Below are 72,089 nucleotides of genomic sequence, written 5' to 3'. Positions count from 1 at the left end.
CAGTTTGGGAAACAAATCAAAGTCTGGTGGTTTCATTTCAGGACTGTGTGGTGTGTGAGGAAGTATTTCCCATCCATATTGGTCGAGTGTTTTCTGTATCGTTGGGCAGTATGCGGTTTTGCTTTATCGTACACAATGAGGACACCAGCTTCAATCATGTCAGGCCCCCTTTGACAAATTTTCGGGCGTAAAACACTTTGTAGGAATGGCTTAGGGCATGCACCTGTTACAGACGTACACTGGGGCCCTCTGTTTGTAGTTATGCCTCCATTCATGCCATATGCAAAAATCATCGTCAGTTTCACCTTTGATTTTTAGCGGTGGAATTTTTTCTGGCGTGGAAAGTTGGAACATTTCCACTGTGACGACTGAGTTCAGGCTCAGAACATCGTAACCATCTTTCATTAAGGGCACAAATATTTTCAGAAACTGCTCTCTTTCTGTTCGATATCGTTGAAGCAATTCTTCTGCGATTCTTTTGCGATCTACTTTCCGCTCTTCACCCAGAGCATACGGAACTCATTTAGTAGCAAATTTTCTCATCATTAACTTTTCAGGCGTGATTCTTAAAACTGAACTGACAGATATTATAGCCTCATATGCAAATTCCTCACATATTTTTCGTCAATCCTCTATCAAAACGTCATTAACTATAATATGAGAGGTGTGGTCCGTTGTAGTTGAAGTCCTTTCACTTCTTTGGTTGTCCTCGCTGCTTACTCGACCTTCTCGGAAACGAGCAGACCATCGTGGTACAGTGCTACGATCAATTAAACTCTTCCCACACAAATCTCTCAAAGCGTTGTAAATTTCCGTTGGGTTCTTTCCACGTAGGGATACGACTTTGATGCGGGAACGCTGGTCATTACATGTAATACGACCTGACTCGGTTTCAGTTTCCGTTTTAATTACCTACGACACAACCACGCGAACCAGCAAACACATTTACCATCGTCACGCCTAAAGCCTCGCTCACTGCGGATATGAATTTCAACTTGATCATGATATCGTAACGGTCACGCATGCACAGTGAGCAGGACCTTTGAAATGACTCTCGTATAAGGAATCTTTGTCGTTAACGGCAAATAAAACCAGTCTGGATATTATAAACGTTGACTTTGAGACGGAAATGCAGCAGTCAGTTGCTTACGTTTGGCCCCAAACGAATATAAAAGGCTACATATTTCATCTTGGGCAGAAATAGTGGAGAAAGATTCAATCATTCGGATTATCAAAAAATTTTAAATCAAAGAAATTTGAAATCGGAAGACTTCTGAAAACTTCATTTGGACTGCTTCTCCTGTTCCCTGATCAAACTGAAGATGACATAATGTACCGTAAATCTAACAACGAACATGTGGATGATTTTTTTGATTACTTACTTCATATCTGTATTCTGGCAGATAGAGATTTCATCCATAATGTGGACGGACTTTAGTAGTAGTTCTTATCGGTCTACTAAGTTGAGACATGGCTCTCTGAACTGTGCGGTATATTTTACTCTTTCCATCCCAACGTATTCCATAGATTAGAGACAATGAAGGGTGTTCAACTGAACCGTACGTTAAAATGAGATGCAAGAAGAAAACTACTACCTAAAAAATGTGGGACAAACAAAACTACATATAAGAAAAATAGAAAAGCTGTCTACTTCAACCAATGCCCCGCTGTAAGTTTCCTCCATCTAAAAATTTTATTATTTATGCTTGATAATTGCAACTTGGCTTGTACTGTACTTACCTTATCAGCATTGCAAAAAGCCAAACATTTTAACCACATCTACTGCATATGAAAAATCCTACATTTGCGCGAAATGGGAAGGGAGGTTTTATGTCATTGTTGATAGATTATGGGAATCAACGCTGACGGCATGGAAAATTAGAAGACATCTAATGGGAATCAATACGTCGCCTCGGAATTCGTTCGGGGCCAGCCTTTCAAATAACCTAGCGCTCCTGGTATTTTATCCATGCTACTTTTAAGGCTGTGTCCCAGTTAACATTGCCAAAAGCTTTCTCCTAACATACCAAGTCTGTGAATGTAGGTTTTCCGTCCTTCAGAGTTTCTTTTATGATAGAACGTAATGTGAATATTGTCTCGTATGTTCTTATATCTGTCCAAAACGAAAATTTATCTCCTTCAGGGTCGACTTCTAGAAGTTTTTCCATTCCTGTCAGTTCTTTGCAACCACGATGTATTAAGCTGATGGTTCTGTAGTATTTGCGCTTTCAGTGCCTCCCTTTCTTGGAGCTGGAATTCTTCAGACACCCAGACTTCTTGAAGTCCGGGTGTGTTTCTCCTGGCTCATATGCCTTGCACAACAGGTGCAATAGTTTTGTCATGGCCGGCTCTCCCAAACATCTGAATAATTCTGAGGGAATGTCTTCTACTCCAGTGCCCTTGTTCCCATTTAGGTCTTTCAATGATCTGTCAGATTCTTCAAAAATGTTCAAATGTGTGTGAAATCTTACGGGACTTAACAGCTAAGGTCATCAGTCCCTAAGCTTACACACTACTTAACCTAAATTATCCTGTGTCAAATTCTTCTCGCAATATTTTATATCCCCTCTGATCTTCACCTATATTCTCCAGATGTAGGTTTCATATACGTTTTAAACACCTACTTCTATACTGAATTTGTAACATTTCTTACTCGCAAAAAATATGCTTGTCAAAGCTTTCGAACGTCAGTCAGTCTATTGCTAACTGCGTCAGATGTACCAGCCTAAAACGTGAAGTTCATTTTCTTTAGTATTATCTTGCAAACACTCAGGAACAGGTTTATAAAACCTGCCATCGTAGTACGCAGCCAAAAATTTATATAGGTTCTCAGCTGTTCCAGAACATAGGACTGTTCTTGTGTACATCTACAGTACCATTAAAGACTAAATTTGCTGATCACTGCAGTCATGATGGACCTTCTGTAATATCCTTGGCCACAACATTGTCTCACATCTAGTTCGTTTAGTTCTAAGGATTCAGTTTGAGTTCATATGCAGTGTGATATTTGATCTGGACAAAGAAAGTGAATTATTTGCATATATAGTTCCAGTTACGAAATGCTGTAAGAAAGGAATTGCTGCTCGGAATGAGTTCAAATTTGAAAGAAATGTTATCCAAGAAGGGGATAACGTTGTGGGAACAAAAAAAAATTAATGAAAATTTTTCCATCAGATGGCGCTGTAAGCGTCATAACATTATTTGGTTCAGCTACAAATGACAGATTAATCGTAATGCAACGGCTACAGTATGAGTTGCACATTAAAGCAACCGTACGTCCAATGTGTATGATCAGCCAGGTTTTTTCATTCAACAGTTGTGACACTGTTAAGTTAGATCGTACCACATCGGATGCGAAAAATCAGTTTTAATTGTACTCAGACCAAAAACCACATAAAAAGCAAGAATGAAATACGTTTTGTAATTGTCCTGAGGCCATAAACGGCATAAAAAGAAACATTGATATCGGTTTTCATCGTCCTGAGACGAAAAGCAGCATGAGAGGAACAATGAAATCGGTTTTTAACTGTCGTCAGACCGACGTAAGACTTGTTCAGTACGCAGACTACCGTTTTTGTCATATATTCGAATAAAGATCGGAGTGTCTCAGGGGTCACGTTCATACTGCCTTGCGCAATTAGTGCCTTCTGTTCAGCTGCGTTCGTGACTTGAGTACTGAGCACAATATCTTTGAGAGAACCCCACAGCGAGAAGTCACACGGATTAAGGTCAGATGATCTGGTCGGTCTGGCTACAGGGAAATGACGGTTGATAATTCTGGCATTGCTAAAACGCCTCTGCAGCAGCCGTTTCACCGGCTGTGTAGTGTGCGGGGGAGCGCCGCCTTGCATAAAAATGATACCACTCACACATCCACGCTGTTAGAGGGTTAGAATGACGTTGGTGAACAAAAGACTCTCATATCGTTTGCCAGTGACGGTACAAGTAACAGAACCCGCATAACTCGACCCCTCGGAAAAATACGGTACTAAATAAATGATGCCGCCAACCTGCAACACACAGTTACCTTTGCAAAATGAAGTGGTATAGGTTCATGCGCGAGCGGATTTTCCGTTGCCCATATTCTGCAATGCTACGTATTTACATGTCCTTGGAGACGGAAATAGGCTTCGTCTGTCCACCGAATGTTCCATGGCCATTCATTGTCCACTGAGATGCGAGCACGAAATTGTAGAGCAAACGTTTATCTTACTGGCAGGTCAGCTTGAAGTAACTCCTGAACATGGGTTTTTGTACTGGTAACAATGCAAGATTTTTCGTAGAATTTAATGCACCATGCTCACAGGCTTGTCCAGAGTTTGGGCAATTACCACGCACTGCACGGCTGCATACCACCGATCGACCTCTACTGCAAAGCTATGACCATATCTTCGACTGATGTTGGATCAGTTGTTTTCCTCCCTCTGGACTTCAAAAGAACCTGTCTTTTCGAATTTCGTAATCATTTTTTCCAGATCCCTGGCAGACACCGGACCAAGGCCTTTTTTCATACCACTGAGTGTTCGGAACTTCCACAGAGCTACTGGTGCAGTCATCGTTCTTGGAAAAGAGCTTTACCAGCTGCGCTCAATCCTCAATTGAGACAGTAGTGCCCAGCGTCAAACTGTGTAACAGCAGCGTACTCCGCGCATTTTGTTTTGCATATTCTGCCTCTATCAGAGCTATCTAGTGGTAAAATCGTGGTTTCTTTAACCATAGCGTTTACCCATGTTCAAATTTGACGTCATTCCGAGCACTGTTTCTATTCTAACAGCGTCTTGAATCTGGACTTTTAATTATAATCACCCTGTACTAAGCTGTATAAGATTTACAGAATTAGTTTTGATTGTTTTAAAATAGCGAAAGACTCTACTTGACTAACAGTGTCATTCGTTTTTCCACTTTCCTTTTCCACTTTATTTTCTTCTCATTCCTATTTGCCTTCTTTCTTTCGTGCAACGTGTGCGCCTTGTTCTCTTGGGTCCAAAGAAACTGCGTCGGTTGCTCAAGGGTGGTTAAGCCCAGTTAGTATCCCTGGATGTTTTCTTAGTTATGCCGTGATTATTTTCTTCATTTCCTCTCAGAGTAAACAAATGAATTGCGACGTACCGTAATTCTCAACAATTTACAGGTCCTTGTAGAAGCGAGCGCCGTTGCTAAGCATCAGTCTGACCTGAGACGATTGACAATCAACATATACGTGACCAGAGCTGGTGAGTAAAATCTTAAAAATATCGTGAAATTCGCTTAGATCAAAGAGCAACGGTAGCAGTCGAAAGATAAGACAATACCTAATGTTTCAATTTTAATATTCAGTAGCACATAAAGCACAGGTAGCAAACAGGATCCCCCTTTTTTCCGACGCACAACGTGTATTTTATTTATGGATTCTCCTCTTAGTTTTCGGTAGAACAATTTCATATTTAAACTTGAATAAGAAGTACAATGTTTCTTTTCTACTGATTTTTGTTTATTTCAAACCAGTTTTCAGCTTATTAGGCCATCTTGAGAAAACAACTGACTGGCGTAGGAAATTGTGACTAGTTCTTCGGTAACCAAACAGTATAAGCAAAGATACAAGTCTTTTTTTAGCAGAAATCTTCATAGGTCATTTCGATAAACAGGTCTTCATAATCAGTCTCTCACCCCCGTCGGAAGTTCGAGTCCTGCCTTGGGTGTGTGTGTTGTCCTTAGCGTACGTTAGTTGAAGTTATATTAAGTAGTGTGTAAGCCAAGGGACCGATGACCTCAGCCGTTTGGTCCCATAGAACTTACCACAAATTTTCAAATGAGCCTCTCAGTGATAACAGCAAATATTGCTAAACATGTGTAGACGATGTATTGTGTCTGTGGACTGGAACCAAAAGACAACTGAACACATTCCTATAATATCTAAAATCACAACACAAAAACGCTCAGTTCACCGAGGAGAATGGTGAAAAATCCGTTAACTTCTTAGACCTCGAGATATATAGCGCTACAAATACACACAATATCAAAATTTACAGAAAAACCTACCACAGCAGACACGGTAATAACCTCATGTTCACAACACCCACTATCACGCAAACATGCCGTCTTTCATTCACGCTACATCATCTTACATCCATACCAGTATCAAAGGGTTCCAATGGCTCTGAGCACTATGGAACATAACATCAGAGGTCTTCAGTCCCCTAGACCTTAGAACTACTTAAACCTAACTAACCTAAGTACATCAAACACATCCATTCCTGAGGCAGGATTCGAATCTGCGACCGCAGCAGTCGCGAGGTTTCGGACTGAAACACCTAGAACCGCTCGGCCACCGCGGCCGGCATACCAGTATCAAAACAGAATTTTCAGACATAATTAAACACCATTAAATGCATAACCATGACATAAATGAGAACAATTTACACCAAAAACAAAGAAGAAAAATGTTGCCCTATGTGTATGCTTCCTCTGAAGCAAATTTCGAATCTACAACCAACTCATGTACCATCCCACATTTAGGAAAGCTACCTGACAGATTAGCCAAAACCCTAAAATCCTGAGATTGTAAAACTTTATTTTATGTAAAAGGCACTATAGCTCATATCCTGTTCAACAACTACGATTTATTAAGTAACAGCGATGTTTACAAAATCCCTTGCAACAACTGCAACTAACTGAATATTGGTCAGACAGGCTGTCCTTCAGTAACTAGGCTGACTGAACACGAACGTAGCTGGAGAGTACACGAGTGGAACACCACCTTTGCCGAACATGTGTTGAAGGAAGAACACAGATACCAAGTCCACACAGAAGCATTACACATAGCCACGAAAAAAGAAAGAAAACTAGGCCAGTTAGAAGCACTTGAGATACACAGTCAGCTCAGAAACACCAACTGGTTCTAAAACATCAATTATTGATGAGCACATCCCCCCTTTTAACCTTCACATGATGCAGTCAACCAATCACATACCCACAAATCGCCACAACGACACTTACTGCAACACTAGATGAAAACACGATAGAATTTCCTATTTCTTGCTATGTTTACCCCATACGTTTCAACAATATACCTTGTAATACTTTAATACTCTGTGTTTAACATTGCCCATTGCATAGAAATGTTATTTATAAGGCAAAATACGTTTGTTGCACGACATTAACTAGTTCCCAGTTACCCAGATCTCAACCAATTTCGTGACCTCACAAAGTATGACATTATATCCGTATAACTAGTAATACTGCAAAATTGTATATTGTAACTGTTGTGTGTAATTCTCTCCATTGCCTAAAGCTTCGTTTAAAATGTTGAAAAACATGTTTGTAGCACAGCGTAAATGAAGAGTGTTCAATATAGCAGTTTCTCAGCCAATGTCAATCCCTCACAAAATTTAGCATTATAACCATTTAACCTGTAATATTGTGTAGTTTAATTACTTATTGTGCTTGACATTGCCATTTGTGTAAAGGGTGATTTCAACATTAAGAAATAAGTTTGATGCATAACTCTCTGTACAATTCAGTGTATCTTTGATTATAATGTATGGTTGAATAAATAATCCAGTTTTTTTTAGACTTTGATCGTTTGATTGTCTGGACATGTACATCACAGCTCTCGATTTCTGTGCCATTCGGATAATTTCTTCGTGCTGCGGTTTTGTTCCTTTTTTTTATCTTATAGTACATACGAAACTATGAAATATACGATAAGGCAACTGCAGAAAAATGTACATACTGTTGATATATACTACCATCTTTTCGGCATCACTCAGGAATTGTAGCGGTCACCAGTGAAGGCCTTCTATGGGGACTCTTCAACTGTGTGTTTCACACTGTGGTTAGCATCTCCAGAATCGGACTTTGGAGAATCTAGTTTTTCCAAACTTATCAGCACACCCACCACACGTTGTTCGTGTTCTGTTTAGGGTATTCTAGATTTTGTGAGGCATGTAGAACTGGTTTTGGGGTGGTGGCGAGGCAAGGCATACAATGAAAGGTTGAGGCTGCAAGTTTGGTCAATTCCTCCTTTCAGCGACCAAGTAGACTGCATCCATTTTCATCTAAAATTGTTAGAGGTGAACGTCTAGAGACCTGAAGGACCTCTTCACTCTGCAGCGAGTGTGCGCAGATATGAAACTTCCTGGTAGATTAAAACTGTGTGCCGCACCGACACCCGAGCTCAGGACCTTTGCCTTTCGCGGGCAAGTGCTGTACCAACTGAGCTACCCAAACATGACTGACGACCCGTCCTCACAGCTTCAGTTCTGCCAGTACCTCGTCTCCTACCTTCCAAACATCACAGAAGCTCTTCTGCTGTCAGGTTCTCTTTCAAAACTAGTGGTAGTAGGTTAGGAAACGTGGCACTAAAGGTATCTGATGACAATCTGTATTACCGCAGGAAAAGTAAAAAAATGTTCAAATGTGTGTGAAATCTTACAGGACTTAACTGCTAAGGTCATCAGTCCCTTAGCTTACACACTAGTTAACCTAAATTATCCAAAGGACAAAAACGTACACCCATGCCCGAGGGAGGACTCGAACCTCCGCCGGGACCAGCCTCACAGTCCATGACTGCAGGAAACGTAACTCAGGATGATCGAAGCAGAGAAGATGTAAAATGTAGATGTGGAATGGCGAAAAATATTTTCTGAAAAATAGGCTTTGTTAACGTCGAATATAAAATTAAATGTTGCGTCGTCATTTCTAATGGTATTTGCCTGGAGTGTGACGTAGTAATGTCTATGATGAAGGGTACAGAGAATAAGAGAATAGAACCTTCCAAAGTCGAATTGCACAGGAAAGTGCTGAAAATGAAATGGGTAAATCGTATAACTGATGAAGAATACTGAATCGAATTGAGAAGGAAAGAGCTAACTGTTGTGTTGGCAGATGAATTGCCCTCTCTGTTTATTGATTGGATAGCCACTGAATTGCTATTTATTTATTTAATGGGATAATAATAATTATTAAAATGTGGCAATTTTATTTAAGCCCTGTATTTACTCTTTCGATTGTTGCGAGTCAGCGATAGTGCAATGCTGCTCGCTTTGGAGAATACACATTTTATAAGAATTATTTGGTCCAGGAAACACTTTTGCGATCACGGTTGCGATTTAGACGGTATTCGCGTAATTGTACTGATTAAAAGTTATCGTTTCCGAAAGACGCAGGTTCGATTAAAGCTGTGTGCACTTTTGCGCGTATAATGAAAATATTCATAACACGTCGCGTAACAAAAAGAAACATGCGAATCACAACCGTGATCAAACGAAGAAAATATATGACAACATAAATGTTCTTTGCTGTTATTCAGGACAGGCTCAGATTAGACCTTGCAATTTTTTGCTATAGGAAATCACAAGACGTTACACCTTAGAGATATTTGTTTTGAATAACTTGTATTTACCTTCACTCTCTCTCCTTTTTACAGCCTTTATACCTTCACATTGATTAAGGAATTTTTCCTTCTCTACCGACCAGTACGAGAACAAAATTCAGACTCAACAAAAGTCTTACATCGAATTATTACATGCTTAACCCTTAACATTCATATATAGTTTCGTAGTACAAACAATGCTAATTTATTCCGTGCAGTAGAAAGTCTTTGATACACTGAACACAAAAATGAAAATAATAAAATTATAATTACATTTTTAGTATCATGAATACTTCTTTAAATCATGAAAATAAGGTTTGACATCGTCGTAATATTAATTTTCATCGTTGTAGCACTACATTGCCCCCTTTGGATGTACAGTCACACTTGTTTGACTGGACATCCAAGCAGGCTTATTTTCCTTGTCTGTTCTGTTTAAAGTTCACTGTGTTCTTTCACTTGGAAGCATGTGCTTTGTTTACTTTTAAGTCTCAGGGATTTTGAGCTACGCTCCCCCATTCGGGCGAAGGCCAATGGGAAAAACCCCGGAAAAAAACCACGGCGGAGCGAGCATACCTTCCATACCCTCTTTTTTAATTTTCAGCATTTGAATATTCATTTGGTATGACATTTAATAATGGCACAATTTCTGATAGTGGTGCTGGTGACGACGGCTGGCGACTTGGTGTACTGCAACGCCGATGTCTCCCCCATCAGGTAAGTCTGCGATGGACTGCGATGACGTGGCAGGGTGCGGCAAGGGATGACGGATGATGTCGCTGCAGTATGCTGCCCTCACCGACACGTGTGCTCAGCATCCCAGCATACAGTCACATGAAATTCAAACAGCAGTATCAGTTCCTTAAATTAACATCTAAATTACATCATATTTCACGCACTCTTTCACTCAACAAGAAGAATGTATTTTTCTTTTGTGAGATGTTCGACTGTTTGTGAGTTTCTTTATCATGATGCAAGTCCATTCGTCCTTCCGACGTAACTGACTATCTGCAATTAAAGGTTCATGTAATGACGTTCCAACATTGATACAATTCTGCAACGGGTTTAATGATATAGTCAGTAGCAGTTCCCAACACTGTTACGACTCACCACTGTTGCTGACTGATCGATAAAAATACTTGCTCTTGAGTTTTAGTTTGCCTGGAATGTTACGTCCACGCATGTGGTCCCAATAACACTCTGAATACTTGGCATTACTAAACACTCGTAGCACAAAATTTGAAAACGAAATCATGGTAACACAACGCACTCATTGAGCGTCCACTTTTGTGTTAAATTCCACTCTTTCGCCAGTGAAATAAAATTCGTACGCGCAGAGGATAATGTTCACAGGAAGTCTTTGTTCATAGGTCATCTGTGACATGTTCACTCCACCACGTAGTCACTTGATCACAGTTATCAAGTCTGAGAAGGTAAAGTCCTTGTGCTACCCATAAGAATGTCTTTACACAGTCTAGTTACATAATGATAAATAACTGAATGATTGTACATATCAAATGAAGTACATAATTGTAGTCATTTATAATATAAAAGCAAATCCTAAGTCATATATTTTCTCGAAAAGGTGCTCCTGGACTTACAAATAATTGTGCAGTGATAAACACAAGTCTGTATATGTTTGTCTGTGTAATGGTCTGTTCAGTCATGGACCACATATTGTTCGACCTGGTTTATAGCTCATGCAAGTCCGAGCAGTAACTTACGGTGGAAAATTTGTTAAACCTATACGTAACTCGCGTAAACTTTACATGTTGTAAGTGTATCCTGTACATAGTCTGAAAGAAAAAAAAAGGAACATTACCTGCTCACCCTAGTGAGTTCAAAATAGTTAACAATCAACAAAATGAAACGTTTATTTTCTAAAGTCACTATATCCTACTGTTGTATGAAATATGCAATTCTGTTCACTGTTAGTAGTTTCAGACGCATAAGTTCCCGAAAGTTTACTAAATCTCAACAAGTTTTTATTATGTTTGATTAAGTGTCTTAGGGTGGAATCATCTTGAAGCAATTCTTCTTCTCCTAGCTGCAGCTCGGCGTCCTTTTCTCCGTCGAACTGGAGCTGAAATTTTCTTACAACTAATTGGTATTCTGAGAGTTTCTTCCTCCAAGCAGTACTGATGCTTCCAATGTTGTATGTTCCTATTCTCCCACACGCCACATCGCAGTGTGTCCATGAAATACTTATACACTAGTCCATTAATTAATAATTGTCACTTAGCCTACTCTCACAGTACTTGAGCCTTTGATGTTTGACTTCACCTCATTACGACACACGTAAAAGGTCATCTACTGTACTTAAGATACATATCTTTTCAAGTCTTTGTGATTGTATAGTCCTTTCTGTCTATTTGAGTTGGGATAGACCAAGAAATAACTATTTTTATGTGGTGTACCTAAGATCACAAATGATCCTGAATATAACGGAAACCACTTCTTTATTTTTCTCTTTAATAATGACGACTTCGGATAATTCCCTACTAACACCATATCTCCCACGTTAAATTGTTGAGTATTTTGCAGTCACCGGTTGTGTGATTCTTGCCGTTTATGTGCATTTTCGTATAGTGTGACCAGTGCTTGTTCATTACCGGTAAAAGTGGATTACTATATGGTGATAACGAGGTCTCAATAATTCCCCATTCCAGCATTCGTCTAATTTCTTTTGTTACTGCTTCCCTTTTCGCGCTGGGTATTGAGGACGTTTGCTGACAGTAAATTTCGTGGGGAAACACTTGGATGTCGTACACGTAACCTTTAATTAGTCCAGGTTTTTTCAAAAATGCTTTACGATAATTAGTAAGTGTGTTTAATAATTGTTTTTGTTGCAGACTGCCCAGACCAGAGGACTGTCGTACTTTTTCTACTATTTCAGAGAGGTGGATATTCTCCTCGTCCTTCACATCTTCCATGACCGGGAATGTACTGCAATTGAAACTATCTTGAAGCCGCCATAAATGTGCGCGAATCGGTTCTATCTTTAAAATTTGACAATATTTGCCATGCAATTCTTTGGTCTTTACCAAGTCTAACCTGACTCTCGTGTCACCGAGACACATGCTGCATTCACCCTTTGCGAGATCGATTATAGTTTCCGTCTCTCGCAAAATATCTAATCCGAGGAGACAGTTCACGGCTAAATTCTTTACAATAAGGAAGGTGCACTCTTTGGCTCCCATTCCAAAATTAATACAAATCCATGTCTGTTCCCTAATTAGTTGGGCTTTCTGACTAATGGCTCCTGTAACTCGACAATTAGTGACTGGAAAAACCGGAATCTTTCTAATCTTCTTTAAGTGAAGAAAGAACGATTCATTCAGCACAGAAACAGATGCTCCAGTATCTAAAATCACCGTAGTTTGAATACCATAAATATCACAAACTATAGCTGCTTGTACAACTTCCCGCTCAAACAAATTACACTTCTTCCGAAAATCTTGACATAATTCCTTTCGTATATCGACTCCGTCATTATATTTTAACATCTGCATAGTTGAACTACGTTGCTGAGCAACATCAACAGAATTATTCCTGCACACTGCATCTTTTGCGTCGTTCGACCCGATCTCTGCTGATTCTATGCGACACACATTCTCATTGTTACTACAGCTGGTTGTCTGCACGCCTGGTTGCTCGATATTACTAACATCATTCATGCAAGTGCCCCCTAGACACCCTGCGACTGACACACGGGAGCAGAATGTCGTCGCATCTAGTTTGACTGACTGGTACTGGTTGATGGTTGCGGTTCACTTACCTCAATGATCTTGATATTTTGATTCGGTGGTTGCCATGGCTGCGCAATCATATGCTGCTGCATGTTATTTGACATATTTGTATTGTACGGGGGTTGTACAGGATTGTTGTTGTGATATTGCGGTGGCCTAGGCTGCTGCCATTGCTGTTGTGCATAATTCTGTGTTGACCAGTTATGTGGTGGTTGCATGTTTTGCTGATTTTTTGAAAAATTACCGTTATTGTAATTGGCGTTAGCTCTAAAATCTCGTTTCCGTTTCTTTGAAAAGTTTCCGTTATTGTTTTGTCCACTATTGTTCTGTGGATGATAATTGTGATTCGGTGCATTACCGTACTGTCCATTTGTGTTCATATTGTGGTTCTGTCATCCTGAATAATTCAGACTATTCCAATGATTTTGAGTCCCATAGTACGTGTTTCTATTACTATTGTTCTTGTGGTTTCGCCCGTTGCCATTACCATTACCATTATTCGACGAATTATTCCCATAATGGTGTCTGCCCTCTTCGATAACCAAATCTAAAGAGCCCAGTACAGGTAGAAAATGTTCCACGTTGTCTTCAAGAATATGAAACAATTTCTCCTTTAGATCACGCGGTAACTTCTCCTTTAATATCTTTAAAACATCACACTCAGGAATTGGTGTGGATAAATATTCACTTTGTCCAGATACTTTTCGAAATATTTCCGCAAAGTACCGCCTTTTCTATTAAATGGCTCAGTACTATAAACTTCTTTTCTTAATCGTTCTTGTACCCCACGCGACCAATACTTGTTTAGAAAAGCTTGTTCAAATTCATCGAAGGAGCTGCATTGTTCAGCTTTCTGTGTCGCGAACAATGCTGGCTCACCTTGAATATGGTTAATGGTAAAGACTCCCTTTCGTTCCAACTTTTTGGCATTATTCCGCGGATCCCTTTGATAAACACAATTGGATGGTGTCCGTTCTTATCATTGGTAAACTTCTGAAACTGTGAATTCTTCACTAAAGCATCCTGAGTCACCAATGAGTGTGTATGGTCTTGATAAACGGATGTTACTCCACGTTTTGGATTGAAATTATTGCCCGTCTGCCCCCTACTTTCAGTTAAAGGCGTTTCATAATGATCAGGGTGTGTTTCTGTGATACTAACACACTCCGGTGAACTGTTATGAGATGTTTGCATGTGTTTCATTAAGCACTTTCTGCACGTTTTTTAATTCAATCTGGAGCTCATGAATCTTTGTGTTGTTTTCATGTATCAGTTGTGTTCCTGCTCGTTGTAACATCACAGGTAGTTCCTTCTGTATAACAGTACTAATTTGTTTGTCTTTGTCATTTAGCCATGTGTTGAATGTGGTCACAACGCGTTCTTCTTGTTCTTTGCATTTTGGTTCTATTACGTGTTGATTATCAACCGCAAGTTTTTCTATACGTGTACTTATGTTGAGTATTTCTGCTTCCAAAGAAGTGTGCGTTTGTTGTAATTTGTCCACATCCTGGGTTACTTGCTTTACATTCTGTGGTAAGTCATAGTATGTTTGTTGCATACTTGAAATGTTGTTCTGTATAGCAGACAACTGGGATCTATTTGCTGTCGCAGCTGGCGATCGTGTTCTTTTAACCGGTTTTCAAGCTTTTGATCTATCTCTTTTGAGAACTGTGAAAAGCTTAACTGCGTACGCTCGTCTAATTGACTGATGCGTTCATCCAAGGTCCTAATCCGTTCATCTACTCTGCTAATACGTTTATCTAAATTATTATTAATCTCAGCTGCAAGCTGTTTAGCAGTTTCTTGTTCACGCTGTGTCTGTGATTGTTCCCGTATTTTAAACATTTGTTCCATTTTCGTCATTAAGAGAGAAAATGGATCCATTACTGTTTGTGTTGGCTCTGCCGGTGGTAAATCGACTGTAACTGGTGTTTCTTGTGGTTCTGCTTCAGTATGCACTTGAACTACCGTCTGTATTCTGCCTGAGTATTCTACAGCAGATGGATCACTGACTTTAATATTAGTGTCCTGTTCTATATCCTCTGTCTCATCTGAAAAAATATTATCAATTTCTACATCACTAGTTATTCCTTCCTCCTCTGAATATTCTACAGTTACTTCCTGCTGTGTAGCTTTTCTCACACGTCACACTGTTTTCACCATGTTTGCAAATGTTTGGGTGCAAGTCTAATCGGTAAAACGTCACACGCAACACATCAATTATTCCGTCACAGCCGGCCGGAGTGGCCGAGCGGTTCTAGGCGCTACAGTCTGGAACCGAGCGACCGCTACGGTCGCAGGTTCGAATCCTGCCTCGGGCATGGATGTGTGTGATGTCCTTAGGTTAGTTAGGTTTAACTAGTTCTAAGTTCTAGGGGACTAATGACCTCAAAAGTTGAGTCCCATAGTGCTCAGAGCCATTTGAACCATTCAGTTCCAATCTCGTTCAGTTAACCTCTATTGAAAACACTTGATACTGTATTTTACTCATCCTTCTCGCAGTTCATTACAGCATGAAACAAATAGAAAAAACACACATTAGCACACACACATAAGCTGGTCCTGTCAATAGGTTGCCACTGAATTGCCTTCTCCGTTTATTGATTGGATAGCCACTGAATTGCTATTTATTTATTTAATGGGATAATAATAATTATTAAAAGGTGGCAATTTTATATAAGCACTGTTTTTACTCTTTCGATTGTTGCGACTCAGCGATAGTGCAATGCTGCTCACTTTGGAGAATACACATTTTATAAGAATTATTTGGTCCAGGAAACACTTTTGCGATCACGGTTGCGATTTAGACGGTATTCGCGTAATTGTACGGTTTAAAAGTTATCGTTTCCGAAAGACGCAGGTTCGATTAAAGCTGTGTGCACTTTTGCGCGTATAATGAAAATATTCATAACACGTCGCGTAACAAAAAGAAACATGCGAATCACAACCGTGATCAAACGAAGAAAATAACTGATAACATAAATGTTCTTCGCTGTTATTCAGGACAGGCTCAGATTAGACCTTGCAATTTTTAGTTATAGGAAATCACAAGACGTTACACCTTAGAGATATTTGTTTTGAATAACTAGTATATACCTTCTCTCTCTCTCCTTTTTACAGCCTTTATACCTTCACATCGATTAAGGAACTTTTCCTTCTCTACCGACCAGTACGAGAGCAAAATTCAGACCCAACAAAAGTCTTACATCGAATTATTACATGCTTAACCCTTAACAATCATACATAGTTTCGTAGTACAAACAATGCTAATTTATTTCGTGCACTAGAAAGTCTTTGATACACTGAGCACAAAAATGAAAATAATAAAATTATAATTACATGTTTAGTACCATGAATACTTCTTTAAATCATGAAAATAAGGTTTGACATCGTCGTAATATTAATTTTCATCGTTGTAGCACTACACAGAAGAGCCAACACCGTGTTATTAGAGGAGGCCGAAATGCACGCGTTTTAGCTCATGCAGGCTGGCGTGAGGAGGGAAGAACTATACTGACGTGAGGTCTGGAACATGACAAGGAATTAGAATTCAGAAAGCGGACGTAATTAGTTTGATACTTAACTTTAATCCATTAATGATGAACGTCGCTCTTGACGGTACATGAGTCACAATATTATCTGTTCAGAAGACATAGTAACTGAATATGGCGCCTTGTTAGGTCGTAGCAAATGACGTAGCTGAAGGCTATACTAAACTGTCGTCTCGGCAAATGAGAATGTATGTAGTCAGTGAACCATCGCTAGCAAAGTCGGCTGTACAACTGGGGCGAGTGCTAGTGAGCCTCTCTAGACTAGACCTGCCGTGTCGCGGCGCTCGGTCTGCAATCACTGATAGTGGCGACGCGCGGGTCCGACGTGTGCTAAGGGACCGCGGCCGATTTAAAGGCTACCATCTAGCAAGTGTGATATCTGGCGGTGACACCACACTAACTTAAAGAAGTGATTGGTTGACGTGACAGTCCTTGAAGCGTCAAAGAGTCGTCAGTTTGCTAACTGAGCTTAGTTTGGAGGGTAAAAGTTAGTGAGAGAGAAAGGAGACCTGCGTTGTTGTGGGCTGCAGCAGTTTTCCAGAGACGAAGAAACTAGCCCAAGATAGATTAAAGTAGACAGTGATATAAAACCAGTCGTTGAATGCATCAACGACTGACAGGGTCTTCGTTGGCGGCAATTCTAAATGTGTGGGGACGGACGTTAATAATTGAGAGGAATTTTATTTTTTCCTCTAGCGGCAGGGTAGGACTGAGCGGGACGAACGCCGGCGAAGTCCGGAGGAAGTGGTCTGAGGCTGCAGGGCGAGGCGAGGTCTAGTTTAGCGCGGCGCCGCACTTGGTAGAACGCCCACTAAAGAGTTCCGCTGGCGGCCGCTTCATATTTTATGCTGAAAGGGCTCCTCAAAGGCCGCGGAAATTCTGCGCGGCGCGTTCTGAAAGCTGTGCGGGGGCGCTGCGCCCCGCCCGGCCGTAATCGCCTGATCGATGCGGCATCGTCGGTCGCGGCGCAGCGTCATCGCGGCCAGACGGCGACAGCGGGGGACGGACACCCGGGGGCGGCGGGGGCGGCGGCGGCGGCGGCGGCGGCGGCGGCGCACAGAGGCGAGCGAGGTGCGCGGTCCGCTCCGGCCGGCCGGTAATTAATCACTGGCGTCAGCCGAGCCCGCGCCGCTGTTTTGTCCGCCTGCCTTGTCTGCTCTTCCGTTCCGCGCCGCCAGACGCCAGTCCGGCCCGGCACGGCTCTTTTAATTTTTCCCTGTGGCTGCACCAGCAACGTGTAACGGCCCGCGATTTATTTTCCGTAACAGCCGAACCCGAAACTTGCACGACCACAAATCGCTATCAATTGTGTCAGTCGTTTTCCGTGACTTCTACGACTTCTTTCGGGCTGAATGAAGCCATCAGAGAATGATTTAAGGTTTTGTGAAATGATAGTTGAGCCTTGGTAAAAATTGCTCTTTTGAAGAACGCGCCGCAGCGCGTAGGGTGATGCAGTCGCCCTCCGTTTCTGGCGGTGCCGCCGCTGTGGCAATCGCAGCTTAGGTGCCTCCCTCTGGTGGGAAAGGCGAAAGGTTGCCTGTTCATGTGCATTTAAGGGGCGCTATGAGCTCGCCAGGTGGATGCCTACCAGGATACCCTCTCTACCCAGGTCGATAGCCACCCGCTCATCTACCACCACCCTGATGATATTACCTGTGCCGCCTCCTTTCTCCAGCAGACCTTGTCTGAGGCTGTGGAGGCCCACATCCCTTCCGTCGCCATCCACCCCCACCGTCCTACCTTACCCCCACAGGCCGTCCTCCTTCTCCGTGAATCCCGCCGTCTCTACCGTGCGTTCCTTCACACGCGTGACCCGGACACACTACGATGCCACCGGCAACTCCAACGACACATCAGGCACTTGCTCGCGGCTAAGAAACGCCGGGACTGGCGACAGATATGCACCCGTCTTAATGCTACACTTCCTATCAACTCGTCCAAGTACTGGTCGGCCTTCCGCCACCTTACCGGATCTAAGCCCACTCACTACTACCCTCTCCTTCATGATGATCAACCCTTCCCTGACAACCTTAGTAAGGTCAACCACTTTGCCTCCTACCTCTCCAATGTCTTTATCATCTCCAACGATCCCCAGTCGATTACTCCCTCTTCCCGGACGTCCGCGATCGAACTGACACTTCTGTCCCTCCCCTCGGACCTGGTTTCCAGTACATGGACAACATTGCACACACGGAACTCAATGCCCCCATCACTACGCAGGATCTCATCGCTACACTCCGCACGAAACGTAACACCGCTCCTGGTCACGATCGTGTCACCAATCGCCACCTTCGTGAAGGTCCTGCCACCTTCTTCTCCAGTCTGGCCCGGCTCTATAATGTAGTCCTGTCCACCGGCTACTACCCCAACCTGTGGAAAACCTCCCGCATCCTGATGTTCCTTAAACCCGACAAACCGCCGTCCGCTGTCTCCTCCTACCATCCCATCAACCTTACCTCGGTCTTCAGCAAAGTCCTGGACTCCATCCTTACCCGACGCATCCACCAGCATCTCCGCCAGCACCGCCTCCTTCCCGTTATCCAGTGTGGCTATCGGCCGTCCTCCTCTACTGATGACCTTCTCCTTCACCTCACTCATCTCCTCTCCAAACAGCTTAATTCCCGTCGCTCCGCAATCTTCCTCTCCCTTGACATCGAACGCGCCTATGACCGTGTGTGGCATTCCGAGCTCCTCTTCAAGCTCCAAACCTTCGCCCTTCCTATTAACTACGTCCGTCTGATCGGGTCCTTTCTTTCCCAACGTGCTTCCTACATCCATAACACGGATTCCTACACCTTCTTCCCCTCTGCTGGTGTGCCCCAAGGTTCCGTCCTCTCCCCTCTTCTGTACCTTTTTTATACGGCGGACATGCCGCCCCCGTCACCCCCCATACACCTTCTCCACTAGGCCGATGACACCGCCTTCCTTGCTCTCGCCCCCACCCTGCAGCGCTCCCAACACCTTCTCCAGTCCCATCTTTACCGATTCACCACTTAGTGCAACCAGTGGTTGCTTGAGGTCAATCCTTCCAAAACCCAGGCGTTCGTTGTAGGCAAAACCACCCCTTCCTTCCTCCTCCTCGATTCTATGTCACCGTCTATGCCCGTCCTATCACCTTCACCCCTACCCTTAAGTACCTTTGCAAAAACAGACATAATGTCTATTGGGATAACAGCAATCAGTGATTTTATGTTACTTTAAATCCGTCTTGATTGCAAATTTTTTTTTTATTATTCATATGACCGGTTTCGGTTCATTCAGAACCATCTTCAGATCTGTAAAAATAATTATACTAATTTACTATTTCACGAAAGCAAATCTTTTTCATCCTATCTTATCAACATCAAATGCACCAGAACGTACCTGATATTTAAGTTACAGGAGTAACCCGTCCAATTCAGCAACTTTCACATGCTACGTCACATAAAATTGGTTGGCAGAGTGCACGTCATTTATATTAATTATGACACTATTACCGACAGGTGGCGTCTGGTACATTTGTTACATTCCATTTGCACATACTGTATTCAGTAGATCTTTTTTATATTAAAAATATTTAATTAAAATATGTAGATGTCAAAGCTAAAATCTGTACTTGTCAGGATTAAAAAATAGTAAAATTATCATTTTTATACGATCTAACAGGCATAGGGCGATTTATATATCTATGGTGCTGGTGTGAACTTGTTTTCTTCTACGGTCTGCTTCCGTGGTTCCTGCCACTTTGGTGTTGTGCCGCGGCCGCTCAGTCGTCTGCTGTCCATCGCCGCGGGCAAGAGGGCCGCACAGGAGGGCCCCGTCAACGACGCCAGGCGTTGCACGCGTCTTCCGGCTTCTCCACCGCGCACCATCTCTCATCCCTCGGCCTGGATCTCCATACGCAACAGTTGTCATCTTAGTAGGTCGTCATAAATGCTAAAATAGGCGTTATGATTGAATTCGCTTTGTTCGTTGAGGATTAAATCCGGGTCTTTATTTTTATGGGTGTATATTTCGATCTCTTCTAAAATGTTAAGGAACCGTCCCTTGTGAGCTCTATGCAGGATGTCTAAGTTGTTTTCAATATTCGTGACTGAGTGCTTTGTCGCAGCCATATGCGCCCCAAAAGCTGTTTTGTTTTGAGAGTAGGTGTGCTCCCTGAATCTGGTTTCAAAGTTCCTACCAGTCTGCCCTATATATTGTTTACAGCAGTCATTACATTTGATTTTATATACACCTGAATCCTGAAATTTATTCCTACTATTACATATTCTATGCCGGAGCTTCAATTTTAACGTGTTATTTGTTCGGAACCCTATTTTAACGTCGGATTTACGAAAGCATCTTTCAATTTTGTCTGCAATTCTTCCATTGTAAGTGAGAGCTACATATTTTTTCTTGTTGTTCCTCTTAACTGCTACTTGCCTTCCTTCTGTTTGTTCCATTTGCCTCTTCTTTATCTTCCTATAAATATTCATCACCTGCTTACATGTATATCCGTTCGCTACGGCCACTTGTTTTAAAATACTTAACTCCTTTTCTACTTCGTGTTGGCTTAGTGGCAATCCTAGTAGCCTGTATACCATCGAAGTAAAATATGCCCATTTGTATCGCGGTGGGTGACAAGAGCGCTCGTTGATAACTAGATCTGTACACGTAGGTTTTCTGAATATGCTAAATTCATGCTTCCCATTTTTCTTTATTAGTGTGAAATCTAAGTAATCTATACGGTTGTTTTCTTCAAATTCCATGGTGAATCTAATTTTCGGGTGTTGAGAGCTCATTTTTTGTGCTAAGTTTTCGATATCATTTTTATCTCCTTTGTATAATAAAATGGAGTCGTCCACATATCTCCTGTAATATACAATTTTCTCAGCGATATTGGGATTTTCATCAAAGAATTTGTTTTCTAAGTGATTTACAAAAATGTCAGCCAGCGTCCCAGCTAAACTGTTCCCCATTGCCAGCCCGTCTTTCTGTTGATAAATTTTACCATTGAAAGTAAAGTAGTTGAACGACAAGACATGTTCCAACATTTCCACTAGTTCAATCACTTCCCCCAGTGCCAATTTACCATGAGTGAGGAGATTGTTCTTAATGATCTCAATCGTTTCTTTTACGGGAATGTTTGTGTACAGATTGGTGATATCCAATGAAGCTAGTGACGCATTCTGAGGTATAAGTACGTCTTTAATTTGCTCGGCAAATTCGTAGCTGTTGCTAATGTTGAAAGTCCGACGATATGTATATGCCGCCCTCAATCTGTTATTTAGCTCTTTATTTAATTTATAACTTGGGCTGCTGGTGTTATTAACGATTGGGCGAATCGATTTTTCAACTTTATGGAGCTTTATTTGTGATCGTAATTCGGGGATTCGCGGATTCATTACTTTCAGTTTAAACTTTTCCTCCTCTGTGAATAGAAACACACTGTTATCTATTTGTTTCCTTATTTCTGTTTGAAATTTCTTGGTTGGATCTTTCTTGACTTCTACTATTCCGTTTTCCATAAAGAACTTTTCAGTTTTCTCTATATAGTCTGTATCGTGTATTAAAACCATAGTGCCGCCCTTATCTGCCTTTGTGACGATAGCCTTACGTGATTCTAACTTCTTATTCAAGCCCTTAAGAGTTAGTAGTTCGTTTCTGTTCTTGTGAGCAGAGTGCATTTCATCTATAATCGACTTCTTTACTTTAATTGCCGTGTTTGTCTGTTCGTATCTATTCATATTTGCGATATCACATGCAATTTTCACTTCTGCGACAGTCTTTTTTATTGTATTTGAGTTAATTGCGGGATTTAGGTTATATTGCAGGCCTTTATTTAAAAGATTCTGCTCATCTTTTGTTAATTCTATCTCAGTTAAGTTCACGACCCTCTCACAAAAAGTATGCAACTTTTTATACGCCGTTTCGTTATCAGTATTAAAATCTACACCTAGGTTGAAAAGCTTCTTCTGATGTCTGTTTAGAGTTAATTCTCGCTCCCTGCCAATTCTATTTTCAATCTCTCTGCATACGTATGTGAACTGTAATGGAGATAAAATGTCACCTAAAATCAAGTGAAGATTAAAAGCTTCTCTATTTAACTTGTCTTTCATTTTATATGCTTCTCGAATTTGAGTTTTAATCCATAATACTTCACTTTTACGTTTTACTATTTGTGCTATGTTTGACATAGTCCTGATTTTTACTTTTGCGTAGTTAGGAGTAATCCCTGCGTCTAAGCATGTTTTGTTAAATTTTATTTTCAAGTTTTCTTTCATTATCTTTGTCCTAATACGTAAGAACTTCGTAATGTATCCCGAAGCCTGACGTGGCACAAACTTTGCAAAAACAGACATAATGTCTATTGGGATAACAGCAATCAGTGATTTTATGTTACTTTAAATCCGTCTTGATTGCAAATTTTTTTTTTTATTATTCATATGACCGGTTTCGGTTCATTCAGAACCATCTTCAGATCTGTAAAAATAATTATACTAATTTACTATTTCACGAAAGCAAATCTTTTTCATCCTATCTTATCAACATCAAATGCACCAGAACGTACCTGATATTTAAGTTACAGGAGTAACCCGTCCAATTCAGCAACTTTCACATGCTACGTCACATAAAATTGGTTGGCAGAGTGCACGTCATTTATATTAATTATGACACTATTACCGACAGGTGGCGTCTGGTACATTTGTTACATTCCATTTGCACATACTGTATTCAGTAGATCTTTTTTATATTAAAAATATTTAATTAAAATATGTAGATGTCAAAGCTAAAATCTGTACTTGTCAGGATTAAAAAACAGTAAAATTATCATTTTTATACGATCTAACAGGCATAGGGCGATTTATATATCTATGGTGCTGGTGTGAACTTGTTTTCTTCTACGGTCTGCTTCCGTGGTTCCCGCCACTTTGGTGTCGTGCCGCGGCCGCTCAGTCGTCTGCTGTCCATCGCCGCGGGCAAGAGGGCCGCACAGGAGGGCCCCGTCAACGACGCCAGGCGTTGCACGCGTCTTCCGGCTTCTCCACCGCGCACCATCTCTCATCCCTCGGCCTGGATCTCCATACGCAACAGTTGTCATCTTAGTAGGTCGTCATAAATGCTAAAATAGGCGTTATGATTGAATTCGCTTTGTTCGTTGAGGATTAAATCCGGGTCTTTATTTTTATGGGTGTATATTTCGATCTCTTCTAAAATGTTAAGGAACCGTCCCTTGTGAGCTCTATGCAGGATGTCTAAGTTGTTTTCAATATTCGTGACTGAGTGCTTTGTCGCAGCCATATGCGCCCCAAAAGCTGTTTTGTTTTGAGAGTAGGTGTGCTCCCTGAATCTGGTTTCAAAGTTCCTACCAGTCTGCCCTATATATTGTTTACAGCAGTCATTACATTTGATTTTATATACACCTGAATCCTGAAATTTATTCCTACTATTACATATTCTATGCCGGAGCTTCAATTTTAACGTGTTATTTGTTCGGAACCCTATTTTAACGTCGGATTTACGAAAGCATCTTTCAGTTTTGTCTGCAATTCTTCCATTGTAAGTGAGAGCTACATATTTTTTCTTGTTGTTCCTCTTAACTGCTACTTGCCTTCCTTCTGTTTGTTCCATTTGCCTCTTCTTTATCTTCCTATAAATATTCATCACCTGCTTACATGTATATCCGTTCGCTACGGCCACTTGTTTTAAAATACTTAACTCCTTTTCTACTTCGTGTTGGCTTAGTGGCAATCCTAGTAGCCTGTATACCATCGAAGTAAAATATGCCCATTTGTATCGCGGTGGGTGACAAGAGCGCTCGTTGATAACTAGATCTGTACACGTAGGTTTTCTGAATATGCTAAATTCATGCTTCCCATTTTTCTTTATTAGTGTGAAATCTAAGTAATCTATACGGTTGTTTTCTTCAAATTCCATGGTGAATCTAATTTTCGGGTGTTGAGAGCTCATTTTTTGTGCTAAGTTTTCGATATCATTTTTATCTCCTTTGTATAATAAAATGGAGTCGTCCACATATCTCCTGTAATATACAATTTTCTCAGCGATATTGGGATTTTCATCAAAGAATTTGTTTTCTAAGTGATTTACAAAAATGTCAGCCAGCGTCCCAGCTAAACTGTTCCCCATTGCCAGCCCGTCTTTCTGTTGATAAATTTTACCATTGAAAGTAAAGTAGTTGAACGACAAGACATGTTCCAACATTTCCACTAGTTCAATCACTTCCCCCAGTGCCAATTTACCATGAGTGAGGAGATTGTTCTTAATGATCTCAATCGTTTCTTTTACGGGAATGTTTGTGTACAGATTGGTGATATCCAATGAAGCTAGTGACGCATTCTGAGGTATAAGTACGTCTTTAATTTGCTCGGCAAATTCGTAGCTGTTGCTAATGTTGAAAGTCCGACGATATGTATATGCCGCCCTCAATCTGTTATTTAGCTCTTTATTTAATTTATAACTTGGGCTGCTGGTGTTATTAACGATTGGGCGAATCGATTTTTCAACTTTATGGAGCTTTATTTGTGATCGTAATTCGGGGATTCGCGGATTCATTACTTTCAGTTTAAACTTTTCCTCCTCTGTGAATAGAAACACACTGTTATCTATTTGTTTCCTTATTTCTGTTTGAAATTTCTTGGTTGGATCTTTCTTGACTTCTACTATTCCGTTTTCCATAAAGAACTTTTCAGTTTTCTCTATATAGTCTGTATCGTGTATTAAAACCATAGTGCCGCCCTTATCTGCCTTTGTGACGATAGCCTTACGTGATTCTAACTTCTTATTCAAGCCCTTAAGAGTTAGTAGTTCGTTTCTGTTCTTGTGAGCAGAGTGCATTTCATCTATAATCGACTTCTTTACTTTAATTGCCGTGTTTGTCTGTTCGTATCTATTCATATTTGCGATATCACATGCAATTTTCACTTCTGCGACAGTCTTTTTTATTGTATTTGAGTTAATTGCGGGATTTAGGTTATATTGCAGGCCTTTATTTAAAAGATTCTGCTCATCTTTTGTTAATTCTATCTCAGTTAAGTTCACGACCCTCTCACAAAAAGTATGCAACTTTTTATACGCCGTTTCGTTATCAGTATTAAAATCTACACCTAGGTTGAAAAGCTTCTTCTGATGTCTGTTTAGAGTTAATTCTCGCTCCCTGCCAATTCTATTTTCAATCTCTCTGCATACGTATGTGAACTGTAATGGAGATAAAATGTCACCTAAAATCAAGTGAAGATTAAAAGCTTCTCTATTTAACTTGTCTTTCATTTTATATGCTTCTCGAATTTGAGTTTTAATCCATAATACTTCACTTTTACGTTTTACTATTTGTGCTATGTTTGACATATTCCTGATTTTTACTTTTGCGTAGTTAGGAGTAATCCCTGCGTCTAAGCATGTTTTGTTAAATTTTATTTTCAAGTTTTCTTTCATTATCTTTGTCCTAATACGTAAGAACTTCGTAATGTGTCCCGAAGCCTGACGTGGCACAAACTTTGCAAAAACAGACATAATGTCTATTGGGATAACAGCAATCAGTGATTTTATGTTACTTTAAATCCGTCTTGATTGCAAATTTTTTTTTTTATTATTCATATGACCGGTTTCGGTTCATTCAGAACCATCTTCAGATCTGTAAAAATAATTATACTAATTTACTATTTCACGAAAGCAAATCTTTTTCATCCTATCTTATCAACATCAAATGCACCAGAACGTACCTGATATTTAAGTTACAGGAGTAACCCGTCCAATTCATCACTTTCACATGCTACGTCACATAAAATTGGTTGGCAGAGTGCACGTCATTTATATTAATTATGACACTATTACCGACAGGTGGCGTCTGGTACATTTGTTACATTCCATTTGCACATACTGTATTCAGTAGATCTTTTTTATATTAAAAATATTTAATTAAAATATGTAGATGTCAAAGCTAAAATCTGTACTTGTCAGGATTAAAAACAGTAAAATTATCATTTTTATACGATCTAACAGGCATAGGGCGATTTATATATCTATGGTGCTGGTGTGAACTTGTTTTCTTCTACGGTCTGCTTCCGTGGTTCCCGCCACTTTGGTGTCGTGCCGCGGCCGCTCAGTCGTCTGCTGTCCATCGCCGCGGGCAAGAGGGCCGCACAGGAGGGCCCCGTCAACGACGCCAGGCGTTGCACGCGTCTTCCGGCTTCTCCACCGCGCACCATCTCTCATCCCTCGGCCTGGATCTCCATACGCAACAGTTGTCATCTTAGTAGGTCGTCATAAATGCTAAAATAGGCGTTATGATTGAATTCGCTTTGTTCGTTGAGGATTAAATCCGGGTCTTTATTTTTATGGGTGTATATTTCGATCTCTTCTAAAATGTTAAGGAACCGTCCCTTGTGAGCTCTATGCAGGATGTCTAAGTTGTTTTCAATATTCGTGACTGAGTGCTTTGTCGCAGCCATATGCGCCCCAAAAGCTGTTTTGTTTTGAGAGTAGGTGTGCTCCCTGAATCTGGTTTCAAAGTTCCTACCAGTCTGCCCTATATATTGTTTACAGCAGTCATTACATTTGATTTTATATACACCTGAATCCTGAAATTTATTCCTACTATTACATATTCTATGCCGGAGCTTCAATTTTAACGTGTTATTTGTTCGGAACCCTATTTTAACGTCGGATTTACGAAAGCATCTTTCAATTTTGTCTGCAATTCTTCCATTGTAAGTGAGAGCTACATATTTTTTCTTGTTGTTCCTCTTAACTGCTACTTGCCTTCCTTCTGTTTGTTCCATTTGCCTCTTCTTTATCTTCCTATAAATATTCATCACCTGCTTACATGTATATCCGTTCGCTACGGCCACTTGTTTTAAAATACTTAACTCCTTTTCTACTTCGTGTTGGCTTAGTGGCAATCCTAGTAGCCTGTATACCATCGAAGTAAAATATGCCCATTTGTATCGCGGTGGGTGACAAGAGCGCTCGTTGATAACTAGATCTGTACACGTAGGTTTTCTGAATATGCTAAATTCATGCTTCCCATTTTTCTTTATTAGTGTGAAATCTAAGTAATCTATACGGTTGTTTTCTTCAAATTCCATGGTGAATCTAATTTTCGGGTGTTGAGAGCTCATTTTTTGTGCTAAGTTTTCGATATCATTTTTATCTCCTTTGTATAATAAAATGGAGTCGTCCACATATCTCCTGTAATATACAATTTTCTCAGCGATATTGGGATTTTCATCAAAGAATTTGTTTTCTAAGTGATTTACAAAAATGTCAGCCAGCGTCCCAGCTAAACTGTTCCCCATTGCCAGCCCGTCTTTCTGTTGATAAATTTTACCATTGAAAGTAAAGTAGTTGAACGACAAGACATGTTCCAACATTTCCACTAGTTCAATCACTTCCCCCAGTGCCAATTTACCATGAGTGAGGAGATTGTTCTTAATGATCTCAATCGTTTCTTTTACGGGAATGTTTGTGTACAGATTGGTGATATCCAATGAAGCTAGTGACGCATTCTGAGGTATAAGTACGTCTTTAATTTGCTCGGCAAATTCGTAGCTGTTGCTAATGTTGAAAGTCCGACGATATGTATATGCCGCCCTCAATCTGTTATTTAGCTCTTTATTTAATTTATAACTTGGGCTGCTGGTGTTATTAACGATTGGGCGAATCGATTTTTCAACTTTATGGAGCTTTATTTGTGATCGTAATTCGGGGATTCGCGGATTCATTACTTTCAGTTTAAACTTTTCCTCCTCTGTGAATAGAAACACACTGTTATCTATTTGTTTCCTTATTTCTGTTTGAAATTTCTTGGTTGGATCTTTCTTGACTTCTACTATTCCGTTTTCCATAAAGAACTTTTCAGTTTTCTCTATATAGTCTGTATCGTGTATTAAAACCATAGTGCCGCCCTTATCTGCCTTTGATGAAAATCCCAATATCGCTGAGAAAATTGTATATTACAGGAGATATGTGGACGACTCCATTTTATTATACAAAGGAGATAAAAATGATATCGAAAACTTAGCACAAAAAATGAGCTCTCAACACCCGAAAATTAGATTCACCATGGAATTTGAAGAAAACAACCGTATAGATTACTTAGATTTAACACTAATAAAGAAAAATGGGAAGCATGAATTTAGCATATTCAGAAAACCTACGTGTACAGATCTAGTTATCAACGAGCGCTCTTGTCACCCACCGCGATACAAATGGGCATATTTTACTTCGATGGTATACAGGCTACTAAGATTGCCACTAAGCCAACACGAAGTAGAAAAGGAGTTAAGTATTTTAAAACAAGTGGCCGTAGCGAACGCATATACATGTAAGCAGGTGATGAATATTTATAGGAAGATAAAGAAGAGGCAAATGGAACAAACAGAAGGAAGGCAAGTAGCAGTTAAGAGGAACAACAAGAAAAAATATGTAGCTCTCTCTTAAAATGGAAGAATTGCAGACAAAATTGAAAGATGCTTACGTAAATCCGACGTTAAAATAGGGTTCCGAACAAATAACACGTTAAAATTGAAGCTCCGGCATAGAATATGTAATAGTAGGAATAAATTTCAGGATTCAGGTGTATATAAAATCAAATGTAATGACTGCTGTAAACAATATATAGGGCAGACTGGTAGGAACTTTGAAACCAGATTCAGGGAGCACACCTACTCTCAAAACAAAACAGCTTTTGGGGCGCATATGGCTGCGACAAAGCACTCAGTCACGAATATTGAAAACAACTTAGACATCCTGCATAGAGCTCACAAGGGACGGTTCCTTAACATTTTAGAAGAGATCGAAATATACACCCATAAAAATAAAGACCCGGATTTAATCCTCAACGAACAAAGCGAATTCAATCATAACGCCTATTTTAGCATTTATGACGACCTACTAAGATGACAACTGTTGCGTATGGAGATCCAGGCCGAGGGATGAGAGATGGTGCGCGGTGGAGAAGCCGGAAGACGCGTGCAACGCCTGGCGTCGTTGACGGGGCCCTCCTGTGCGGCCCTCTTGCCCGCGGCGATGGACAGCAGACGACTGAGCGGCCGCGGCACAACACCAAAGTGGCGGGAACCACGGAAGCAGACCGTAGAAGAAAACAAGTTCACACCAGCACCATAGATATATAAATCGCCCTATGCCTGTTAGATCGTATAAAAATGATAATTTTACTGTTTTTTAATCCTGACAAGTACAGATTTTAGCTTTGACATCTACATATTTTAATTAAATATTTTTAATATAAAAAAGATCTACTGAATACAGTATGTGCAAATGGAATGTAACAAATGTACCAGACGCCACCTGTCGGTAATAGTGTCATAATTAATATAAATGACGTGCACTCTGCCAACCAATTTTATGTGACGTAGCATGTGAAAGTTGCTGAATTGGACGGGTTACTCCTGTAACTTAAATATCAGGTACGTTCTGGTGCATTTGATGTTGATAAGATAGGATGAAAAAGATTTGCTTTCGTGAAATAGTAAATTAGTATAATTATTTTTACAGATCTGAAGATGGTTCTGAATGAACCGAAACCGGTCATATGAATAATAAAAAAAAAACCTTAAGTACCTTGGCGTCACCCTTGACCGCCACCTCTCCTGGACCCCCACCTCTGGACAATCCAAGCCAAGGCACGCTCCCGACTCCATTTCCTCAAGCTCCTTTCTGGCCAGCCGTACATGGGGTCTGGACCCCTCCACCATTGTCCACACCTATAAATCCCTCATCCGCCCTATCCTCTGCTACGCCCACCCTGCCTGGATCTCTGCTCCTTCTACCTTTTACAAACCCCTTCGGATCATTGAACGCCATCCTCTTCGCCTCGCCTATTGCATCCGTCACCCCTCCCACACGTGGATCCTGTACGATCTTATTCCGTTCCCCCACCTCCTCCTTTTCCTCGAACGGAGACGGATCCTATACACCTCCCGTAAACTCGATCCTCCTCACCCGCTTGTCTCTCCCCTCCTCTCCCGCCTCCACCCACTGCCGCACCTGTATTTCCATGTCCCGCCTGCTCTCCATCTCTCCACTCTCCTTACCCTCTCCCAAGGTGGCTTCCGCCAGCTCCCCCACCCTGATGATGCCCTCCTCTCCTCCATCTACCCCTCCTACCAACTTTGATACTCAACTCCTTCTTCCTGTACTTGTTCGTATGGGCACCCTCTCCCCCTTTTATCCCCATTCCTCCCTTTTCCCCCCTCCTCGCCCGGGCTTCCCCTACCCCCATACCTTCATTCCTCCCACCATCTCCTCTGCCATTAGCATCTTTTCTCTCCCCTCTCCCTCCCCCACCACCTCCTTCCCCTCTTGGCAGGTTCGCATACTCGCGCACATTAAGTGGACTTTCTAGAGCCAGAGATCATCGCCATCAGTTTCTCGTGTGTGTGCATCGTGTTTGTGTTTTAGTGTTTTTTCGCCGCCACGCTCCTCCTTGCACTTGTACCATCCAAGACATCAGTGATTCTGCGCAGTGCCGACAGTTTTTCGTGTTTTTTCGTCGATTGTGAACGGCTTCGCGTTTTTAATTTTTGTATCTACTGTTTTTTTTTAACCACCAATCTCTTACTTTTCTATCTTCGCTTTCTCTTTTACTGTAATACTTGTGGCTGAAGAGCGGAGTAGATTTATCCGTTGCCAGCCCATCTTTGTATGAGGTGAAAAATAACAATAAAGAAAAAAAAACTCGCCAGGTGGTCAGTCGGAGTCAGTCTGGGTCAGTCTCTCGTCCCCAGCTTGCTAGTCTGCCTCTCGTCTGCATTTGTTAGGCAGTTAGTGTCTGTCTGTCGGTCGGAACGCTAGTATGTCTTTCGTTCGAATCAACCTTTAAAGCCAGCAAAATGAGAGTCTTTCCACTCCGCCCGGTCGGGGCTTGGTTCCTGCACCGTAGTCTGCGCGTTAGGCCGCCAGTCTGCTGGAGTTGCTCATGCAGTGGTCATTGGCGGTTGGATCAATCGGTTGGTCGGTCGCGCACTGGGACCCGATGATTTGTCCGTCTTGAGCGTCGGCGCATGTGAGATCGCCACGTGAGTCCAGTGGGCCGCGGCGTATAGCGAGGGTTAGTGACTGCGCGGTCGACACGAGAGCAACAGGAGTCATCCCACGACATCGGTCTGGCCGGTGCGAGCTGCGACGCCGTGAGACGGGAGATCGGCGAGCCTTCCTGCGTCCGTTGAAGCGGCTGGCAGCGGACGGTTCGGTAGAGCGTTTTGGGGGTGCTGCGCCAGGTCTTCGCCAGAAATCGCGGTTTATTAGAAGTTAAGTGATTGGTGATATGTTGCTTCATTTACTTGTTAAATTCTACTTGTTTTCTTGGTCAGGTCACCACCCGCTTTGTTTTGGGGTCGTCCCACCATTCTTCTCCGTTTGCCCACCCGCGGGAAGGTGGTTATTTATGAATTGGGTGGTCCGTTTTTCCCTTGTGGAGTAGGGGCGGGTTAGAACTACCTGCGGTTCGGGTTGTTCGGTAATCTCCCTATCAATCTGCCGTACGTTAATAGCTGCCTCTGCCATGTTTGTCGGATTCGGTGTGTTAACGAATTTATTGCTTCAAGTGTAACTGCCTTATTCCTGAAATATGTTTTTATCTTGCTCTATCATCTTCAGAGGGGGCATATGTGTACTGTAGAGCATGTCTGGCCAACCTTGTATAATTTTATGTAAGATTGCATGTCATGGGCTTTTGTTGAAATGGTCGTTTGAGTATATAAAGTTGCCACCCTTCCACCGTAAGACTTTTCTTAGAAGTTAAAATCAAGTTGCACCTTCGGTGGCAAGTTAATCTTTTAATTTTAGTGTTTTGTACCATTTCCATCCCTCCTACGGGGTGCATTGTTTGTGTGCTTGTGTGAATTGTTAAAACTTTTACTTTAAGGTAATCCGGTGTGTTGCGGATTTGCACCTGTTTAGTCTTTCAGAGGTTGTTGTGAGCGGTCGTGACCAACGACGACTGAAGAGAACCGTTCAACGTGACAGAAGTGAAACCCTGCCGCACACTGCTGCAGATTTCAATACTGCGCCATTAACAAATGTCACCGTGCGAACCATTCAACGAAACATCATCGATATGTGCTTTCGCAGCCGAAGGCCAACTCTTGTACCCTTGATGACTGCATGACTCAAAGCTTTACGCCTCACCTGGGCCCTTCAACACCAACATTGAACTGTTGATGATTGGAAACATTTTGCAAGTTCGGACGAGTCTCGTTTCAAATTGTATCGAGCGGGTGGACGTGTACGGGTATGGAGACAACCCCATGATTTCATGGACCCTACATGCCAGCAAGGGACTGCTGGAGATGGTGGGCATGGGAAGTGTGTAGTTGAAGTGACGTGGGACCCCTGATACGTCTAGATACGACTCTGACATCTTGTCTGATCTCCTGATCCATTCATGTCGATTGTGCATTCCAATGGACTTGAGCACTTCCACCAGTACAATGCGACACGCCACATGCCCAGAATTACTCCAGGAACACTCTTCTGAGTTTAAACCCCACCCGCCCTGAATTACTCCAGGAACACTCTTCTGAGTTTAAACCCCACACGCCCAGAATTACTCCAGGAACACTCTTCTGAGTTTAAACCCCACCCGCCCAGAATTACTCCAGGAACACTCTTCTGAGTTTAAACCCCACACGCCCAGAATTACTCCAGGAACACTCTTCTGAGCTTAAACCCCACACACTCAGAATTACTCCAGGAACACTCTTCTGAGTTTAAACCCCACCTGCCCAGAATTACTCCAGGAACACTCTTCTGAGTTTAAACCCCACATGCCCAGAATTACTCCAGGAACACTCTTCTGAGTTTAAACCATACCCGCCCAGAATTACTCCAGGAACACTCTTCTGAGTTTAAACCCCACACGCCCAGAATTACTCCAGGAACACTCTTCTGAGTTTAAACCCCACACGCCCAGAATTACTCCAGGAACACTCTTCTGAGTTTAAACCCCACATGCCCAGAATTACTCCAGGAACACTCTTCTGAGTTTAAACCCCACATGCCCAGAATTACTCCAGGAACACTCTTCTGAGTTTAAACCCCACATGCCCAGAATTACTCCAGGAACACTCTTCTGAGTTTAAACCCCACACGCCCAGAATTACTCCAGGAACACTCTTCTGAGTTTAAACCCCACACGGCCAGAATTACTCCAGGAACACTCTTCTGAGTTTAAACCCCACACGCCCAGAATTACTCCAGGAACACTCTTCTGAGTTTAAACCCCACACGGCCAGAATTACTCCAGGAACACTCTTCTGAGTTTAAACCCCACACGGCCAGAATTACTCCAGGAACACTCTTCTGAGTTTAAACAACTCCACTGGCCACCACACTCCCCAGACATGAACGTTATTGTGCATATATGGGTGACTTGCAACGTGCTACGCAAAGGTGGTCTCCAACCTCTCGTACTCTTAAGGATTTATGGATAGCCCTGCAGGATTCATGATGTCAGTTTCCTCCAGCACTGCTTCAGACATTAATGAAGTCCATGCCACGTCATGTGGCGGCACTTCTGCGTGATCGCGGGGACCTACACGTTATTTGGCAGGTGTAACGGTTTCTTTCGCTCTTCAGTGTATTAGATGTTCAAAGAGTCCTCTTTTTCATAAATTATTCGTTTGCAATAGACAGTATGCATTTTGTATCTTCTTTACTCTCGACATCGTCATTCACTTTTTTGGCCGAATAGCAGTACCTTTAGTCTATTATTTCCAAATAATTATTCCTTCAGCATCACCTCATTTAATGTGACTACATCTCATTACCTTAGATTAGCTTTTGTTGATGTTCACCTTCTACCTACCTTCCAAGACACTGTCCATTCCGTTCAAATACTCTTCCAAATCCTTTGCTGTCGCTAACAGAATTGCGATGTCATCGTGTAATCGGCAAACCTCAATATAATTAATAATTAATGGCAGTGCAGCCGGGTGACGTCGTCGACAACTGACGATATTTCGACATCTCCACATCCTGCCATTTTTGTCTTCAACATGACCAGGTGTGCACCTCTCTAAATAACGGTGCTTGTTGACGACGTCACCTTGCTGCATTCCTGTAAGTTATTTAAACGTTGTTGACGCCGGAAGAAACTCATGATTATTTATTCTCCCCACACTTCAATTTTTTCTGCAAATTTTTCTTTGCTTTCTTTTACTGTGTGCTCAATGTACTGCCTGAATATCGTCGGGCCTACAACTTCATATCCTTCGATTCTCATATTTGCATTGTGGTCTCTGTACAAGCTGTAAGTAGCTTGGCGCATTCTTTATTTAGTCCCTACTGCTTTCGTAATTTCAATGAGTATACCGTAGTCAACACTGTCTAAAGCTTAAAAATTTGATATGGTAGTGAAAACAGATGTAATCACAGGTGTAGCATAGAAAAAAAAGTTCATCTCACAAGTGAAACTCCGCACCGCACCCACCACAGATTTACCGGCCGTAGTGGCCGAGCGGTTCTAGGCGCTTCAGTCTGGAACCGCGCGACCGCTACGGTCACAGGTTCGAATCCTGCGTCAGGCATGGATGTGCGTAATGTCCTTAGGTTAGTTAGGTTTAAGTAGTTCTGAGTTCTAGGGGACTGATGACCTCAGATGTAATGTCCCATAGTGCTCAGAGCCATCTGATCCATTTTTGAACCACCACGTTTTTTGTGTGGTCACGTTGTTGAACTGCGACGGGGGAAGTCCGAGTGCAAATCACATTTGTGCTCTTTTTTTCACAAAATTATGAACTGTACGTCGCGTCATTGACGATATCTGTTCACCGTATTCAAATCTGTGTCTGTATCCTGATGTAACGTCCGTTTGTAACAGCAAGGTGTAAGGAAGCGTACTCCGGACGTACATATGTCTTATTTTCGCTACGCAGGTACCACATACTGTGACTCTTGCGTTCCGTTTTGGAAGTTTTGACAACACTACACACCAAAAACACACATATGTTGATCACCAAATGGAAAGTGAAAGTGAAACATGCGGTGTGACAAATGTGGGTGAAAGAACGCCAGAAATCGGCTAGCCGGAGTATGAAGACTAACAAATACATCTCCAGGACCACATACATGTGTTAACAGCGCGACGGCCGGTGTGGCCGTGCGGTTCTGGGCGCTTCAGTCTGGAACCGCGTGACCGCTACGGTCGCAGGTTCGAATCCTGCCTCAGGAATGCATGTGTGTGATGTCCTTAGGTTAGTTAGGTTTAAGTAGTTCTAAGTTCTAGGGGACTGATGACCTCAGATGTAAAGTCCATAGTGCTCAGAGCCATTTGAACCATTTGTTGACAGCGCTGGAAATCGTAAGTAACACCGAACGATACATTCAGAATTCGAAACTTGCGCTACAAAAGTTGCTCTTAACTTAAAAAGCAAGAGAAATACGCTACAACATGTAATATAGCAGCATATTACATCTACCACATAATACGTTTATCGTATGTATGAAAGGAAACATGATTTCAGGCAGCTAATGATGCTTCCCAAAAAAAGGAAACGAAACGCGTCTGGCAATAAACAAACTGCCTTCATTTATCTGAATAGACGGTACGTACCTCTACAACTGTATTTTGGGGGTATGAGAGAGAAATTGATGGAGTTACTTCACTCCCTCAACTATATTCATTATAACGTTCGGTTCAGCATGGAAATAGAGGAAAAAGATTGTGGAAAGAACGATGGCTGTCTGGGGCACTCAGTTTATCGTGAGACCACTCGTACTGATCTGTATTTGCAAGCGCCAAGTTGTCGTTACCCATTGCAAACTGTGAGCGTGCCTAAAATACCCGTATTCAGTGCTCACAATGTCTCAGATCTAGACCATTTGCCTGCAGAGATCACCCACCTGAGACGGTGTTTAGAAACGGATATTCCACCCAGCAGATTAAGAGGGCATTGCAAGCTTAAATCAAGAACCAGGAAGTGGATAAAGAGGAGTACACGCCGGCAAAATCTTCAGTTTTTCTTCGTTTTTGTGGTCAACATTTCGTTTAAAACAGCAAGAATCCTGTGTAAATTTCAACTGAAAGTGATTTTCCGCCCGCCATTTACGATTGCAGATCTGTTGGGACCGCTGAAGTACGACTTGTTATTGCGGAAGGACGGAATTTACGAAATACCTTATCGATGTGGTATGGCTGAGCGTCAAAGCTGCACTCGCCCTTTGCTACCAAGCAAGTCCGCTATTGCCGATCACTGTATTCCCAGTGGACATTCAATGTAGTATGACAGAACTGTGATTATGAGCGCAACAATATCTTTTTTGGGACTCCATTATTAAAGAAACCATGGAAATACGCCTGGCGGAAAATCTGACGAAACGTGATAGCGGCTACCAATTGGGCAGTGTGTGGAACCCCATCATTTCCGCGATTTGTTCCGATCGAAGGCGACAGAGTCCGTCAACCACCGCGGCGAGCTGTAGCACAGATGACAACTGAGTTCCGCGGTTCCACCACCGAGGGCACTGTCGACGGGAAGTGTGGTCCGTTTGTCAACTTGATTTTGACGCATGCTCGGAATACTCGCAGCGTGCTATGTAGAGCGGAATGGAGCACGTCTTCGTCAGTCTTCGATGGCTCACCCGAATATGACTGGCATGTGTCCAGTCTAAATATCGTGCAATGAATTAGACGACGACCGACTGCAAGCCTGAAACTCGTCTTTTTTGGGATTGTATCCCACCACATTTCATCAGTTCTCATCATCCTGTTACGCCAATACGATTCTACAGGGTGGAGAGAAACTGTGTCACGAAATTTTAACCCTGGGTAGCTGATGCCCGCAGAAACCAAAATTAATAATGTTGCGTAGGTCGACAACGCACAGTTTTTAAACTACGGAAACTTGGCGCCACGCGCTGCGATTGGTCGCGAGATTACCCTGTCGCCGTATGCTCTGGACAACGCATGACCACGAATGCTTTGCCTGCTGTGTCTAAGGCGGCCCGCAAGCTCGGTGGAGCCCACCAGCACTCCACTCTGAGACCAGGAGGCGAATCCACCGGATTCCCGCCATATCCGTTGTAGTTACATCATAAGACGTACCGGTGACAAACCTGTCAACAGCTGTTACTTCACATACAGAAAGGCTTTCAAAACTTGTGTCGGCCCTGAAAAGGGCCTTTTTTGTAGCTAGGACATGGTTTACTTAAAGTAAGTGCTCGAATTTGCGACCTTCTAACGCGACATAAGCTTGTTAACGTCGAACGGTGTTTTGCCGAACTCTTTCAAAGATTGCTGTCATTGCCCTGATGTGATTGGTGGCATGTTGAATGCGATCCATTCATTCCTCTTCGTTTCTAGATAGTTCGCGTCCGGTTGGGTGAAGAATCCACACAGGAGAAAGTCCGGTGGGATGAGGTCTGGTGATCGCGGGGGCCATGTCCTACGAACACCTCTGCCAATTACCCGGCCGTCGAAGAGTTCGTTTAAATATCCGCGCACCACATGCGTAGCTGTATGTCCAGGGGAGAATCTTCCAGCAGGCTGGGTAGAGTTTCTAGCAAAAAGTGAAGGTAATTTGCCCCAGCAAGTTGAGGAGGTAGACAGACAGGCTCAATCAGATGGTCACCCACCATGGCTGCCCAAATGTTGAGCGAAAATCGTTCCTGGTGCCCGTGGACGTACGTGACGTGGCGATTTCCCCTTGCCCAGTAATGAACGTTTCGAGTGTTGTAAAGGCCATCCCGATGTAAGGCGAACTCGTCGGTAAACAAAACAATGGTGGGAAAGTCGGGATCTCGTGCAACATGTTGCAAAAACCACCGGCAAAACCCTAGCCTGTGTTCATAGTCCGCCACAGGATTAAGGACTAGGACAGGGTGGAAACTAAATGGATGCTAGCCGTCATCCCTCAAAACCTCCCAGAGTAACCGACGAGTGACCCCTCATGTCGTGCCCAACCGCTCGAGTACTTGTCGTAGCTGCTTCCTCGAAGCGCTCCAGAACAGTCTCTTCAAACGCAGCATCCCATTGTGCTCGTCTTCCAGCATCACCATGATATCCTGCTATTGAGCCTGTTTCGCCATGTCGCAGGTGGATTGCTGTAAACGTTTGAGGGTACGGGTGGCGCCTTGCTGAGTACCGTTCCTCACATAACCGTCGAGCTTCATGTGCATTACCGTCGACTAGTGCATAAACAAAAACCATATCTCGCTCTGACCAGTCCAAAAACAAAAACCATATCTCGCTCTGACTAGTCCATTAACAAAAACCGTATCTCGCTCCGACTAGTCCATAAACAAAAACCGTATCTCGTTCTGACTAGTCCATAAACAAAAACCATATCTCGCTATGACTAGTCCATAAACAAAAACCATATCTCGCTGTTCTTCAAACGAATATTGTATGACTAAATCGCAGGTGACGACTGTGCGCTCCGAATCGAAGCTTACTGGTGAATGCCTCTGACGTGAGGTGGAGAGAAACAGCAAGACCTATTCGACACGCGTGCGTATCACTTTGGGGCAGTGCCGCGGCGAAGGACATTTGTATGTATGAACCGACAATCATAGCGCTGCCCGTCAACAGACAAACGGCAACAGGACAATCCCGCGGCCAATCGGAGCTGTTGGCGCCAAGTTTCCGTAGTTTAAAAATGGTGCGTGGTCGACCTACGCAACATCGTAATTTTGGTTCCTACTGGCATCAGCTATCCACGGTTAAAATTTCGTGACACAGTTTTTCTCCACGTTGCGTATGTGTTCTTTAAGCGCGGACAGCTAGCTGAACGTCCTGCAGCCTTCGTTACTCCCAACGTGTTCACATCCGATCTCGATGGTGCGAATCTTTGCGATCACTGTGGCGCACCTTTTTTCATTCGGTGTGGGTGGTGCAAGTTAATGGTTTTGTTTTGAACATTACCTGAATGCCGACGATGTCCATTTTGTAAAGTGTAATACACACATCTTCCAGAAGGTTGATCTCTGCACCTCCTGGAAATTCATTTCCTGTCGCCCTCCTGATGCAAATGGTGAGTCATTAGCAGCTAACATTTTTCCTGACATAACTGACAACGCAACAGTGCCAAATCAACCTTATCAAAGACTGAACTTGCTACCTTACACTGAAGGGTTTCATCGTGAGTCCTTGTCAGGCACACAGTTTTGTCAGGAATGCCTGACTTAATACATACTCATTCTGTACAGGCCCTACCATTTCCCAAATTCTACGATTTTCTCACCGTTTCAAACTCTCATCTGCTGCAGAAGGTCAGACGTAATGTGATAGAAAGCTATAATCAATTATCTGTTTCAAAGTTGCCAGTGAATATGGGTGATTACTTGTCTCGTTTTCTTTTTCAGCTTAGTTACAGTGTAACCAGTGTCGGTTTAAGACGCGAGCGACACGAGCCGTCGCTTGTGGCGCCAGTAGCTGAGAGACAGCTGCAGGATTTGTACACAGGACGTATCACAGTTATCAGCGGCCGCTAGCGCTGGCAGGGGCGCTGGAGGTGCTTTAATGAGAAAACTGACGCTGGTGCAAGTGTGTTAGCAGAAAGGAGTGATGGAGGGTGGGGGCCCCAAATAATAACTTGCTTGCGTGCAAAAGTGTTCTCGAAACGACTCAGAGTGTAACCTGTTAAATTTGTCGCCTGGTATGTATTAAAATGCGTATTTTACCTTCGAAGCAGCCAACTGAACATGGGCCATAATGGCCGAAACTGGCGATCGACTATATTAAATCGTATTTGTCACGGAAGTAAATAATCGGTTATAACTCGTCTCCTGGCATTAAGAGAGATTATCCCTCCATGGTCGCGCTGTAGTTGACGATACACTCCCCTCCTACTGTTTGTTTCCTTTTTCCTCTCTCTTACTTTTCTTTCACACCAACCCATCAAGCACTCCCCCCAACCCCCTCCAGGAAGCCGGGAGACCAGTATTAGCCGCCCGAAAATCCGCACGGCGCCTCGGCCGGGGGCAGCCTGTGGGCGCCGTGATTTAGTGCGGCCGTTAATTCGCAGGAAATCCCCCGGCCGGGCTGCTGGCCGCGCCGGGGAGTCCCCGCAGCGACAAAGTGGTCGCCTGCAGCGCCGCCGCACCGTGCGGCGCCTCCGCTTACTAAATAATAACACGGCGCCTTATATCACGGGCACCGCTAAGCTGGCTGGCAAATGCCGCTCGTAATTAGAGCGCGCCCTGAGTCACGCTAACCCAGCGGCACCAGCCCCTGTCGCTATGACAACGGCGGCGTCTTCCCTGCGCGGCGCCGACGTGCCGCGAATTAGAGCGGCCGCTGCGCTCCGCCCCCACGTCACCCCTCCGGTGCGGTTAGCCGGGGCGCACGTTCGCTTAAGGCTTTCATTTGCTCGTGCGGGGAGCCAGAGAGAGGTTGCAGAGAGGATGGGTTTAATTTGCGACGCCCGTGATTAATGGATTAGGCTCGTTTCTTCGGCGACGCGAGTGGGGAGGGCGCAGGGCCTGCGGGTTGATTCCAGCCGCGGATTCCACCTGCAGCGGCGTCACAGGGCGATTAACGCCGGGCCGGAGCTGCTGACGACGAGGACACGCGAGCGTCCATTCTGCGAGCTGCGACCTGCAATTATGCTGCCACACAGTAGCGAACACACCGTTTGTCTTCAGAAGGTACGGTGCAAGCCCCTAAATTACTCTCCGATTGGGGAAGTTTATAGCTAAATGAAGCGACCATGCACTTCAAATAATGTATGATACATGGTCTAGTGTCGATATGAATTAATAAAACCTTCTCAGAACTTTTATCACCTGGCCCCACGAACGTGAAAAACTAGAAGAATTCTTGGCTTGCTACGGTCGCAGGTTCGAATCCTGCCTCGGGCATGGATGTGTGTGATGTCCTTAGGTTAGTTAGGTTTAAGTAGTTCTAAGTTCTAGGGGACTGATGACCACAGCAGTTGAGTCCCATAGAGCTCAGAACCATTTTGAGCCAATTCTTGGCTTTCACGGCCACATTGTGTGTACGATGAAGGTCGAGAAAGATGATGCATTGCCCTTGCTTGACGTCCTCGTTCGCTGGAAAACGAATGCATACCTCAGCCACAGTGGCACACCTGCAGACACGGATCGGTATCTGCACGGTATTAGCCACCACCACCCGCCACAAATACGTAGCATTCTGAACATTCTCATCTACCATGTGTATTGTGGTTCAGATGGCCCTGAGCGCTATGGGACTCAATATCTGAGGTCGTCAGTCCCCTAGAACCTAGAATTACTTAAACCTAACTAACCTAAGGACATCACACACGTCCATGCCAGGGGGAGGATTCGAACCTACGACCGTAGTGGTCGTGCGGTTCCAGACCGAAGAGCCTAGAACCGCTCGGCCACACCGGCCGGCTGTGTATTGTGTGTATTGAACCGCGAACCTAGAAACGGCGGAGAGGCTTTGTCCCGCCGTAGCTCTCAGTGGTTCACAACCCCACAGCACGCCAGAGTAGTCCACCCAAATCACCGCGGCCCCACACGGAACCCAGGGTTGCTGTGCGGATCTGTCCCCCCCCTCAACCCCCCCCCCTCTCCCCCAGGAACGTCACATACCAGACGAGTGTAACCCCAAATGTTTGCGTTGTAGATTAAGTATGGTGTATGCATATGGGGAGGCAGTGTTTGCGCAGCAATCGCCTACATAGTGTAACTGTGGCGGGATATGGGGAACCAGACCGCATTCATCGAGGCAGACAGAAAATGACCTTAAAAACATCCACAGGCTGGCCGGCACATCGGACCTCGACATTAATCCGTAGGGTGGATTCGTGCTGGGGACCCGCACCCCTTCCCGCTCGGAAAGCAGCGTGTTAGACCGCGTGGCTAGCCGGGCGGGCTCTCGTCTACCGTGCTGAAGTCGTCTCCGACGCTGAAAATCTGCCACAAGAACTAAGCCACTTCCGTCAAGTCTTCCGGACAAACGACTACAATCACAGGCTATTTCTGCTGAGACACAGTGGAAAAACACCACCGAAAAAGACAACAAGAAACTTGCGGTTTTGCTTTTCTGTGGCACAGTGTCTGGAAAGATTAGTTGGCTCCTAAAGAGACACGACATCTGATCAGTGCTCAGGACCCCAGCAATAATGCGACAACTAATCAGGCCTGTGTCGGACGGTGCAGAGCTTAGAAAGCCTGGAGTATACAAAATAGCGTATGAGTGTGGCTGCTGCTACGTCGGATAAATAGTACGCACTGTGGTGCAAAGCCGGACGCAACACGAGACGAGCTTACGCCTACGAGATCTGGAAAAATCAGCCGTGGCAGAACGTGCTTTAGAAAATCGACACGAAACATCTGTCACAATGAGGAGGAATGCATGTTGGGATAGCGTTATAAAAGAAGCGGTAGAAGTAAAAATATCTGAAAACACCGTTCAACAAGGACGGCGATTTGCAATTCAGCACAGTCCGCGACGCCGCGCGGTGTAGCCGTTCGGTCTGAGGCGTCTTGTGACGGTTTGCACGGCTCCCCCCGTCGAAGCTCCGAGTCCTCCCTCGGGCATGGATGTGTGTGTTGACCTTAGTATAAGTTAGTTTAAGGTAGATAAGGTAGTGTGTAAGCCTAGAGACCTCAGCAGTTGGTCCCATAGTCCTTACCACAAATTTTGAATTTTACAGCCAGCGACCTGGCCATCGCGATGCCGAAGCGGGTGAGACGGACGCAAGACGTAAATATTACCACAGTTTCACTCTGCAGTGGAGTGTGCGCTGATAAGAAACTTCCTATCAGATTAAAACTATGTGCAGCACGGAGACTCGAACTCGGGACCTTTGCCTTTCGCGGACAGGTGGTCCGCGTCTCCTATCTGGGAACGTCCCTCAGCCTGTGGGTAAGCCATGTCCCCGCAGTATCCTTTCTTCCAGGAGTGCTAGTTCTGCAAGGTTCGGAGAAGAGCTTCTGTGAAGTTAGGAAGGTAGGAGACGAGGTACTGGCAACACTGGAGCTGTGGGGACGGGTCATGAGTCGTGCTTGGGTAGCTCAGATGGTAGACCACTTGCCCGCGTAAGGCAAAGGTCTCGAGTTAGACTCTCGGTCCGGCACACAGTGTTAATCTGCCAGGAAGTCTCATTACCACATTGGCGGTGAAGAGAGCACAAGGCCCACGAAAAAGACAGGCCGCGGCGCGTATGCCTGTGCTCTCTGGCTCATTCGCTCAACTCAGCAGACAAAATGCCTTTCCAAACCCGTAAACTCGTAACTTAGTGTGTACGTACTAACGAGAATTGCATCTCCTATTGGAATGTGCTATTATAAAGTCTGACTGATTGCTAGACGTACAACAAAATTTAAGATCCACTCTCAACATAAATAGTACAACGGCTTTATTATTGCATTTAGTCTCTTCTGCGTAGTAGTCCTTGCTTCATTCAAATGTGGTGCCTTATGCAGCTGATAATCACTTTTTAATTTTGTGGTATCCCAGTACAGCGGTAACAAATTATTAATAGGCCTGTGGAGTTCCTATCGTTGTGAGATTAGGATTCCAGTAGAGTATGCAATTCTTGTTAGTACGTACACGTCCAGCTGCGAGTTACAGGTTCAGAAACGCATTTTGCCTGCCGAGCTGGGCGAGCGAGCGAGTTCAGGCCAACCTCCGTGACGTACGCGCCGCGGCCTGTCTTTTCTAGTGGTCCTCGAGAGAGCACCAGTGACATCACAGCCAGAAGCGCGGCTATTAAACGGCGACGCCACGGCCACACGGCAGTTATTCACCACTTGACCGTGAGCGAGCAGAGCTCGGTCGAAAGCTTACGGGATTTTAACCCCCTGACGTGACTGGAAGCCCGAGAAGATGTCATTACTTTAAATGACATTCACTAAACCTGTTGTCGAAGTGAATTAAATACATCGAAGTTCAGTCAATGAATAGATAGGCGTGGGATCAGTCAAGATATAATAACACGCAGCTAAGCAGCAAAATTAAAGTGTTATTATTTTGAAATCCCATCAGTTTCTCCCACTGTGACGTTAAATTCGAATTATGGTTTGAAGATGACTACAACCTTCCTCTGTAACGGTGATGTCACCACTAGTACTCAAAGACGCTTCAGGCAGCAACGCGTCGACACACGCAAAGAAAATGGCCAGAGCTCAAAAGTTCATGTGAGGTGAAAGGTGTGTTACTGTCGTCACATTGGCACCAATTTTCACAAAAATTTCTCCCAACGTCTCCGTGGAAATGTCACGCCATGGGAAGGGCGCCACACTATCCCTTACCCACGTCTCACCCCGTCTCTTGGCGCCTTTCTGATAAAGGTCAGAAACACGAGCCTCAGCACTGAAACCACGCGGTTTCCTTACGGGTCCTTAGAGAACGGTTGAATCTTCCGTCAGCAGTGCCATCATGGTCAAAGTTGTCACACACGTTGTCCTTTTGCACATCGCACAGCAAACTATCGTTTTCGGTGGCCAAATGTGCGAAAATAAACGCCCCAACGGAGGAATGGTTTCATTCACGCCTTTTGTTACGTCTCCTGAGGCCTTTTCGTGTAGAATCTAAGCAGTGGCGTGTCCGAAATATTTTACTAGCTACCCGTAACAAAACCGCTGGATAAAACGATTCTGGCTTATATTGTAGGTGCGACGAGATATGGGGTGAGGCGCTGTGGCTTGTTTTACATATGTGACAAGAGAAGGCGTGAGGTGTGGTCCCCATTACTTCTGTCAACACTGAAGCCGGATGACGCTACAATGGCACAAGGATGGGGAAACACAACACAGTTCCTGCTGAACGCACTCCTGTCAGTTGAGGACCCAGGAACAGATACAAAACACAGCACAGACTAGCAGACGAATTAAAGAGGAAGTACACGACTGAAACTATTTCCTAGCCACTCCCGCGAGTGGAGGTCACGTTAGCAATAGCCGCATTAAAGAGCGACAAAGCACCAGGTCTAGACGAGATAGACACAGGAACAATACGACAGGTTGCACCGCTAATAATACCACACATAATAGACTTATTAAATGACGATCTGCAGCTGGAAAGGCACCCGAGTATTGGAAGACAACCAGCACTGTAATAGTTAAATAGATCAGATGATGAAGACCCTTCAGAACTTAAACCCTAAAGACCAATATGCCTTTCAAATTCTATAGCTAAGATGCATTAGCGGCTCCTGTGCAACTGCCTATAGGCAGAGAGCTGTACGGCTTCGCCGCATCAGTGGTTATTCGGGACAGGTAAATCCATCGGCGACGCAATAAACAACGTTTTCTAAATTATAGGTGACATGGCATGTAAACATGCAACATTCGTTTCAATTGACATTGACAGTATTTGGTGGCCTACATTGTTTGATCGACTCCGCGAACTTCAGGTTGTACAAGTTTCCTCGACTATTGTCAAAACAGGGCAGCAACCTCGCAGGAGGCACCCGCAAAGAAGTCGAAAGGACTACAAAGGGATGCCCTCAAGGCTCGATTTGCGGGCCAATCTTCTGGAAGTTTACATTCGAACTCCTCCTAATCGTATGGCGACGAGCGCACTGTTGGGGTCATAACTTACGGCGACGACCTGTCAGTGGTGTCAGCAGATATAAGATCGACATCAGAGGGCAAAGCCAGTGGTATCCTCAACACAATACATCACTGGTGTAATACAAAAGATTAACACTGGCGGCACACAACACAGCTTATGCACTAATGAAAGACACGCTACAAAGACACCCAGCGATAAAAATAAACAACACGAACATCAAAAGAGACAGTCACGCGATACTTGGTGGTGTATGTTATTAACATATGTAATTTCAACGAACAGATAATACTAACTACAAATGAGGCCGAAAAATTTTAGCACAAATTACCTTGCTTAAATACCACACAATACTGACCACCACCATGCACATCAGGGCATACCACTGCGCTCTCTATAATCAGCAGCATGTTTTGTGGCCAGTATGTGGGCGCATAGACTCGTCCCTGCGATGAATGGATGAATGGGGTAACCCTGAGGTGCAGACGGAGGAATGTGCTCGTGAGATAGTCAGGGGCGTTCAGCACTCAGTATAGGCACTGCGTGCGGTGTTGTGTATCTTTTCAAACGATGTAACCTACAGACATCGAAATACGACTTACTGGCTGAAGATGAGAAGACCAGATAATGTCAAGGAAATGACAGGAGAAAATATCGATCAGAAACGGCATCAAAGTGATAAGGGTCGCAGGCTGTACACCTTTTTTCCCCAAAGTATATATATTGGCCACGACGTCTTGGTAGATGCAGTGTCTGTGTGTTTATGGGTTGCATTTTTTCATATGTCTTTTCAAGTCAATGGCAGCACGGCATCTCTTGCCGCAATTGTCACAAGAGTATCTGGCTGCTGAGGCAGGAGCAGTGGTAGCATTGCGAAGCTTTTTCTGCCTTAATCTGTCTATCAAGCCTCCATCATGCTTCGACATTCCAGATGATATATCATCACGCCACTCTGGTCTCATGCTAGCCCGTGCCTCCCACCTGTTTGTGTCGATTCCAAAGCTCTCCATATCCTTGAACCTCAATACAGGACGTCCTACAGGTCTTTTGGCTATAGAGATCTCTCCAAGCATCACCTCACCTGGTAATCTGCCACGATCCATACGGTGGACGTGTCCCAGCCAGCGGAGTCGCCTCTGCTTCAAGATAGCTGAAATACTGTTGCAGTTAGTTTTAGATAGCACTGCTTCGTTGGTCACTAGGTCCTTCCACGTTACTCAGAGGATGGATCTCAGGCCCCGCATGTGGAAAGCATTAAGGCGACGTTCTTGTTTGGCATAGGTAGTCCATGTTTCCGTGGCCTATTAATGCCAATCGATTAATTAGGATTATGGCCGGTTATTGTACTAAGTGCCACGTCAAACCTCTAATTAGATTACGCTAACATAGAATAAGTTTAAAACAAGTAAGATAGCTAAGTAGGACGTATATAGAAACGCTATCAAAACGTAGGGATTAGAACATTTATACATGAGATTAATGGACTTGTGACATCCGAGACATGAATTATCTCACGTAATAAACTAACGATAGGATGCTCTGCCCAGAGACGCCGGGCTCGAGGACACATTCCGAGACCAGTCACTGAGCAGCGCCGGTGAAAGAATAGCTATCTCCAACATTAAATTTTCCCAGCGATTTTCATTCTCTTCTTAAAAATCGAAATTTTGTAATTTTCTATTTCGAAATTTCATGTGCCATAATTTCAAGAAGTAATGACAGTTGTAACTTATACAAAAGAGGATAATAGACTTCCATGCTTAACCACCTCCACATGGTAATGCATGGGCAACGGTTCCCATGGTCTCAGCTGCAGAGTAAAAGTTCACTGCCCTGTGGGGACTGTGCGTATCAGCTAAGTGGACAGAATGGAGCACTGCGGCCCGCACACCGTCTATCAGATAGTCGCTCCTAGTCCTCTTAATGCACCCATGGAATGAGAAGTGCAGCCTTTTGCGTCAGTTCAGCTACCCGACCTTCCCATGGTGTGACATGTCGACGGTGGCGATCGGCAGAATTTTGGTGAATTTTGGAGCCAACATGACATCATTAACCCACCTTACACCTCACATCGATTTCTGAGCTCTGATCTTGTTTCTGTACTTGTCGACACCTTGCTGCTTGAAGCTTCGCCAAGCCCATGTGTGACGTCGCAGGCTCCACGAACTTCTGTATCGCAGTGGGAGAATATAATTGACTGCTAAAAAATTGAGTCAAATTTTGTAGTGCAGTGCATATCAGTTTAAACCGATCAGATATACTGAACCACCACTGTAAACAGTGCACCGCAACAATTGAATCTATGTGACCTAAAGTGACTCCAATGTCCTATTGTTCACGAACAGTCGCCTTTGTCACTGGACTGTCTGAGAATCGCTACAAGTCTGATTCACTGCACTGGTATTTCCAACAGTGCTTTTGGAACACTAGTACGAGAGGTTCTCCCAAAGTTTTCATGTCAATAGCCGACGGCCTAGCGTCGCTGAACAAACCGATTCTCACCAAGTCACTGAAACTAAGCAACACCAAGTGTGGTGTGCGCTTGGATGGGTAACTCCCTGGGCACACCATGTACTGTTGACTGTTTTCAGTTTCGCGTAAAAAGAAAGATGAGCAGGGGTGATAGTGTAAAGGTACTGATGAATAAACTTTGTGCCAATGTTCTGGACGAAGTTCCAAACTTCTCCGCAGTTTCTCAGGAAGTGACGGCATGTGACGCTCCTGGTGGTGATCTGTCTGCTGGATGAAATTTCAAGCTCGGGAGCTCCCTTTGTCCTAATCGTGAGGATTAGGCTATGTGTCACCGCCAGGTTTCACCCTCTTCCAACACAAGCACTGCACCACACTACATACAGCCGTTACTATCATGTGTAAGTAGGCTGTTTATGTGTTTGTATGTTGGCAGCGCTATGTAGCGCTTTGCATTAATAACTCTGACAGAGCTGTGCGCACTCCGTAAGAGACTCTGTGGCTGGTCGGACTCGCAGTTGGAGGTGAACAGCCAGTAGTGATGGAAGTTGGAGGAGACGAACCAGCAGTGATTTAGGTTAGAGGTTAATAATTAGCGGTGTTGAAGGTTTGCAGTATTAGCGGGAGCGGACAATCTGGATGTGTCCGACTTGGAGATTGAATATTATTCAAATGGTTCAAATGGCTCTGAGCACTATGGGACTCAACTGCTGAGGTCATTAGTCCCCTAGAACTTAGAACTAGTTAAACCTAACTAACCTAAGGACATCACAAACATCCACGCCCGAAGCAGGATTCGAACCTGCGACCGTAGCAGTCTTGCGGCTCCAGACTGCAGCGCCTTTAACCGCACGGGCACTTCGGCCGGCTTGAGTATTATTCATGATTACATAATTTTTGGAACTAGATGTCACGGATGATTATATATTTGTTTTGAACTTGATGTCATGTTATTAAGGTAAAAATACATTGTTTGCTTTGCAACAAAATCTTTCCTTTGCTAACCACATAGTTAGAATCTTTTATTTAGCTGGCAGTATTGGTGCTTGCGTGAGTGCTGTAGTTCGGGTAATGAAGATTTTTGGGAGGTAAGTGACTTATGAAATGTATCGGTTATGGTCAGGATTTCTTCTAATTCAGGCCCATTCTTTTGTATTAATTATTTGAAGTCAGGTTATCATTTCTGAGCAGTCAGATCGTGTTATCCTTGAATACAGTGAGTAATTAATGAATAGGAAAAGTTTGAATTCTGTTTGTCAGGGCAAATTCTGTAGGTCTGAAATGAATGAATAAAGTTTAGCAAAGATAGAGTACGTTCAATTTCACTCAGCAATTTAAGCAGGTTCACTTGCATTCTATTTCATTCAGCAATATAAGCAAATAATTTATTAAAAAGTTTTACACCTACACTGATGAGAGGTACCGGCAGTTAAAAGCACAATTTGACTTCGCGAAGAAAGATGCCATTGGTGCGTGAAATACAAGATGCATTTCCAATCTGGCAACTGAACTTGCTCTTAGGGTCCCCCAGACAACAGTGCCATATGGCTTTACTTTCTCTCATGTCAAGGCGTCTTCAGTAATTTCATTTCCATCTGATCCATTCATTTCCTTCAGCTTACTCGTATGCATCCCTTGTACTAAGAGAGGCGACGTCCTCCGACTGCTCAATTGCCTCAGTCTTGCTGTTCACCAACACCCTGAGGGAGAACCGCTGGCAGCAGCGTTCGGAAATCGTAAGTGACAACATCATTGACACTGAAACTGTGAATAAGTTGTGGAGGTGTCACAAACTCGGGCACTAAAGCATGTTTGGCACAAATTTTCAGTTGCGAAGTGTTCAGCACCGTTATTGTTATAGTCCTTATTCCGAAGGCTGGTTAGATACAGGTCTCCACTCCATCCTGAGCAGCTCTTCTCATCACGGTAAAATTACTTCAAGCTAAATCCAACTGCATCCTGAACTTCATGGTCTCCCTCGATCAGCATGGAAAACTTTGAAGTCTGTTAAAGCAAAACTTCATTGCGTCTAATCCTCGGATAGGCTGTGGCATCGCATGTAGTCTTCCTGGTGTCCGTGGCCAAAATCAACATATTCTTAACATTGTCACAAATTACATGGCGTATTGCTCTGAGATTAATCCTCTGAACTTTAATGCTATTAAATAATGGTCGCCATGCATCTCCTCTTTTCCTGGCCATACTAGTGTGCTCTTCCTTTGGCTACTGTCTACTATAGTGTTTCTTTCTTGGATGGGGAAGCTTTCTTCAGCCTAGGGCTGATGTGCTGATCTTTCCCTAAATGTCCTGGATACATTGCGGCCAGAGCCTACAGGCCATTGTTTCCCATATCCACTGAAGAAAAGTTCTCAAGTCCTGCCAGAAAGCCGATTTACTGATTTCCTAAACTAGGAGCATGAAATGGCCAATGACAATTCCTACATTCTGCTCCTGAAGCGGATACACTAGAGGGCCTGAATGTGTAACGGTTTAATAGAGCTGTTTGGAGTTCAGCAGGATCGAGGAGTCACTTGACAGCCATCGTGTGGTGCAGAAGTGGTGTGCACTTTGCGACAGATATGGTGTTTCCGTTGTGTATTCAGTAAGTAGAGATGAGTTGATCAACCTACTGAATTAGTTCTGAGAGTATCCAACGTGCATTCCCTGGCACGGATGTGGAATTCTGGCTCTCAGTTTTACTCAGAGAGTTTTGTGAGTAGTGAACTTGGAGCTGTTCGTAAAGTGAAAGACCTCAGAACAGAAAGTGAACCCATTAACAGGGCGCGTGTTGGATGAATGTTACGCACTGGCTAGGACTAATTCACGCCAATATATTTTATTTGTTTCGATACAAATCTGAGAGTGATGTTTTGTGTGCCTCCCCCACTGTTGACTGTAGACTGTATTCGTGTTTCGTTGGGATGAATATTACTGCCGGGAGTGGCTAGCAGCCAGTTTCAGGCGATATACGGAACTGTTAGTGGTTAACTTATTCTGATCTAGCGGTCAGATCTTTCCCGAAAACAGTTAAAAAGCTAGAGATCTTTTAATTATTGACTTCAGAGTTCTGAGGAGTTTAACCCTGTCTCGTGATCGTGTAACATCACAGAGAGTTAATATGTATCCTCCAGTGAACGTTTCCTATTAAATTTGTGGTGCAGTACGTCGGATAATTTCTCTCGCGGGTTAACGTCGCTTAGAGTACTGTTGATTCTGGCCGCAACAGCAAGCGTGATTCGTGTGACTCCACATAAGCTCCGAGGCACGGACGAGAAGAACGTTTCATTCAACCTCACTCTGAACCACGAAACAGAGTTTAAGCTCGTCACTTCCTCAAAGGTAATAATCAATGTCAAACGGATACTGAATTCTATTGAAATCGATTCCGAGGTCCGACCACTGGACTGGAAAAGGTACACCAACTGGCTCCAAACAGCTTACTCCAATCTTCACAACGACATACCAGGATAACAGTTTAAAGTCAATTGGGAAGTAGTCGCTCCAAATGCCGCACTTCAAGTTTCCATGCAACCCTGATGTAATTTATAGGCTTCAGCTAGACCTTGCAAAGAATGTCACCTCTACTGAATACCGTTTCACCTTTATTGAATACCATTTCCTGCTAGCTAAGGCTCTTCGGTCTGATAAAAGCCTCTCGCTACGGTGCACGTGCAGGCTGACTGAACTGGGTAGTGACAGAAGGCGACAGCACCCACACACAGGAATGCACTTTCGTATTTTTGTAAGCTTTCCGAATTGAAAAAGTAACTACTGGCTTCCGAAATGTGAAACACTTTAACAAACCCACGGACCACTGAGCTTGTCTCCTACACCTACTAGAGCTGACGGCCAACTGTTCAGTGCCTCAGGCACCCAGTAGCTACACGGTATTGTTCTTCCATTCAGGCCTGTCAGCCAGCCAATCTAAACAGCAGCAAGTTTTCCTATGACTGTTAAACGCACTCATCTACAAAGTGCTTCTTTCTGCCAGGACTTATTCGAAAGGAAACTCACGAGAATTTAAACAAATCTAACAGATTCTGAGCGCAAGAACACGACCCCAAGCCTGTCAGGGAGTGAGCCGGCCGGGGTGGCCGAGCGGTTCTAAGCGCTACAGTCTGGAACCGCGCGACCGCTGCGGTCGCAGGTTCGAATCCTGCCTCGGGCATTGGTGTTTGTGATGTCCTTTGGTTAGTTAGGTTTAAGTAGTTCTAAGTTCTAGGGGACTGATGACCACAGCAGTTGAGTCCCATAGTGCTCAGAGCCATATTGTCAGGGAGTGACGTGTCACAAAATATACGGAGAACGAATCACTGGCGCTGATGTGCATCCACTTTTCTCACTCAGGAAATTTAGTGGCATCTTCTACACTAGCATGTCGGGGATGAAAGCCCTATCTTCAATTTGTCCTATTCAAAACCAGGAGCACTCCGGTTTTGCTGGAGGCAAGTAGCTTTGCGTCTGCATTAACTGACAATCTTGATAAAGGTAATAATTTTTTCTTCAGCTGTTTCACTTCACTAAAGATATTATATGAGATAGATTTCGAAGCTAATGCGCAACTATGTTCGAAAAAGCGATCAGTATATACTATCACGCATGATATATATATTAGCATGCATGATAAGTAAATATTTTTTGTGTTAAAATATTTACAATTACAGTGGTTACGCAAACAGTACATGCTATGCTCAATGTTGCAGCTATTTTAAATGAGGCTTTGGTATGTAAATCAAAGACGAAAGACACTTTATGCTATTAATGACACTTTTTTATTGTTCTTGATTTCATTTCTGCGATTTTTCGTTTGCTAGAACTAGCATCAATCCTACTTTTCAACAGAAACATTTCTGAAAGAGAACTGTGGTACGTGTCTGAGGTTTCATATTTGCTTCGTGAAGTTTTAATTTGATGAGATGAAGTATCGTGACGCTCTTATTATATTGTCGGATGGTTTTGATGCTGCTGCAATTCGTGCTCAGTGACGGCGTTGGTGTAGGCACTCTGAGTGATGTCGTCGCGCTGGGAACATCGCTGGTTGCAGACAAGCAGCTCACAGCCGTTGTGGGTGAGTGAGATAGCAGGAAGGAATGCAAAGTGTAGAAGCGTAAGAGGAGGAAGCTGTGTAGTATAAGATACGAGAGCTCCACAAGCATATTGCGGGACGCCGAATGAAGCTAAAGAACCTTTCTGTGGTTTTCGTGATCAGTTACGACTGGACCAACTGAGAGATAGGTCGACCCCTTTAAACAGATGTACGTAACTGAATCTGTCGTGTGATGGATTGCATAATGAGAAAAGAAACGCATTCGTGAGTTCTGGGGGCCGGATCTTACAAAACCACTAACGATTAATAACTGGGGTCTACTGAATTGATATCAATGGACAAAATTAGCCCTAATCTTATTTATACTTTGCAAGCACTCACACAAAGATTCAGATGGCTCTGAGCACTATGGGACTTAACATCTGAAGTCACCAGTCCCCTATAACTTAGAACTTCTTAAACGTAACTAACCTAAGGACGTCACTCACATCCGTGCCCGAGGAAGGATTCGAACCTGCGACTGTAGCGGTCACGCGGTTCCAGACTGAAGCGCCTAGAACCACTCGGTCACATCGGCCGGCCCATACAAAGAGGAAGCACTCATTTTTTGGACTAATAAAGCAGAAAAATAGGAGATAATACAAATAGCGAACACTGACATAATTAATCGTCTTAGATCTACGTCGCAGTCCCACAAACAATGGATAAGTTAAGAAAGACAGTTAACTGAAGACGTTGTCTGACCTGAAATGCTCCGATCACGCCAGGAAACAGGATACGAGAACCACTTGCAAATATCTAATCCCGCTCAGAAATGTACTAGCCTCTGTTACAAGGTGGAGTCTCAAGACGTGATGCCTGATGAGGTTTAAATGAGATGAATCGAAAACACCTAACCGTTCTCCTCTCGTGATAGCGCATGCTGCAAGCTATTCACGCCAGAATCAATGGTTCAGATATACAAGACCTGCATTTGCTGCGACCTGCTAGCAGGAGCAACTCTTCAGCCGTAGAATGACGAGCTGATTCTCGAACGCAAGTCCGTGCATCTCGTCTGCATCTTCCGTTTGAGTGTCATCCTCTGTATCCCAAGAACAAGTGTGTTCCTCAAAAATTTTATATCTCTCTGCGCTAGAGTTCCCTCGAGAGAGTCTGTGCGAACTCTACTCCACCAATGGGAAGACTCAGTCAAAGATGGTCGAGTGAAAGTCTTAGAATCTGAGCTGCAACATCTAAGCTAACAGATACAGTGTAAGACATCCAGTGAGGTCCTTTCCCACGTTGCAAGAGAGACGTTTGTTGTTCGTGTGGTTTTTCATCAGGATGGCATCGTTCCTTCCACACACAGAGCGAGAAATACTTTAACAGAAACTACGGCATAGCTTCCAACGTGAAAACAAATGAGATCACTATCGTTCGCCAGGGCGGCTTCCTCACCTTTCTTCGACGACGTGCTGGGGAAGACGCGCCACAAAGAGCTTATTTTAATGAGGACAGTTGCTCGTTAAATAATTTATTTTACGTTGGCTGAATGTGTCGGATTGTTCCCAAATCTTATGTGTTAGAAATCCAACCCTGCCGTGCCGGATGATGCAGTTCTAAGGACCTGTAGCCGCACTTGACAGCCTCGCGCCGCAGTGACAAAGCAGTGCAGCCAGTAGAGGATACCCCCTGATTAGCAGTCGGGACACTGCCCTCTCCTTGGGTGGACCTTCTTTAGAATTCGTACCATCCGTAGGGTACGCCTACTGCACGCAGGTGGCTTTCCAGACCAACTATTCTGTGGCTCATACATTTATTCCGTAAATACAAGCAGTTCATTTAATAAAAAAGCATGCAGTTAGATAATTTGATACAGAAAACTGTATGGGATGGCTGTCATCGGCTTGATCGTCACAGTCATTATCGTTACCTCTGATTCTAACTAACGATTTCTGTAAATTGGCCGAGTCATTACATAGATTTCCATAAATTGGTGCAATAAAAATGAAACGTGAAACATATTAGCCCAGCCATAGGCTAACGCTATGGAGTATTGGCATGTGAGGTGGATACAGTCTAAGGCTGGGAATAGTAGGGATGATCTGCTTTGTAATAGAGTTGACAGGAATGTTGACAGGGAGGATCTAGCTTCATTAATGTTTCCAGATTGTTGAAAGCAAAGCGTGTTAAATACTTGAAGTAGGTTGTTTCCATGCAAATGAAAAATGGAATGATCGGCAAGGGTTATTTGGAATACGTTTCAAGGGTGGTATGGTCCGGCGAAAAGATATTATGAAGTAGATGAGTTTGCAACTCTAGACGGAGGGCAGAGGGAGCTACCTGGGAAATGAAAAGCGTCCAGTGGTGCAGTGTGCTATGGTATCATTAGGGTGTGATATGATTTGGATTTGCTGGTAAAGGAATATTGGCGATGGTTACACGTATCACTAGTTGGGAGGAGGGGTGCGGGATTTGACCTTTCATCACTGCTTGTAGAAGTAACATTCCTTACAGTGGGTGCAGATGGAAGGATTCTGCAGCTGTGTGTAAAGTCGTTGCTCCATGTCAAGGAAAGCAACGATAAACTTGGGGAGATGCAGTCGTCGTTCTACTTGTGCCTGCTATAGTATATGAAAGCCCATGCTGAATGACGTCAATAATAGTGAAAATCTTAAGGTTAGTAGCACTAGAATTGCTGTGGATTGCTCAGGGCATTCTTGAAGATCTGGCCACGGGTTAATATCTTGCTCTACTTCTTGGTTTGTGATACTGGCCCTGTAGATCTTAAAACAGCAACGAAAGTAGTAGGGTGTAGTGGAGGTTGGGACTGTCCGGGAGAGGAATTTCAAATAAGAGTGAGCGAGATCTGTCAAGCAGAGGTATTGGAGGGTATTTTTAGCAGGACAGAATGGAAGCCAGGGAACTAAGAGATTATGAAAACGAAATCTTAGCGGGGAAAGTTGGATATTTGCAAATATTTTAAATTGAAGGGTAAAATGATTTCGGTTGGATTGATTTTGGAACAAGAACAGAATGTATGTTGATATGGATTGTTCCCATCAAGGGAGGTAGTCTACATATTCAGATTTGGTAGTTTGGCGTTGGATCTTCTTCGGATTGGGGACTATGGCTGTTTTAGTATTGAGGTGATCCTGATTCTTCTTCCTTGTGAACAGAGAGTAGAAAGGTGCTGTAGAATTCGTGGGAGGCACCAGATGGCAGGTTTAGGTCAACTGAAGTACCTACAGTTTCAACAAGAAGTAATTACCTTTTAGGGGGTATCACAGCAGAGGGTGAATGGGATACGTAAACCTATAGGTTCGCCACCAGTAGTTGGTGTAGCGAGTGCTGTTCTGACACCGCTGCTGTTGCTGTTCCATGTGTGGGAGCATGTGGTGTGCTTGGAGCGTTACCAGTTCGATGCGACCACGATGGGGGGCTGAGACTTGTGTTGACGCCGCAAGTGCTAGTAAAGCTGGTACCGATGATGTTAGTGAAGTTGAGAGTAGTTTTGCTGTACATAGTTACATCAAAAATGATGGTGGCACTGGAGATTCCATGCAGTCTAGTGTAGCAGAAGGTGTAAATGGAAACGCTCGTGAGTTTAATAGTGGTGAGAACGCACGAAAAACTCGAGGTAAAAAGGAAAGATTGGAAGAACTAATAACGATGTAGAAGAGTGGTCAATGGTGTAAGTGGTTGTGGAACTAGTATAGAAGTGGGTATACATTATGGTTTGTAAGGCAGCCATCGCGATTTACTATTTAATTTGCCTGCTTAATCAAAAGTTCATGCCATGAGCGTTTTGGATTACGAATATGCTTCAAGCGTGTTTGCAGAATTTTGATATTGGAATTTTAAATAACAAAAAACTGATTCTTGTTGACATGATAAGCAGAAGGTTAATGAAGCCAGTACCCTTGATGCACTTTCCTACGACAAGGCATAACAACATGATTGATAAATTATTATAATATGTCAAAAAGTAAGATAATAATGAGTAATAACAATACATTCACACATACGTGCGCTCAGTCTATATTACTAATCATGCATAAACAGCACTGGTACCACAGTAAAAGGTACTAAGCAACTAATGAAATCTACTAGATTACGGCAATGGCTAAAGATTTTCCTGTAACAACGTTATATAATTTTCAGTGACGGAATTGACACTGCTTTATGGTGACTGATTTTCGAATAACAGAAAACGAAATCATTAAACTGTTTTTTAATTAAATCGAGTCCAGCAACGTATGGAATTATTCATTGAGAAGCTGCTCTTTAGAAGTTTCCAGTCTTTGCTGGAGTGTTCCATTGCTGACGAGTTTGTCGCGTATTTTAGTGGCATCTCTGTCGCACGATTTCATCTCTTCATAGAGAGCAATACATTTTTTCTTTCTTTGTTAATGCATCGCCTCTGCGCTTACGGCAAAGATATTACGTTTTCAGACCACTGCATTCTGCCACATTGCCAGTCGGCCACAAACTACTACTGCTCGACATTTTTACGATAAATAAATCTTTTGCCAAGCACTGCAGTTCTCTCACAGACTTAATAAACATTGTTCAAATACTTTTGTTTTCGCAACTACAAATTCCACTGTTACTGTGTTGATTCACTTTTCAGAGACTATATCACAAAAATAGTAATATTTGCCATTACAACATTGCTCAGAGTGAAAATGAAAACTTTAATGCAAACAGTATCTCACTCGCTAACAGATAGCCTTACTCGTTACATTTGCAGAACATAGATGCAGACACTAAAATATCTGAAACATAATTATTAAGGAAATAAAAATAAATAATGCTAAGACTTTGTGCTTTAAAAACGTGTATATTCATTGTATGTTAATGTCTTGATTTAATTGTGCCGTTAGAGGTTGACATGGTGGTGGTAGGAAAATCCATCTCTAGTCTGGAACCGCAAGACCGCTACGGTCGCAGGTTCGTATCCTGCCTCGGGCATGGATGTTAGTGATGTCCTTAGGTTAGTTAGGTTTAACTAGTTCTAAGTTCTAGGGGACTAATGACCTCAGCAGTTGAGTCCCATAGTGCTCAGAGCCATCTCTAGTCACCACGGTTAACAGTTTTGGATAAGGTGACGGCCACCAAGGCTAAATTGAGAAGAGGAGGAAAGATGTGGGTGAATGTGGGGTTCCAGACCTCTGGTAGCACCTGTTGATGAAATGCCGGAGAGTTCCTCTTGTCCATTTAGTGAATAGGTAGAAGTGTGTGCCGAATTAATAACTACCCACAAACTAATATAGGTGGATGCAGCATAGAAACAGGTTTGTTTAAAATCCACCACAATAACATGCCGTCAATTACTCCTAAGTGTGACAGTGTCATAGTATCGTGTATCGTCAGACGTACGAGAAATGTGTCAGACTTCTATAACTAACGATAGGAAAATACCTTAGGAGTACAAGGTACTATGATGCCTATTACGTTGTGTATGACAAATGTGATTTACCTCTAAGATGAGTAATGCGCGGTTTCAAATAGAACGTAGACTGTGAGTGACCAAAATCATATTATGTAAAATATTTCTATCCAGCATAGGAATTCACATTACATATGTTGGAAACCTCTTAATACCGGTAAAAATGGGGACTTAAAGAGTATGGCTTAAAAGCTGAACTCATGCTATTTCAAATACGTAATAAAAAACGAATAAAACTAAATATGTAAAATGTAAGACAAAAATTAGTAATAGAGAGGTATTAAAATATAAAATTTGTTGTCGTTGTTGCTGTTGTGATCTTCAGTCCGGAGACTGGTTTAATGCAGCTCTCCATGCTACTCTACCCTGTGCAAGCTTCTTCATCTCCCAGTACTTAGTGCAACCTACATCCTTCTGAATCTGCTTAGTGCATTCATCTCTTGGTCTCCCTCTACGACTTTTACTCTCCACGCTGCCCTCCAATGCTAAATTTGTGATCCCTTGATGCCTCAGAACATGTCCTACCAACCGTTCCCTTCTTCTTGTTAAGTTGTGCCACAAACTCCTCTTCTCCCCAATTCTGTTCAATACCTCCTCATTAGTTATGTGATCTACCCATCTAATCTTCAGCATTCTTCTGTAGCACCACATTTCGAAAGCTTCTATTCTCTTCTTGTCCAAACTATTGATCGTCCATGTTTCACTTCCATACATGGCTAGACTCCATACAAATACTTTTAGAAACGACTTCCTGACACTTAAATCTATACTCGATGTTAACAAATTTCTCTTCTTCAGAAACGCTTTCCTGGCCATTGCCAGTCTACATTTTATATCCTCTCTACTTCGACCATTATCAGTTATTTTGCTCCCCAAATAGCAAAACTCCTTTACTGCTTTAAGTGTCTCATTTCCTAATCGAATTCCCTCAGCATCACCTGACTTAATTCGACTACATTCCATTTACCTCGTTTTGCTTTTATTGATGTTCATCTTATATCCTCCTTTCAAGACACTGTCCATCCTGTTCAACTGCTCTTCCAAGTCCTTTGCTGTCTCTGACAGAATTACAATATCATCGGCAAACCTCATAGTTTTTATTCTTTATCCATGGATTTTAATACCTACTCCGAATTTTTCTTTTGTTTCCTTTACTGCTTGCTCAATATACAGATTGAATAACATCGGGGAGAGGCTACAACTCTGTCTCATTCCTTTCCCAACCCTTCCTTTTCATGTCCCTCGACTATTATAACTGCCATCTGGTTTCTGCACAAATTGCAAATAGCCTTTCGCTCCCTGTATTTTACCCCTGCCACCTTTAAAATTTGAAAGAGAGTAGTCCAGTCAACATTGTCAAAAGCTTTCTCTAAGTCTACAAATGCTAGAAACGTAGGTTTACCTTTCCCTAATCTTTCTTCTAAGGTAAGTCGTAAGGTCAGTATTGCCTCACGTGTTCCAACATTTCTACGGAATCCGAACTGATCTTCCCCGAGGTCGGCTTCTACCATTCTTTCCATTCGTCTGTAAAGAATTCGCGTTAGTATTTTGTAGCAGTGGCGTATTAAACTGATAGTTCGGTAATTTTCACATCTGTCAACACCAGCTTTCATAGGGATTGGAAGTATTATATTCTTCTTGAAATCTGAGGGTTTTTCTCCTGTCTCATACATCTTGCAAACCAGATGGTAGCGTTTTGTCAGGACTGGCTCGCCCAAGGCCGTCAGTAGCTCTAATGGAATGTTGTCTACTCCCCGGGCCTTGTTTCGACTCAGGTCTTTCTGTGCTATGTCAAACTCCTCACGCAGTATCTTATCTCCCATTTCATCTTCATCTACATCTACACCCTTTTCCATTTCCATAATGTTGTCCTCAAGTACATCGCCCTTGTATAGACCCTCTATATACTCCTTCCGCCTTTCTGCTTTCCCTCCTTTGCTTAGAACTGGGTTTCCATCTGAGCTATTGATATTCATACAAGTGGCTCTCTTTTCTCCAAAGGTCTCTTTAATTTTCCTGCAGGCAGCATCTATCTTACCCCTAGTGAGATAACCCTCTACATCCTTACATTTGTCTTCTAGCCATCCCTGCTTAGCCATTTTGCACTTCCTGTCGATCTCATTTTTGAGACGATTGTATTCCTTTTTGCCCGCTTCATTTACTGCAATTTTATATTTTCTCCTTTCATCAATCAAATTCAATATTTTTTATGTTACCCAAGGATTTCTACTAGCCCCCGTCATTTTACCTACTTGATCCTCTGCTGCCTTCACTACGTCATCCCTCAGAGCAACTCATTCTTCTTCTACTGTATTTCTTTCCCCCATTCATGTCCATTTGTCCCTTATGCTCTCCCTGAAAGTCTGTACAACCTCTGGTTTAGTCCGTTTATCCAGGTCCCAACTCCTTAAATCCCCACCTTTTTGCAGTTCCTTCAGTTTTAATCTATAGTTCATAACCAATGTTTTGTGGTCAGAGACCACATCTGTCCCTGGAAATGTCTTACAATTTAAAGCCTGGTTCCTAAATCTCTGTCTTACCATTATATAATCTATCTGATACCTTCTAGTATCTCCAGGATTCTTCCATGTATACAACCTTCTTTTATGATTCTTGAACCAAGTGTCAGCTATGATTAAGTTATGCCGTGTGCAAAATTCTACCAGACGGCTTCCTCTTTCATTTCTTACCCCCAACACATATTCTCCTACTATGTTTCCTTCTCTCCCTTTTCCTACTGTCGAATTCCAGTCACTCATGACTATAAAATTTAATGTAATAAATTTACATATTACAGGTATACTTTCTCTCGTACAGAAAGCATTTTGCATATCCATATACACTGTCACTTCAGTGCCTGTTTTTCGTGCAAAGCGTCACACGTCTCCGCGAGCTTGTCTTAATCGCAGAGAAGGCAGAAAAATCCACAATTTTCACATGCTGTGAAATATGTGAGATAGAAGGTATCTTTTCTCACCTTAAATCTGTGCTCAGGCTCTAGAAAGAAAGAAATGAACACCACGTCCATCGGAGATCCATAACCACATTCTCATACGAATTGCATTTTTCATTTTTCGGGAAGTAGAGTGTGTTCCTCCATGCTCCTCTCCGCTCCCCCACTCCACCCACAGTTAGTCAACGCATGCCGAGAGTTGCCAAACTTGTATTACGTCAGAATGCGGTATGAAGATTTATCGAAGCGTACTCATGAATAAATTCGAAAGGCCGTCCTGGATGCATCGCGCGGATTGAACCCACTTGACGAGCAGCCAATACAGCCGAGGTATCGCAGGGCGGACGTGTGAAGCGGAGGAACAAAAGCGCGCGCCTCGCCCTCGCCCTCGGCAGCGGCGGGGTTGTTTCCCAGACGCGGGGGTGGTTTTGCATCGCGCTGCGCGGACCGCGGGCAGTGCAGCGCAGCTTTACGGCGCGCAACTTCCCACACGTTTCGCTGCAAACTATGGCTTTGTGTGTAAATCACTAGAAAACATTGAAATAATGAATGTTCCCCCGGGGCTGGAGGCAACTGCGACCGGATCGCATAAAGTCCGTTTGCCGCGCGGCCCTCTGTTTTTATTACGTTTTATAGTTTTTGTGTAAACCGCCCGCTGCGTTTGCCGAGTGCCCCCAGCAACGTTTCTGTTTCAGTGTCCGAGTTCTGTTGTTCTCCTCAGTCATGCCACACAGTGTTGTGTCACGAATTTTTGGAGTTGATGAACGTTAAGTGCTTTTGCAAGTCGTATTTTGTCTCTTCTCTAAAGAGTTTTTCCCTCAATACAAGGTACCAGTTAACACGAATCATTCTAAATAGTTAGATTTTCGATACCAGAGGTGGAAGTGGAAGTAGGCATAATTTATTTCCCGCACAGGAGAGAAGTTTAAAAGATAATATGAGTTTGGTGACACGAAGAATTCATTTTTGTAGCAGTGGTTTTATCGAATGTTCAGGGTAATAAAATAATGTTTGATATTGCAGTTACTATTTCCATTCCCGCTTATCACACAATCTCGTCCATTATAATCGCCTAGCACAGCCGACTGTACATTTATGAAAAATTTTGGAAATTGCAGAGTTCCATATTACCTTGTTATGCCTTTGCTGATATTTTGTATTATGCTCAGTTCCACATTTGGCGCCACCCCCCCCCCCCCCCCCCCCCCCCCACACACACACACACACCTAGGGTTTAGTTTCCTTCCTTGGGCTTTTACTCATTTTACCTAGATCATAAATAATGTAATTATCAGTCTCTGTAGCTCAAAGTTAGAGATCACGGTTTTCACACATCAGAGCCAAGTCCGATTGCTGGTGATAGCACCAATTTAAACTGACACGCCTATCAATGAAATATTATCAGATGAAAATATCTGCCACAAGCTGTGAGAGCCATATAAGATTTATTTAATTACAAAAATGGCTCTGAGCACTATGGGACTCAACTGCTGAGGTCATTAGTCCCCTAGAACTTGGAACTAGTTAAACCTAGCTAACCTAAGGACATCACAAACATCCATGCACGAGGCAGGATGCGAACCTGCGACCGTAGCGGTCTTGCGGTTCCAGACTGCAGCGCCTTTAACCGCACCGCCACTTCGGCCGGCTATATTTAATTACAAACATTGTATTAATTTTTATTATGTTTACATGGTGTATCACAGTTAATAGAATGCACGTAAAATACGATAATAGAAGTAAACATATTCCATTATATATGTGTAATAATTTTAGTATGTGGTTACGAGCCATCACTGACTTCAGTATGAAATTTTGTCCTGGTTTGTATAAATGCAACTGAAACGCAATCTTTCTGCCAACTCGCTATTTAATTCGGCTCAGACCTCTTCCAAGGCTTATCTTCTTTTGCTCAACGTTGGGGAGTGTGGTACATACATGATAGGGCACTACCTTACTTCGCTGCTCGTGTAAGACAGTATCTACCCCTCCAGTATGGCCTAAGTCGATTAGGCCGAGCAGGGCCTCAATTCTTTCTTTCTCTGTCTGAGGTAGAGATGTTAAACTAATGCAGGCTATGGTAGACTACCATAATTAAGCGCAGGCTGTGGTAATTTTCGTCAGTTAAGATCGGACCTTACCTGCACGTTCGGTGTATCTGGCGTCACCACATAACGATCGCTTTCTTTACACGTTCGATCAGTTTCTTACTTCCTCTAACCACCGGAAACTGTCAATCGTCTAGAAAGTGAATGGGGATAACTGGGTAACGTACGGAACTTTTTTGTTCAACATGGTTAATCTCTTGTATGTTGCTTAAGGATGAACGGTATTTACAGCAACACAGAAATTGTCAATGTTTTAGTCAAAATTGTTGATTTGTAACGGCAAACAGAGGGGTGTCGTAGTAAAAATAAAGAAAACAATGCGGATTTATCATACAGCGCTAGAAAACGCTATATCCTCAATAGAAAAGTAAAATTAAAGAAAAAAGAATGCAAAAGAAAATTATATCAAATATCGCTTCAATACTTTGTCAAACTTACATAAAACATGTTTCAGTTACTCGTGAACAACATTCGCATTTACTAATAATAACAGGAAACTCTTATCTTTGATCATGACGAAGACTGTAACAACAATAACGAGGTGTATACTTTTTACTTTTGTGGATGTAAACTGTACTTGCATGAAAAGTAACAGCTTTGGTTACATAAAACCGCAGAAGTTATGCAAACAACAATTTGTTATTATTTACAAAATGTGATTTATGTTCTGTAAGGATATAAAATACACAATGGACTAACAATGAAATATGTGCGGTTCTAATTATGAGAAAAGCAAACAACCAAACAAACAAAAAATCAAAGAGAAGTGCTCGGCTTTATTTTCTCTCCCACGCATTCATTTATGTTTCTTTCCCTACCAATTCCGCCAGTACAGCCGGTAATCCTATAATTTTCTACGTCATATATGTAGTGTAGCAAAACCACCGAACCGTAGTTTCCATAGTGCGCAACTCTAGTCTGACGTCATCTCGAAAGTGAAGTGTACAGCTCTCCTCTTGATAAGTTCAAAGAACTGGGTTAAATAATGGTAAAATCTTGTCAAAATTTACAAGGTGATCCAGGGGTGCTTGAAAAAATTCGTACTGGTGCAATATTGCATGCACATGCGAGCACGAAACGTCACGCACCTCCTTTACTTACAACGTGTCCTGTAAAAAAATTACGAGAGGCAATGCACTATCAAATTCACAACATTGTATAATTCAGAAAACTGGCGGAAAATTCATGCACACACACACACACACACACACACACACACACACACACACACACACACACACACACACACACACTGATACGTGATTCAACAAATTAAAAGGAAACTGGGCCACATGAAGTACACATTATATCATAAGCTGGACTTAGTATTGTGTGAGAGTTTTGGTGTTACGTCTGAAGTAAGGAGTATTTACGAAGGGCGCTCAACAAGTAATTAAACACATTTCTTTCCGAAAGCAGATTGGTTTTATTCAGGATTCCAATAAACCGAATTATTTCCCTCTCTTCTGGCTACAAAACCCCACTTTCAGCATAATATCCATTCAAAGCGATGACCTTACGCCGTCTTACTGGGAGGGCCAGTATGTTCGCTTGGTACCACTCTACTGGTCGACGCCGGAGCCAACGTCTTGTTGCCTCAATAACCTCCCTGTCATCCACTCCTCCTCCCGGCGGTGGGCATCCTTCATTGAGCCAGAGAGAGGGAAATCGGAAGGTGCGAGATTTGGGCTGTAGTGGGGATGAGGAAGGTTCGCACGACATTGTTGCAATTAATGAAATGAAATGATTGTATGGCACCGTTGGCCGGGAGCCCCAATTCGGGAAAGTTTAGCCGCCAAGAGCATGTCTTATTTCATTCGACGCCACACTGGGCGACTTGCGCCCGATGATGAGGATGAAAGGATGATGAGGACAACACAACACCCAGTCCCTGAGAGGAGAAAATCTCCTACCCGTCCGGAAATCGGACACGGGCCCTCTTGCACGGGAGGAAAGCACGTTACCACCCAGCTAAGCAGGCGGAGATTGTTGCAATAATGATAGACGACTCAACCAACGACTCACCGTGCTTTTGTTCACTTCCAGATCTGCGCAGACGTTCTGTAAGCGCCTATGAATATTTGCGAGGCTCTGGTTTCCGCCAAAAGAAACTCAATGGCAAGTTCCTGCTTGGAACACACCTCCGTTACAGACTCCATTTTGAAGACTACATATGGCACCGTCACCTGTCGCAAATTCATTAAACTGTAGGGGATAAAGCGGGAATGCTCCACGACGTTCCCCAACGCATTTAGCATTTTTTCAGCCGAATTTGGCCGGGAAAAAAAGATGCGTCTCATTACTTGTTTAAGAATCCTCGTACATCTTTTCTTAAAGCTGGGCGTGTGTAATTTCAGCCCATTTAGAAGGGGAATAATGGAAAGGTTTACGTTTCAAATACATTTGCGGCTTGAACGGCACCTCCATTCGCCGCACCCGCAGCGCGCTGCTAACGGCCGGAGTGGCCGAGCGGTTCTAGGCACTACAGTCTGGAACCGCGTGACGCTACGGTCGCAAGTTCGAATCCTGCCTCGGCCATGGATGTTTGTGATGTCCTTAGGTTAGTTAGGTTTAAGTAGTTCTAAGTTATAGGGGACTGATGACCTCAGAAGTTAAGTCCCATAGTGCTCAGAGCCATTTGAACCATTTTTTAACCCCCCCTCCAGTACGCCAGTAGGCTGCTGGACGAGCATCGCTCTTTCATCGCTCCCTGTTCTCCATCCGGTGGCAACATGTTTGCACGCCACCAGAGGAAGCCGAATGTGCAGGACCGCACTGCTTTGGGACTCTGAATGGCCGGCGCTTCTTTTTAAGGAGACTACTGAGAGCCTCGCCTCCAGATCCAGTGCACCTATAGACTTATTATTAGTAGTGTGGAGGGTTGCAGTGAGAACAGTGCATCGTCGTAGTATGACGCTACTTATTTCTCAGACTCTTATACAGTGAAGAACCAAAGGAAGTGGTATACCTGCGTAATATCGTGTAGGGCCCCCACGAGCACGCAGAAGTGGCGGAACACGACATGACATGGATTCAACTAAGGTCTGAAGTAGTGCTGGAGGAATTGACACCATAAATCCCGCAGGGCTGTCCGTAAATCCCTAACAGTATGAGGAGGTGGAGTTATCTTCTGAACAGCGCGTTGTAAGGGATCAAAGATATACTCAAGAATGCTCACTTCTGCAGCGTTTGGAGGCCAGTGGAAGTGTTCATAATTCAGGAGAGTGTTCCTGAAGCCGCTCTGTAGCAATTCTGGACGTGTAGGGTGTCGGATTGTCCTGCTGGAATTGCTGAAATCCGTCGGAATGAACAAAGGACGCGAATGGATGCAGGTCATCAGACAGGATGCTTACGTTCGTGTCATCTATCAGAGTCGTATCTAGACGTATAAAGGGTCCACTATCAATCCAACTGCGCACACCTCACACCATCATAGAGCCTCCACCAGCGTTAAAAGTCTCCTGCTGACATGCAGGATCGATGGATGCATGAGATTGTCTCCTTACCCGTACACGTCCATCCGCTCGATACAATTTGAAACCAGACTCGTCCGACCGGGCTACATGCTTCCAATCATCAGCAGTCCATTGTCGGTGTTGACGGGCCCAAGCGAGGCGTAAAGCTTTGCGTCGTGCAGTCATCAAGGGTACACAAGTTGGCCTTCGGCTCCGAAAGACCATATCGGTGATGTTACGTTCAATGGTTTGCACTCTGACAATTGCTGATGACCCAGCGTTGGAATCTGCAGCAATTTACGGAAGGGTTGCATATCTGTCATGTTGAACGATTTTCTTCAGTCGTCGTTGGTCCCGTTCTTACAGGATCTTTTTCCGGCCGCAGCAATGTCGGAGATTTGATGTTTTACGTGCTTCCTGATATTCACGGTACATGTTGCTGATAGTAGCCCCATATTTCGACCGTTTACATACCTCTTTTATTGAATACGCACATCTATACCAGTTTCTTTAGAGTTTCAGTGAGTAAGTATATCAGCGTTCAAGTCTCTTTGCCACTATGAAGAACTTTTCTCTGTTTGTGTAAAGAGTGTTTCTTTGAACTTGAGGCCACAACGCAACGTACGAAAAAATATTGTAGATGAACAGTTAATATTAGTGCTACAATATGCCTCCTCCTCACAATCCCTCCTGCTTTGGCGGGATCAGCTTTGTATTTTTAAATGAAAATGGACCATTTTTAGTACATATTCGGATCCTACGTCAATTATACGTATGGTTTACTCCAATCATTGTTTACTATACGTGGTAGATGATGCTGTAGTCGACAAATATAAAGTGTGTCTGTTTTTGCAATTAATTTGATTCTAAATTTTATTTACGGCGTAAATGTAAACCTTTATGATTTGACGGTTGATGCTGATGTTCACACATTATTTGAATGTTGCTAATGTGATTGGACAGTACTAGTAATATGGCTAAACATTGACATTTCTGGCAAAAAAGCTACTTGCACGGTAATTTAATTTTCTGTTCCCTACGAGTTTGCTTGTGGTGAGTCCATAAGCCATCGGAATACTTGAATTCGGTGGCCGCCCTCGGTGGCCGCCATCAAAGTGACTGATTTCGGTGTGTGTTTCCATCCAAACTCTCGGGATGGCTGCTACGAGGCTATCGGCGGAATACAGATAACGGCCACTGTAATAAGGTGAAATTGCACGAAGTGATAGTGACAGGTGTATCTGCCATGGACTCTCACCTAAATCAACCACCCCATTGGTGAGAGGCATGGGAACTCACGGGTATCAAGCTTGCAGATGGGAACATTTCGAATATTTACATCGACCGTTAGAACACAGAGGTTTACGTCTACATGTTAAGTGAAATGTATAATCAAATGCATCGGTTCTTAATTGGAAAAACAGACGCACATCGCAACTGCCGATTTGTAATTTTTGGCGGAGGTTCCGTATATGCAAGAAAAATTGTGGATTATTTAACCCCACACAAGCTGGAGGGATGGTGAGGAGGTGGTGAGTTGTATCACATACGTATGTTCCCCTTACAAATATTAACTTATAACGCAGAAATTTGTTTTTGTACCACGAGTCGTTATCGAGATATTTTACTCGTATCAATTACAATAAACACCCTATATAACTCAGAACCACAGAAGAACCTATGGCATTTCGAAGTTATGTATAACACACTTATTAAGTGTACACAGTGTAAATAAACTTTTTAATGTGATACTCGTTGGAGACGTCTAATTCTAATTATTGGCCACCTCAACTACCGATAAAGTAACATTTATAATAACAGGACGTTACTTCATATCAAAATCAGTAACGGCACGTAATAACGCATTCGCTATTTTTCCCAGGCGGCTCATTTGCAGATTCATGTTTACTGGCACGTTTTCCGTTCTGTTATCGCACTCCTTCGCGCTGCGTCAACTTTCTCTAATAATTATGACACCCCTGATACAAACTTTGCAATTTCACACCCCTTGTGCCCTCTCAACTTAGAACCCAAGCTGCCGTTTGTGTTGCTGTGGCCTTAACCGGAGCCGGCCATTGTGGCCGAGCGGTTCTAGGCGCTTCATCCGGAACCACGCGGCTGCTACGGTACCAGGTTCGAATTCTGCCTCGCCCACGGATGTATGTGATGTCCTTGAGTTAGTTAGGTTTACGTAGTTCTAAGTCTATGGGACTGATGACCTCAGATATTAAGTCCCAAAGTGCTTAGAGCCATTTGAACCATTTGAACCTTAACCTGAACCGTTGTAAGTGAAGATACACTGAGCTGACAGAAGACATGGGATGGTGATAGGCACATAAACATATGGCGGCAGAACCGCGTACACAAGGTATAAAATGACAGTACATTCGGACAGCTGTCACTTGTACTCAGTTGATTCGTTGATTCACGTGAAATTGTTTCCGTAGGATGGGAATTAACAGACTTTAAACTCGGAATGGTTTTGGAGCTACACGCATGGGACATTCCATTTAAGAAATCGTTAAGCAATTCAAGATTCCGAGATCCACAGTGTCAAGAGTGGCTCGAGAATACCAAACTTCAGGCTTTACCTCTCACCACGGACGATGCACGTACAACACAACGTCCGAGAGCAGCATTGTTTACGTAGAGTTGTCAGTGCTTATACACAAGCAACACTGCTTGAAATAACTTCAAAAATCGATGTGGGGGGGTAGGACGAAGGTAGCCATTAGGGCAGTGCGGCGAAATATGGTGCTGATGGCCTACAGCAGCTGAGGATCGAGCGAGTGCATTTACTAACAGCACGACTTCATCTACGGGGCCTCTCCTGGGAGCGTAACTCTATCGGCTGGAGCCTAGACGACTGCAAAACCGTAGCCTGGTCGGGTGAGTCCCGATTTCAGCTGGTAAGATCTGATGGTAGGGTTCGAGTGTGGCGCAGACCCCACGAAGCCATGGACCCAGGTTTTCAACAAAGCACTGTGCAAGCTGGTGGTGGCTCCATAACGCTGTGGGCTGTGTTTACGTGGAGTGGACTGAGTCCTCTGGTCAGCTGAGCCACTCATTGACTGGAAATGGTTATGTTCGGCTTCTTCGAGACAAACATTTGCGTTCATGGACTTCATGTTCGCAAACAAGGATGTCACCGGATCGCAGTTGGCCGCGACTAGTTTGAAGAATATTCTAGACCATTTGAGCGAATGTTTTAGCCACCCAGGTGGCTCCACATGAATCCGATTGAACATTTAAGGCACATAATAGAGAAGTCCGTTTGTGCACAAAATCCTGCACCGGCAGCACATAAGGAGGTCCGACTTGATATCAGTGGTTCAAATCAAATGGCTCTGAGCACTATGCGACTGAACATATGAGGTCATCAGTCTCCTAGAACTTAGAACTACTTAAACCTAACTAACCTAAGGACAGCGCACACATCCATGCCCGCGGCAGGATTCGAACCTGCGACCGTAGCGGTCGCTCGATTCCAGACTGAAGAGCCTAGAACCGCTCGGCCACACCGGCCGGCTGATATCGGTGGGTACCCCATAACTTTTGTCACCTCAGTGTATGCTGTACACACTTACGGAAGCTACGGATATGGTGTTGGATTTAGTACATTAACCAGTCTGAGACACTAACCAGTGACACTCAAGACAACTATAATTACAAACAATGCACTCTTGGGACAGTCTGTCGTTCAGCAAATTGTATCTCAGAAGAGCAATTTTTAATATAATAAAATAGCACCAACCGCATACAGCTTTTTATGTTTTTGCTGGTGACCCGTTTCGACCACTGTACAGATTATCAGAGCGCTTTTTGTGTTTAGAGAGTAACGTGAATGTTTTAGAGGAATGTAAACTACACTACGAAAATAAACATGGCACGTCAACATACACGTAAAAGGGAGACAGCTATACCTACGGGACTCTGATGAATCTGGTGAGGAGCAGTCGCCACTCTAGTAGGTATACAGCCTATGCTGTATGACATGAAATTTACGTCGCTTAAACAGCGGAATCTCTACCCACAGTCTCCAACATTGCGCCACTGGTAGCCAATGATTATAGGTAATAATTTCTCGCCATCATTGCGTGACATATGTTACGCACTTGTCCCTATAGAAGGGCAATAATGTACCTTTTGGGTCTTAACATTCTTGGATTGTAGCTCCTTTTAGTAGTTAAAGGCCACATTAATTTTGAATATAATTATGAGAGACATAATTTTCAATGTATAATAACTATTTCGTTTTCTGATCAGTAGTAGTAACATACCCACTTTGACGATGCTGTCTTGATTAATGGCGAGGCAAAGGTTGTAAGGTAGTGCCCATGTATCTTTCACGTGTAGATCTTCAGAACGTTACCATGGTTACCGATGGCGTCCCTCCAACATCTCATGGCTGTTACGTACAGAGCCCTATTAAGGGTACTATGCGTATTTTTACATGTTAATACCTTATGTTCTTTCTTTTTACTCAATTTAAGTTTTATGATTTAATAAATCTTATTTGTATGTT

This window comes from Schistocerca americana, chromosome 6 (assembly GCF_021461395.2).
Source record: "Schistocerca americana isolate TAMUIC-IGC-003095 chromosome 6, iqSchAmer2.1, whole genome shotgun sequence".
NCBI classification, from domain to species: Eukaryota; Metazoa; Arthropoda; class Insecta; order Orthoptera; family Acrididae; genus Schistocerca; species Schistocerca americana.
The sequence above is the reverse complement of the archived record's forward strand: the minus strand, read 5'-3'. Positions refer to the sequence as shown.